The sequence below is a fragment of the Gobio gobio genome (genome assembly GCF_949357685.1).
Source record: "Gobio gobio genome assembly, chromosome: 8".
Classification (NCBI taxonomy): Eukaryota; Metazoa; Chordata; class Actinopteri; order Cypriniformes; family Gobionidae; genus Gobio; species Gobio gobio.
This window is the reverse complement of record NC_137114.1, coordinates 5265673-5337761: the sequence shown is the minus strand read 5'-3', so window position 1 is coordinate 5337761 and position 72089 is coordinate 5265673. Positions and strand designations below refer to the sequence as shown.

The window sequence follows — 72089 nt, the reverse complement described above, 5'->3', positions numbered from 1 at the left end:
TGTTCTGGTCCTGCGAACATATGGAGACAGTAGGGGTGAAACAAAGGGAGGGTGGGGAATGACCCCTGACAGACCTGCATAAGCTGTCCATATCCTTGAGAGGCCGTCGGCGTTCTTGACGGCGGCGTACCTCGTTTCAGCCGGGGACAGCTTCCTGCTGATGTAGATGACCGGATGCTCCTCGCCTTCCTGGATTTGCGACAGGACGGCTCCCAGTCCTGTGTCGGAAGCATCCGTCTGCAGCAGGAAGGGGCAACCGAAGTCTGGAGCGCGGAGTACCGGCGACGACGTCAGGGCTGTCTTGACCCGGGCGAAAGCCTCCTCGAGGGCTGGGGTCCAGCAGACTTTCTCCGGCTGCCCCTTCCTGGTCAGGTCTGTCAGGGGGGCGGCTAGAGAGGAGAAGTTGGGGATAAAACATCGGTAATACCCTGCCAACCCCAAAAAGGCCCGTACCTGGGTCTTCGTCTGCGGTCTTGGGGCGGAGTGGATGGCCTCGACTTTCTTCTCCTGGGGCTGGATGAGGCCCCTTCCGACTCGGAAACCCAGGTACTTGGCCTCGGAGAGGGCGAGGTGACACTTGCGGGGGTTGGCAGTGAGTCCAGCCCGCCGGAGCTCCGAAAGCACCCTCCGCAGACGTTCCAGGTGGTCTCCCCATGCCTCGGAATGGATGACGACATCATCGATGTAGGCCGCCGCGTAGGCCTGGTGGGGCCTTAGGATGATGTCCATCATCCGTTGGAAGGTTGCTGGGGCCCCGTGGAGGCCGAAGGGAAGGGTCCGGTACTGCCAGTGGCCACTGGGGGTCGAGAAAGCAGTCTTGGGTTTAGCGGTTTCAGAGAGTGGTACCTGCCAATAGCCTTTGGTGAGGTCCAAGGTGCTGATGTACCGGGCCCTTCCCAGTCGATCCAGCAGCTCGTCGACCCGAGGCATGGGGTACCCGTCGAATTCGGAGACTTCGTTCAGGCGTCGGAAGTCGTTGCAAAAGCGGAGGGTGCCATCCGGCTTTGGGACCATCACAATGGGGCTGGACCACGGGCTCCGGGATGGTTCGATTACCCCCAACTTCAGCATTTGTTGAATCTCTTCCTCAATAGCCTGCCGACGAGCCTCCGGGACACGGTAGGGCCGTTGCCTGACGATGACTCCTGGTGGTGTTCTGACGTCATGTTGGACCACGTTGGTCTGCCCGGGCTGGGTCGAGAACACATCCTGGAACTGACTGACCAGGTGCTGCAGCTCCGCCTTCTGGGCAGCCGAAAGATGGGGGTTGACGTCTACAACCACGGGATCTGTGATGCTTAGGGCCGCCACCTGGTCCCGGGTCCCCACCCACTTCTTCAGGAGGTTGATGTGATAGAGTTGCTCTGTCTGGCGTCGTCCCGGCTGTCTCAGGCGGTACGTGACTGGCCCAATCTTCTCAATCACGGTATACGGACCCTTCCAGGTGGCCAGGAACTTGCAGGCAGAGCTGGGGACCAGGACCATGACGCGGTCTCCCGGCTGGAACTCCCGTGGTTGGGCTGCCCGGTCATAACGGCGTTGCTGCGCTTGTTGAGCCTTGCTGAGGTGTTCCCGGACTAATGGCATCACCCGGTCGATCCGTTCCCTCATCTGGCGGACGTGCTCGATGAGGGTGCGATGAGGGGCAGGCTGCTGCTCCCAAGCTTCTCGGGCGATGTCCAGGAGCCCTCGGGGTTGGCGGCCGAAGAGAAGCTCGAAGGGGGTGAAGCCAGTTGAGGCCTGGGGTACTTCGCGGATCCCGAAGAGCACATAAGGAATGATGAGGTCCCAATCCCGCTTATCCTCCGCCGCCACACGTCACAGCATCTGCTTGAGGGTCTGGTTGAACCTTTCCACCAGCCCGTCCGTTTGTGGGTGGTAGACTGTGGTCCTCAACTGCTTCACCCGCAGCAGCCTGCAGAGATCTGCCATTAGCCGGGACATGAACGGAGTACCCTGGTCAGTCAGTATCTCCGTTGGTATGCCCACCCGGCTGGCCAGCAGGAACAGCTCCTGGGCGATGTTCTTCGCGGTGGCCTTGCGGAGGGGAATCGCTTCGGGGTACCGGGTGGCATAATCGATGATGACCAGGATGTGCTCGTGTCCACGGGCAGACTTTGGCAACGGCCCCACTATGTCCATCCCAATCCGCTCGAAGGGCACCTCGATGATGGGCAGCGGAATGAGTGGACTGGGGGGAGGAGTCCTGGGCGACGTGACTTGGCAGGTCGGGCAGGCCTGGCAGAACCTCTTCACCTCGGCCTCCAGCCCAGGCCAGTGGAACCGGTCGCGGATGCGTTGGGTGGTGTTAGCTGCCCCGAGGTGACCTGCCATAGGATGGGAATGGGCCAGCTCCAGGATGGTTTCGGTCTTGGTCCGAGGAACAACTAACAATTTTTTCTCCTCCCCCCTCCGCTGTGCGATACAGTATAGCAGGCCATTATCAACGACAAAATACGGGAGAGGATGGGGCCGTGGGAGGACGTCTTTCCCGTCGATGACCCGCACTTGGGACCAGCAGTGCTTCAGGCGATCGTCCTCCCGTTGTTCCTTGGCGAACGAGCCCCCTCCGGCAGCCTGCTGATACACATCAAGAAATGGATTAGTGGATTGGGAGGGGGACTCACCATCTCTCCCGCTGTCGGAGGCTAGAAGGGCTGGTCGGCGGCGGGGTCCACGCGGCCGTCTCCGTCTTCGACGGTTCCCCTCCCGGCTGGCAGGCTGAGTGGCGGCGGTGAGCAGGGCATTGAAGCCCGGCCAGTCTCTACCCAGCAGTACGGCCACCGGAAGATCCTCGACCACGCCGACTTCCACCGGCCAGGTGCCTTGGGGCGATGAGATGGTGACTCGACGGGTCGGCACTTGGCGAGTGTCTCCGTGCCCACAGGTGATGGGGAGGAAGCTCTTCTCGCCTCCTCGGGACCCGCACAACCCTGGCTGGATGAGGGTGACCGTACTGCCGGAGTCCAGCAGGGCTCTGAAGTGTCTCCCGTCGATCACCACGTCTGCTTCCGGGGCTCCCGATGGCATCCGCTGGTGGACGATGCAGCCTGCCAGCCACGCACGTGGAGGCGGCATGGATTCGGCGCTGGGCATGGGCTCGTCTCGCGGCGGGGGAACCGTCGGCCTGCCTACTGGTCGCGGGGCGCCTTCGAGTGGCCGTCGCTCCTGGATCACCCTCCGGGGGAACGGCAACGTTCGCTCCCCTGCCTCACGGTGGTGAATGGCATCCACCAGCTCGATCGCCTCCACGAGTTCCGCGGTGTTGGATGGATTTCTCATACCGACCGCCTGCCGGATGGGACGGGGAAGAGCACGGAGGAGGCAATCGACCACCACCCGTTCCGCTACCTGAGCTGCCGTGGGACCTCCTTCCATCAGCCAATGTTGAGCGATGCGTTTGAGTTCGGCGGCTTGGGCACGGGCTGGCACCCGGGGCTTGAATTCCCATTCGTGAAACTGCTGGGCGGCACAGATGGATGAGAGTCCCAACCTCGCTAGGATTTCACGCTTGACTTCGCCATAATCCTCAGCGATCGCACGGGGAAGTGAGAAATAAGCCCGCTGGACTTCTCCAGTGAGTAGTGGTGCCAGCGCACGTGCCCAATCGCCCTCTGGCCACTCCTCACTTTGCGCAGTCGTTTCAAATACCTGCAGGAAAGCCTCCACGTCATCATCCGCCGTCATCTTCGGCAGCAGGCGGGTGGCTTGGGCACGCGGATCAGGTAGCGGAACGCGCTGGGCAGCGGCAAGACGGATGGCGGTCAGTTCATCTTCCGTCCTGCCCTGGCGGGTGGCGAGATGTTCCGCGATTTGTTGCTGGCGGATGCTCACCTCCATGAGGCGCTGCAACAATTCCTCACGCTTCTGCCCGCATTCTCCACCACTGTCACGGGGTGAGGAATCACACGACAAGGCAGGTTGAGTGAACAGGCCCCGGAGGGTGGGTTTTATTTACAGTGCTCGTGCAAAAGGTGAAAACAGTCAGTGAGCCGGTGCGTGATGGCTGGTGATCCTTGTGCTCGATGGTGCTCAATCCTCGTGAAAAGTGGGTGTCCAAACGTGCTCCAGTGAAGTGGGCTGTCGGTCACTCGCTGCTTTCTGGGGGAGAACAACAAAGAGAGGTTAGTCCAGCAGTGCATTCAGCTCGAGACCAGAGTCTGTCCGTCTGCTCAGCCGTAGCTGCTTTTATGTCTCTGAGCTGATGCGGTGCAGCTGTGACCGATCAGCCCATGGTGATGATGTGCAGGTGTGTAGTTGCCAGGGCGACGCTGATTCCTCTGGGTGGACTCGTCACAATTGTTACTGTATTAATGTACACACTCAAGGAATAAAGCCCTGCTATGCATTATTAAACGATCTTGCAACTCAGAATTAAAAGATTCAAAGATATTTGCTACAGTTGATGTATATGTTTTATTAATTTGAAAGTTTCTGAATCCTTTGGGAATAAAACCAATATGAAATGACTTGGCCATGATTAAACCCAAAAAATTCACCCAAAACTTCTATCAATCCAATCAATGGTTGCTATATCTGCTTTGTTTCAAACATTCTTCCAAATATACTCCTTTTTGTACAGCAGAACAAAGAAATTCATACAGGTTTGGAACAACTTGAGGGTGACTAAATGATGAACTTACAATATCAAGTATGAATAAAAAGTATGAAGAAGGACAACATGTATTACATATATATGTATATATATATATATATATATATATATATATATATATATATATATATATATATATATATATATATATATATATATATATATATATATATATATATATATATATATATATAGTAGATTGATAAGTAAATCAATATTTATGGCCAAATGATACATTTAAGTGCAATACATCAGGTGAAAAGTTAACAAATGAAATGTGTTTAATCTAGACCTCTCGCTGTCAGAACAGATAACAGATTTTGGTTTGATATTTAAAACAGTCAGCAGCACGTAGTATAATAGGTACAGGCAGATGAAGAGCAGGAAGCAGGAGATGAAGTGATGGTCAAATAATTGAATATAGTTTACTGAGTAATCTTAGTTGCATGATGTTAATTGCATCTTTGATCTTTGTCTGATCAGCATAAAAACAGCTTTTTTTTTGCCAGGCAAGGTAAAATTTATGCTTCACAACATTTTCCTGTGACATTAAAAACCTTGAGATCACAATATAGCTCAGAACATGAAATAACATGTGTATTGAATAGATTAAGACATTAATACAAAGTATAAAAGAGAATAAAGAAACTGAAAATACAGGGGAACTATAATCCTTTAACAATGAGTGCTCATAAAAATAAATCTCGATGAGGTTAGTGCTAAGTGGGATTCGCCACTCAGATGATTGTTTTGCACTCATTTATGTGATTGTAACTGAGAGAGATGTCCGTCTCTGTACCTGCAGCTAAAATCCAACACAACAAGCATCATTTTCCTCTTCATATGGGACATCTGATTACCACAGCAGTTGCTTACATCTGTTAATATTTTATAAACTATCACTTCAACTGATCTGTAATTTCTTCGTTTCAGTAAACACAGAAATGAACCGATCACACTGCACATAGCCTACCTCTGCTTGTGGTCGAAAGCTAATGACGTAACAGCAGGTGGGCCCGCCCCCACGCGATAATGATTGGCCGATTGATAAGCTTAAATCTGATTGGCTAAAGCGTTCGACTGATCCGGGTGGGAGGAGAGTGCTGCCAGGAAAGTCTCAAAAACACACACGCACAAATCCAAAGCAATTCACACGTGAATGACGATTTGCACATTCACATTACAGAATGTACATTTTAAACATTCAGAAGTTTTTGTGCACAGTTGTACGAATTGTGTTTTGCATTTGTGAAATGTATTTTATGAATGTATAATTTTAATTTGCGCACGTGAATTTGGTTTTATGCATGTGAAATTGGCTACACATGTGTGCATCTTGTTTTTTGCGTGAATTATTAATGAGACTAATCTGTCTCCATATATATGCTAGTAACTACAACAGTTCACTGAACTGAGACGTGCTGAGAACTGATGTGAAGTGAACTCAGGTCCATCTGTCTCTCTGGCAGGAGGCTCGTGACTGCTCGTGCCGTAGACCTCGTTAAACCACGCCCCCTCCGCTCATTTCAAATGCAAAGATGTCAGCCAATCACAACAGTGGCCGTTTTTACTGGTCTCACAGCAGATGCCTCTTGAAACAGGGCATTCAGCCACAGGGCAAACATCAGTATTGAAAAAATGCCTTTTACTTCTAAATTATGACATTTTATGATGTAAAAATCATACTAACAATATAAGTACACCTCAGGAAACATTATAAAATAATAGAAAAATGCCATGCCATGGGACCTTTAAACCATGGTAACCACAAATTAACCATGGCTTTACTACTCTAACCATAGTTTAACCATGGTATTTGTGGTAAAACTGTGGTTATATAAATGGTAATCAATTAGCCAAAAAAAACATGATTACTACACTTTCACTATAAAAAAAACATGGTTAATTTTCGTAAGGGCAGATTTACAGTTACCCTGTAACTACATGAAACAAGAGGGCAACAAGCACCACTTTAATTTACAGCAGCAGATTCACATTTACCCTGTAACTACATGAAACAAGAGGGTAACAAACACCACTATAATTTACAGCCGCAGATTCACACTTAAGGCCTGTTCACACCGGGACGATTTTCGCGCGTGTTTATCGCCGACGTTTAACGCCTCGTGACTAAACAATTGGCGCCAATGTGAGTGTGCACACCGACGCGTAAAACGGCAGGCGTAAAAGCGCAATTAAAAAAAAAACGCCTCAGGTTCGCTTTTTATTTTGAAAATCGCTTGGGTGTGAACACTCAAGACGCGCCGAAAAACTTCACGAAAAACGTTGGCGATAAGCGCGCGCGATATTCGTCCCGGTGTGTACAGGCCTTTACCCTGTAACATTCTCAGGTTACGTATGTAACCTATGTTTCCTGAGAACAGGGAACGAGACACTGCATCCTAAGGCGCTCTGGGGATAACGCCTCAGCGTGACAGGTGTCTGAAATCACTATCGAATCATGGTAATCCTATTGATCAGCGATGTCCCATGATGTCATCAATGTGTGACCAGGAAGTATATAAGGGCGCCTTGCAAACACAACATTCACCTTATCGTCTGAAGGGACTGTTTGGTAGGCAGGCCCCGAGGCATGGCAAAGAGATGCAGTGTCTCGTTCCCTGTTCTCAGGGAACATAGGTTACATACGTAGCCCGAGAGAATTCCCTTTCGAAGGTAACTCGCACTACGTCCTAAGACGCTTTGGGGAATGTGGCGAGCAGCGAGGCCGAGGGACCGTGAGGGCGGGACGAGGCGGCGCTCATCAGAGAGTATAAAGGAGGAGCGACGACAGTGAGGGACGAGAGAGGACCAGGCCTGGATTTTATGTTGTATTTTATTTATGTTTTGTTATGTGTTGCTGCAGTCGACCGTGAGGGGCTGCAGCTTATTATTTTCATTTTTTGTTTATTTGTATGTAGGCGACAGTCGTCCGGAGGGGCTGTCGCCGCCATTTTAGTTTGTGTTTATTTTTGATTAAAACTTGTTGAATGTTCGCCGGTTCCCGCCTCCTTCTTCCCGTACAAACAACCTTAACTACAGTGGTGCCGAAGCCCGGGAGGAAGGAGGGACATGCTGTCGAGGAGCCCTCGCAGCTGAGGGGGATCGCGGTGCCGCGGAGTTCGGGCAGCGAGGAGGAGAGAAGTCCGCGAGCGGCTGCCCGAAGCGGTGGTGCTGGAGCGGATGAAGATCGGTGGGACAGAGAGCTCGCTGCCGCGCCCCTGGGTCGAGGTGGGGTGGCTGCCGTCCGCGAGGGGGCGAAGGAGTCCCCAGCGCTGCCTGGAGCCGGAGCCTGCTGTCGTCCGCCGCATAGGGGAGGAGCAGGGAGCGCGGGATGGGGACTTGCTTCCGGCCGCCCTCAGAAGGAGGAGCCACCGCCGGCCGCCAGGGGGCGGAGGAGCCTCGGGCCGTCCACCGAGCGTCCAGTGCCACCGCATGGCACCGCGAAGAAGAGCCTCTCGGCTGGCTGAGGACCGAGCGGCAGTGTGTCTGGGAACCGGACCAGAATTTTTTTTTTTTTTCTCCTCTCTCCACTCTCTCGTCTCTGTCGCTCCTCATGCTCCCCGCTCCGTTCTCTCACCTCGCTGTTCTTACCCCCAGGTCCCGCGGCCGCCGTGATCGCCCCCCCCCCCCCCCCCCAGGGGAGGGGGGAGGGGGGGTAGAGCGCAGACTCGGGAGTGCCCCCCGGCCTGCGAAGGGCGTTGGGGGTATGTGGCGAGCAGCGAGGCCGAGGGACCGTGAGGGCGGGACGAGGCGGCGCTCATCAGAGAGGATGAGCGCCAGCTGCGAGCCGCAGCGATCTCGGCCCTTGCGGAGGAGTGAGGGAGTATAAAGGAGGAGCGACGACAGTGAGGGACGAGAGAGGACCAGGCCTGGATTTTATGTTGTATTTTATTTATGTTTTGTTATGTGTTGCTGCAGTCGACCGTGAGGGGCTGCAGCTTATTATTTTCATTTTGTGTTTATTTGTATGTAGGCGACAGTCGTCCGCGAGGGGCTGTCGCCGCCATTTTAGTTTGTGTTTATTTTTGATTAAAACTTGTTGAATGTTCGCCGGTTCCCGCCTCCTTCTTCCCGTACAAACAACGTTTACTACAGGGAACAATATACCCACACCGCCATGCTGAGGGGAGTGCATGCCCACTGGCAGTGACAACTGTCAGAACAAACAAATACAAATGCCCGAATAATGCCCGAATAACTCCCCCTCAGGTCACACTGGGCTGTCAGTGACAGCACTCCCTACGGTCATAGCCCAAGCTATAAGCCTCAAGAGGAACCTTTATGCACTTCACATGAGGTCCTACCCAGGCTGCTCAAAGGCCTGGGACCAACCATTTCAACAGAAGGGGTCCCTTTAAGGGAATGTGGCTAGGGGAGAATGTGGCTACCCTGAGAACTACCTGATAGCAAGCCATCAGGGAAGCCTGGTGAGGACTACTACCTGATAGCAAGTCATGCTAGTTGTTCGAGTATCCAGACTTGGGAACTCGCCATCAGGGAGGCCTGGTGAGGCCTACTACCTGATAGCAAGCCTTCAGGGAGGCCTGGTGAGACCTACCACCTACTAGCAACGCATGCTAAGTGCCAAAGTGACTGAGACCCGGAAATTCACCTCCAGAGAGGCCTGGTGAGGCCCACTATCTGATAGCAAGTCATGCTAGCTGCCAGAGTATCCAAACTCCGGAACTCATCTTCAGAGCAGCCTGATGAGGCCTACTACCTGATAGCAAGTTGAAAACTCTCTGCTATAGACCCATACTTTCCGGGGCTCAGTCTCAGGATGGTCTAAAAAGGCCAATTTAGCTGACAATAAGTTTGCTGGCTGACAAAATAAATACCCACACTGCTGGGGACTTGTGCTCAGGGAGGCCCGGTGGGGCTACTAGCTGACAACAAGTCTTCTTTTCTGATAAACCAAACTGGTACCTAGATACATTGCCAACAGCAGTGTACTCAGCAACTGCAATAAACCTTTTAAGTATGGGGAGCACAACTATGCATCCCCTGCCCACCGGAGGCCCCGGATTCAGGGGCCTGTCATCTGTGTACATGGCGTTGGCTCATGGAAATGCTTTTAACCCTTTGACTGTCACCGTCCCACAGGTGGGACGCCTGGTGCTCTTTTTTTGATCGCCTTTTTTCATATCATATATTTAAGTAATTATCACAAATTAGGTATCATTTGAAAGCTTACAAACTCAAAATTCATCCTGTGAAAACCGTTTTGAAATCGGACATTGTGTTGCCATGGAAACGTTACTCTAAATTATTCTAGTGGGCTCCTCCCCTAGTGGGCGCTGTCATGTTTCATATTACAACAATTATTTTAACTACTTTATATTCAAAATCTTTTCCAATCTTGACAAAACGCATATTGTCGGAAAGGTCTGAGTCTCAAGAGTCCATATTTGGTGACTGTTTTGTGATGGAAGTAATATTTGGACAGAAATTTACAGGAAAATGCATCAAAACAACAATAAATGGAATTTGAATGACACCCGGTGGCTATTTGTGGTACAGCACCCTAAACAAAATCTCATGGGGACTTCAATTTTTGTGATATCAACTTCAAATTTGGAACACAAATTGGTTAGACATATGGCTTTGATTTTATAGTAATTTTAGAGTAAATGCTTTTTTGTAAAATATATATTTTATATGAAATAAAAAATATTTAGTACAGTATTTTTCATTTACAGTAAATTTAAACTTCCATAACTATTTCATACTTTCATATTTTGAATTGCTTTCACTTCAGCAATAATCTGCAGAACGTCGTCTTTAAAACGAGACCAAACTTTGGTCTATATTCCAAAGCATTCTTGAATTACAGCCCTTTAAGTTTGGATAGTGCATTTTCATGTGTATTCTCAAAAAGGGGGGTGACAGTTAAGAGGTTAAACCATTATGGTTTCCTTCCCAATCTGCATTACTCTACTCACCCCAGAATGCAGAAAAGGGGGCGGGCCTTGGCCGAACGACTCTCACCATGAGAGGAGGCTGACATTAGGGATGCTAGTAAAAACCCACATTCACATAGTGAAAAGGCCAGAGGCGACAATGCCCCAACAGAGCACCTCCATCATCCCTAGTATAGCCCAGGCCAGCAACCGAGGCGGCCTTGGTGAGGGCCAGCCTACAAGCATAGATCTCTCTGAAGCTCCAGCGTCAGTCTCTAGAAAAACATAAACAGAAGAGACAAATTACTCTATCCTGTGGTGGCTAATGGAACCGAAAGACCAAACACAGTGAAACACAACACCCAGTGGCAGCAAGCACTCCATTCTTCAAGAAGGAGGATCTGCCGTTTAGTACTCTGCTAATATTCCAGTATAAAATAAATACATTTTTAGTGTTATTCACACAAAACAGACCAATTAATCTCACCTGCGGCGTGTAGAGCGAAGACTCACCACACAGTTCTCATATGACCGTAGTGTCTACCGCCCTTGTATACCTGAAAGCTGCACTCTCACTAACCTAGCCAAGGTGGGCCATCAGAACATCGTTCCACTCATCACAGGCCCACCTCAGGCCTGATGTAAGAAGTGCCTGGGAATTAAAATGGAAGAAAGGAGAGGGCTAAGTTATATTATGCCCTCAATGAAGGTGATGCATCACCGACGCTGACCGCGTTTGTCCTGGATCACCTCCCTCAGATTCTTCTTCCTGCGGGAGTCCCACTAGCTGCCGACCACTGCTCTTAGCTTTATTGAACATACGCAGCAACAGCAGAACACAAACTCACAATCACTTCTGTGTCTGTCTCTATAACCCCACCCCTGTTGCCCAGAAACCCTGGACCCCACAGTTGCAGGCAATCATTAACCTGTATAAATATATCACCACATCTCCCCTCTTTAAGTTTCACTGCCTCATCCTTATTATTATTTCTCAGGAACAAACAATTTGGCAGATTTCTACTATAATCATGTAACAGATATGGAACAATATTAACTGTTGACAACAGCCAATCTCTTTAACCTGTCAATTAACAAAACATGTTATAGCTTTCAATCATTCACATTTTTCTCTTATTCACCACATACGGTATACAATAAGACTTATCATGCAAAGAAACTCCCTACATGAGCATGGTAGTTATTAACACCTAGCCCAACACATAATCCTTAAGCTTTGCAGGCTGATTTACTTCCCTACTAACAAGGGTTCTTTTGCAGTTGAGTGTATGAGATTATATCAGTCTCAGGAGAGTCCAGTCTGTCCATGAAGCGTTTTGGATGTTTCAGGCATCTCAGGAACACACTGGATGTGTCTCCGGTTCCGACGAGCGATTGTAAATTCCTGTAGCTGACAGCACATTCCAGGGCCCAGTTTATGGCCGGGACCCTCTCTGTCCATAACAGTGGACAAAGGTTTGCTACATTTTAATTGGATCTTGGTGGACTTACACAAACAGACTGTCCAACGCCATCAGATAAAGATGCTAGGATAACAGCCAGACACCTCTTGGAGGGCAAGAAGGGAACCTCTGGTAACAAGCCCAGGAAGGTCAGGCCATCTCATTGGTCCACATGCAGTTTCTGCCCTTCACCCAAATCCCTAATGTCCTGTTTGTGACTGCCATAAAAATTCCACAGGACCTTAGCAGTAGTGGGTGAAAGAAAGACCACAATGATCCATACAAATCCATTCATAACTATGTTTGGAAACCTTAAGACTGATGTAAACTACACACATCCATTTCATACTTATTCAGAGAAATAAGTATTCTCAGTGACAGCTATTTGTAATGCAAGCTGTAATTCAGCTGTTAATGAACAAATTAATGAATGCATGACATTTCAATCTTTTTCCATTGTGTTTGATGTCTATTTGTTTGGAATATTGCCAAAGATATTCTGATAGTGGTTTGGAAAGTGAGAAATGCATTGGTAAACTTTAAAGACACTTTAAAGACTTCTAACTATGTACAGTATGCAAAAGAGTTCCACAGGGGAAAGACGGGTGCGCCACACTGTGGGCCCCCTCTGATGCCAGCAGCCAATCGCAACACTGGAATGGAGAAGCGCCAAATTGCAATCTCCTCCTATTCGGAAAAGGATAAAGCTACCCTTTCAACAGACACACCTTGTTCTGAGTCTGCCGGCGAGGATGACACTGTGACAGAGCAACCAAGTTCTGAGTCTGTCCGGCGAGGAGGAGACTGTGACAGAGCAACCGAGTTCTGAGTCTGTCCGGTGAGGATGAGACTGTGACAGAGTAACCAAGTTCTGAGTCTCCCCACGAGGATGAGACTGTGACAGAGCAACCAGTTCTGGGTTTCACCTTGAGAGAGACAAACAGATCACCAAGTTCTGAGACTCTGGTTTATCCAGAGAGACAACAAAAGATCTGAATCTACAGCTTGTGAGGCAGCAACAGATACGACCACGTTCTGAGCCTCCAGCCTGTGAGGAAAGAGACATTAACAACCACTACGTTCAGAGTTTTAGTCCAGCGAGACTACAGCACGTCCCGAGTCTCCATGCCAGAGAGACAAAAGCGGATTGACCAAGTCCTGAGTGTCTGACCCACAGAGTCAGAAGACCGTCTCAGATTACATATGTAACCATGGTTCCCTGAGAGGGAACGAGACGCTGCGTCAAGCGCTGCGGGAACGCCTGTGCGTGATTGCGTCATGAAGCACTCGTGAAATCAGTCCAATGGCGTGGCGAGACGTCAAGGCGGGTGACGTCATTGACCAGGAAACTATAAAGCACCCCTGAACCAAACAGTGTCAGCTTCTGATAGGTCGAACAAGTTGGTCACAGTTATGTCGGGAGTATGGCAAAGCGACGCAGCGTCTTGTTCCCTCTCAGGGAACCATGGTTATACGTAAGGGAACTCAAGGGAACTCGCGCTGCGTCAAGCGCTGCGGGAACTGAATACCCACGTCGCCATAATCCTCAAGTGCCTGTATATGTGAAAGCGGCATGCACACTATGCTACAAGCACCCGAGAACCTGGAGTAGAGGCCACGTCCAGGTTATAAAATCTTATAAAGGTGTGGGGAGAGGCCCACCCTGCCGCATCACACACCTCCTGAAGAGAAACTCCTGACAAGAGCGCCATCGAAGCAGCCATACTCCTTGCTGAGTGGGCCCAGATCTTTAGTGGTGAAGGTTGACTGGCCGACTCATATGCTAGTGAAATAGCCTCGACTATCCACTTGCTTAGGGTCTGCTTAGATGCAGGCTTTCCCCTAATCGGGGACCCGAAACAGACAAACAGCTAATCAGTCTTACGCCACAGGGCAGCTCTGTGGACGTAAGCATCTAGTGCCCTCACTGGACAGAGCAGATTTAATTTCTCCTGGTCTGGATTCTGGACAGAGTTATTTGAGTCTATTTTGCACAGATAAGAAAAAAAGCAAGCCAATCACGCCGACGCGACGGCCGACTCAAGAGGGTTAAATAGGTGTTTTTACATTTCGCTTAGAAACCAAACCTTGTCATTCATCACCTTACTTTCGTGATGAATTAAATCTGACTCCTGCTGCTGGTTTGTGCTGCGACTCTCGTTCAGCTCACGCTTTATTGGGCAGACACAGTTTTTTTTCCAGTTTTTATTTGTAGTGTCTGTTCCCTAACTGAACTAAATTATTTTATTACTATATTTTATTACTTTTATTACGGGGGTGGTGCCGCGGTGGGCAAGTGATGTAACCGGTGTTATGCCTGAACACCAGTAACACAGAATATCGCAGCAAGCCTGTTACCCGTTATTATCAATCTAAATAAATCTACTGCAAAATATAGTAGCTTGTTACTGGGACATAACATACCTGTGTGTTTTGTATCACAAGTGCAGTGTCCGTTCTCGAGCATGTAAGCCTTGCCCGCGTGAGGCGTGCCGCTTCTTGAGATTCCTGCCTTTATTATAGAGAAGAATATGTTCAGCCCCCTCCCTCTGAGGCTTCGAATATTCAGTGTTGATTACTACCGAAGCTTCGAAGCTCAGAAAATAGTATTCGGACCAGCCCTACGCTCCAGCTCACCCAAAACCTGAACCCTCCACATAGCAGTCCACTGGGACCATCCCTGCCGAGATGACCACCGCCATGCCAGAGCCAGCAATTGATCTGGCTTATAGACTTCTGGACATAACCATCTCCTGTCTCCGTCGAGAGTCCAGCGACGTCTCCTGTCCATGTCCAGAGTCCAGAGACGTCTCCTGTCCCCAGTCCAGAGAGGACCCTGCCTGGACTCCTTTTGTTCGTTGTTCCCATGGTTACCCTCGTTAGTTCATTTGTCCCAGCTGTGTCTATCGGTTAGTGACAAATGGTCAAAAAGTGCTTTAGTTTTTTAGATAACCCAACAATGTTTTTCCTCATCTCTAAGGTCTCCCATTTATTAAATGGATTCTTGGTTAAAAATATTTTACTGCTAAGATTGTTAAATGAACAGATATTGTTATACACCCCAAAACCAAAAAAAGGACTGAAATATAGCCTATCCGTATGGGAGTTAAGGCATATAAACTAGTGCAGATCAATCACACAAGCTCTAAGAGCTTTGAAACTTGACATGTTTGTAGTCAGGAAGTTGGTTTAACTACTAGAAAAGACTGGATGTGAATATCTTGATGTATGGAATAAATAGAGACATCTAAACACATACCTAAAATAAGCGGACATGCACAAATTGAATATCTATGCAGAATGTTTTCATTTACTTTGTGGTTGCTTAGCCAGGGATTATCATAGAAACACATATGATGATTTGTTGGAAAGGTAGGGTTGTGCTGAATCTAGCATTGCCAAAATCTGTTACAGTCATATGTACTGAACTTCAGAGAAACCATGGCAAATCATTGCCATTGATACGTGTGGGACATTCCTTTCAGGTGAACATTAAAAAGAAGAGCAGCAGTGGACATCAGGATCCAAGCAAGAGGTCATGTTCTGCTCAAATTGCCTAAACAGAACAAGCTGGCCACTGCATACGATGCGAGTCTGTGCAGTGAGGATCTGTCTAATGGGCTGTCATGGGTCTTTTGAGAAGTTCTTCTTTAAAAAAAGAGGACATTTAAAAAAAAACTAACAGGGAAGTATAAGTGAAAAAACAAGATTTGTTAATGTTCTAATTTCCATGTTGAGCAGAAATAAGTATTTGGGGTGACAGTAACCTGCTGAAAAATCCAGCATAAACCAGCATGGACTCCATGCTGGTCCAGGCTGGTTTATGCTGGTATATTACTGGACTTGCTGGTGCATGGACCAGCATATCGACGCTGCTCTGAAGCAAACCGGAGCTGGTGAATTTTCTATTAAAACTCATCACAAGCCACTGGAGGCCACTTAATCACCAACATCGAAAGATTGAGCATTGGGCTTTAAGGCTGCAGCCCTACAAATTCAAAGTGATCTGCAAAACACAGCTGATTCACTTTCTCGTCTCACTGTGAACCCACTCCAGCTGCAACATGTGACAATGAGCACATTTACCTAAAGCTTTCACACTTTGTGAAATAGTAGTGACAGTAGCAATTAAGTGTGGTTTGAGGACAGAGTCCAGCAAAGTTGTTGGAGCTCATGCAGTCCTGAATACTTCTGCATCAAAGATGAAATGCCATGAATGCATTCTGTTACTGCTTTTAATTGTTTTAGTTATGACTTCATTATTGATCAATGTCAGAGGTAAACTGGTAAAATGCTTCAAAGCATCAATGGTCTCCTGTTATTGCATAACAAAGACATTTAGAGATATGAAAACCAAGAAAACTGCCAAATAAAAGCATAATCATAAGCTGTTTGTTCAATAACAGGGGTTATGAGAAGTAAATAACTCAATAATGAAAGTTCAAATCTGAAAAGACTTTCATACTTATTTGGGAAGTCACATATGTCAAAAACCAGCTGTCAGTCACTCATTTCAAAAATTGCACATAGTAAAAGGCATGTCAGTGCAGTCAGGAGCATGACATATTGTTGAAAATAGTGATCGCATGCACTTTCAACAATTGCTGAAAGATAATGAATTCAACCAAAGGCAATACTAATCACTAATGGTGATTTCAAACAGACTTCAACAACCTTTGTACAAGTACCATATTAAAGAAAACTGTCAAACTGGTTTGTAAGTGAATATGGTAATGCTGTCTCCTCAAATCGCGTGTTTAATCATTCTCTGGTGAGATATTTATTTTATTAGCAGTTGATTTAATCTAAGGCTGCATGTCTGTAAGTCAATTGTGTTTCTGCTCATCTCTTTTTTTCTGTTCTTGTTCCTCTTATCTTCAGTGATTCTGCTTGTTAACCGCATGTGTCATTAGTAATGCTCAGTCATCACTTGCAGTGTGAATCTTCTTTATTTCACTAACTGCAACATTGTTTCAGTGTTACTTTTGCTTTCTTTAGATTGGGACCATATGAAAACTGAGCAGTGTTTGTTTAACACTGAGGATTTTACTGTGTGAACTTGTAACCTGCAACATGTGTTTTACTTTATTAATCAATTTATTAAAATTCATTTTGAAAATTGTCTTAGTCTTTTACTACAGACACTAAGAAATGTGATGTGTAACACATGCACAAGTTTTGTTGTGGTCTCACTGGGATCATACCAGCACCCAAAAGACAACATATGCTGGTCCACCAGCACACTAGACATGAATATAAATATATAACGGTAATATAAATAAGCTTTAGAATCAATAGATAAAGCTATAAAAAAATTCTCTCTATACCTATTATCAACTATATAAACTAACTTCACAACTTTTACTTGCACTGATATAGCAAGCTTTTTTTCTAAGTTGTCCTTTCTTTCATAAACAGCCCTTTTGTTCTTACAGTTCTTAAAGGGTAACTTCAGTGATTTAGCATTAAGCTTTGTATTTAAACTAGGTCATTTATGCAGTAGAAATGTGAAATTATTTTTGAATTTGGTGACTTCTAGACTGAGAAAAGATAGAAACTGTATTTTTGACTCAAGGGTTTTCGTCCCGAGTCTCTTAATGAGTCATGGTTGTGTTTTGGGCGTAACGTGCAATAAACCAATCAGAGTCTCACCTCTCATTCCCTTTAAAAGCCAGTTGCTCTCGCACTATGAAGGATTCACTATTTGCATAGCGGAATATAGACACCCTCAAATGCATGTATGTATTGCCACGATTGGTCAAATAATTGGCCAATTTCATTTGTCATTACTCCAAATAGGTCATTCTGCAATGCAATGATTATCCATTATGATATGTAGGATTTTTTTCTTTATGTACACAATAATACTCTTTTACATTGTAATGTTTTATATTTAAAACTTTTTCATAATTTTTCATATTTAAAAATGCTGCTGCACGTCCCTGTGTGTGTAATAATTAGAGTGTACATGTTTTGTGCACCGCCTATAGGCTCATACTACTTACACACCCTTTAAATAACACAAAAAAATACTGCGCTATTGACTTTAGAGCAGGTTTGGAGCTGGATGTGAAATGATAACTGCGTCACGCTGAAACTAGCATTGCATTGCACCATCATGGTACCAACAAAGCCTGATTGGATTGGTTTGGTTTTGTCAACTCGAAACAAATCCTGTAACCCTGAGGTTGTTCAACTAGCATGATGGTACGGGCCCCTGGTGTGATTGACACTACACAGTCTAAGAAAAGCATTTATTTTTCCACTTTGTAAATTCAAATGGTTTATGAATTATGATCTCAGAATATGTTGTTCATTTGAAAAAAAAACCTGCCCCTGCAACCGATGTGATTGGCACATTGAATTGATAGAGAGCAAGGCAATCACTGATAGTAACTCTGATGTTTGTAGCCAGTGTTAGTCTGGATTATTTTCACTGTCAGATAGTGTGTGTGTGTGTGTGTGTGTGTGTGTGTGTGTGTGTATTCCCAACATATTATGCTTAGTATCTTATTAATATAGACTACCATATAATTTAATAATGTTTACTGTAGTTATGTCTGTTGGAAAAAGTGCACAAGCTTTTGACAATCTGTGACATTCAAGGCTTTATTAATTGTATGGACTCTTTAGAGAAACCTAAACTTATTCAGAAAACTTCTGAACAACTACACTGCCAACAAATAAGATTTTAGCTGATTATGCTGCCCCTTAATAGGGCAATTGCTATAAATGGATACATTTAAGTAGGTCTACTGAAGCTTGTGGTTAGGTATAAATACAATGGACTCTCTGCATGCATTTAGCCTCATTTGCATTTTCCGGTGAAGAGCAGTGCATAGAAGTTTTCGGAAAACGAAGCACAGTATTAAATGTTGAGGAAGTAGCACACAACTGGACACCACAATATTAATATGATCCACCTTCATGGTAAAGGTAATTAAAACATTTAAATACTTTGAATGAATGAGGCATTTGTTGAATGAGTCAATGTTATGTGTTAATGTAACAGGGTAAAACAGGGCTAAAGGCACACCTTAAGAAAAATATGCTTTTCATTCCTCCCATAGAGTATGATTGCAGAAAAAATATATATGTTTGTATTGAACATTGATGGAGCAACAGATTGTGTGTGAAAATAAATCATAAAAGTGGTTTGTTTGTTTAAAAAATTTATATTTACCATCTGAATCTAACCATGTCATGTCAGCAAATGGAAAAGTCAGCTAGCTTTTTATTATTATGTTAATTATTGTGCCCTTTTCCCCAAAATACCATACTTTTACATATTCTTCCATTATTGAAAGTCTGGTCCTGTATTTATCAAGCTTCTCAAAGTGCCATTTTAGTCCTAAGTGCTGAGAATTCATGAAATGTACTCCTACTTTCTAACTTAAGTATAAAAAGCAAGTTATCAAATTTCTTAAAGCTAAGAATCACTCTTACTCACCCAGTTATTTAAGACAGCTCGAGAGGTCTCTCAAGTGATTAGGAGTTGCCAGTAGGGGCTTGTGATGGCACTGAGGAGATAAAGACGTGCACAAATCTTTTTAGAAGAGGAAGAATGATTTTGAAATGTTTTACAATGAGCAGTTAATCAAACGGTATCGTTTGGACGGAGCAGGCATCATCTTTGTCAGTACTGGATAATGTTGGGCTGAACTTGCCTTTTATAACATTCCACTGTTCAACTAATTCAGCAAGCAGTAACGCTTCTTCCTTCCGCCAGTTCGGTTTTCTTTTGGAATCTATGGTGGCAGATTATATAAAAAAATCAAGGCTATATTTAGGCAGGTCAGTTAACAGCACACCAGTTTAAACATTTTAATTAAGACATGGTGGGAAACATGTTTATCTTTCATTCCAAATATGATGTTTTATAAACAAGGTTCGGGAGAAGCACATTCAGATAATTGACACAGGTGAAGAGCACTCAGCTAATCAACAATAGAGGTATATATACACGCAGCAGTCCTACCTCCGTTTGTTGACAGTTCTCAGCATGGACGGCATTTCCGGCAGCTGGTCCTGGCCACCCACTCACGCTGTCTGCATGGCTGCACGCGCCGCTCGAGGCAATTGTACAGTACAGAGTCTTTACTTACAAATGTATAAGCTACCTTAAAAACCCCTTTCGGCCACTTCCATCAGCATTCACGGTAAAATCATTTTTGCTTTTCCCGAGATTTAATTGTGTCTTTTCCACGATCCACAATCGATTCTGTCTTCTAGCAATTCTAATCAATTCACAAACTTCAATAATCGATGTTCTAGAGGAATATTAATAACGTGCTGTCTTGAAACCATGACGACAGACTCAGTGGCGAAAGCAGCGCTAGGACAGTGTAAAGAGTGCACACCGCACAGACTTGCAAGTTGCAACAGGGAGAACTACAACAGTTCCTGTCTTAAGATAATGTATCGTTACCGGCAGACATCAAGCTTTTCTTGCGATTGTGCTGTCTCTACTTGTCTACGTAGTCTAATACTACAGACAGGTGCACACACTAGAAGTGTTTTATTATGGACGCACGCGATTGCCGTGATGATAAACGATAAATACACTTGCTGGTAAATCGAGTGAACGCATCGTGAGAACAAATCACTAAAATGATGGCTGCAACAGCACATATTACGCCAAACAATCAGCCACTAGTTGGAACCAGCTGATAATCATCTGCCTTTGATTCAATACTTCTCAACTTGATGTTCACATAAGCTCGATCACATGGCTCGACACAGTGCGACCATACTCGATTTTGCGACTATAAATAGATGTGCAAACCGTACAATGTATTTTGGAACACCCGTTTTCTTGAATGTAACATCAATACCTTACAGTATAAGGCTATATTGTATAACAAGTATATCATTGATCATTGTAAGCAACCTTATATTTTGGGGATGAGAAAACATATCATGTGACTGCAAAACTTCAAAGGCTATGATTTCATTAAATAAATGTGAGCTCTAATGCTTCAAAATCTGAATGTGGTGCTGATGTGCATTCTATGGGCTTGCAAACAATGCTTCAAAATGCTTCAGTTCAGAGCAGATTCGAAGTAAATGAATAGTGCTCATTCATGCCAAGCAAATTCTTATGAACATGACAATGTTTTCTTTATGGTGAATATATCGTTATATGTTGTATACAGTTGTAAGGCTGTAAGGCTGTATATTTGATAGGGGTGTGCATAGGCACTGCCCTCACAATTCGATTCGATTACGATTCACCAGGTAACGATTCGATTCAATTCGATTCTACGATGCATTGCGATGCATCAAAATTCTACTGCACACAACAAGGCAAATTTTTAATCAGTCATGAGGCAATACAAGCAGTCAGATATTGAACAACAGATTGTATTGGCTGCTATGTGTGTATTATCACTCTCCTGTATCTTTGACATAAATGTCACTAAATAAAATAAAATTGAATGGTACAGGGTATTGGATATGGCATTTTCAAACCTGAAAAAGAAAACATAAATCACTGCTTTCAGTGCTTTGAATGATAAATGTTTCTCTTCTCTCTGCTTTAGAACCATTTGAAATTATATAGAGCAATAATTACCAACTAAGCCAACTTTTTCCAGCAGTGAACATAAGTGTTTTTTTTTTTACACACAGTAAAAAGCTTTAAGACAGGGCACTTCATGAACTCCTGTGCAAATATTAATCCGTAATTACAGTCACACTATTGTAACAACAACCACCACCCAGGCACCCAGCAATAAAGATATTCAGTGCAACACACACAGTAACGTTGACACTAGGGACTCGTCCATTCTCGTGCTTGATTTTAGTGTGGCAGGCGCGTTAGCAGGGCGTAAGCAGCGCGTATTTTTTTTGCCGCCCATGTGAACAGATTAGAGCATTCACATCGCATGCAGAGGCGGCGCGGCAGCGCATCGCAGGAGCAGAAGCAGCAGTGCCGCGATCGTTTCGGCGCCGAGTCTATTTTTGCCGCGCTGTTCACGCTGATTTAAAGCCACAGTGGATTGTTCTTGATCAAAACTGACCAGATTAACACGGATAACAAAATTTCACCATGAAATCATGTAGTGAAGTGCCCCGTGTGTTTCACAATCACCATATGACATCCAGAGCTGTTAAAACAATTAAAAACACAACACTGCCAGAAGTTTTTGCCCAAACTTCAAAAGCCTGTTTAAATGATTAAAACTAGAAGCATATATTCACTTTAATGTTAACTTACATTTATCATGTGAACTACTTATATACAACAAGTTATATGCATGTATGAGACAGAGAGGAACACGGTCGCATTTGCAGCATATGCTGCCCATCATAAATCAAAGCACGAGACAGACGGGGCTCGGAGGAGAAGACCGGAAAATGTGACATAATGTACAATATGGTCTGTATTTGCAATATCTGCGCGAGACAAATGCTGCCAGTGTGAATCCACAATGGGGGCGCGGGCTCCGGCTCTCCATACCCACCGCTCCGCGTGCGGTGTGAAGCCGGCGTCAGAATCCCAAATGTGCCCAGATGTCCGCTTTCCAAGCTTTGGGTGCGTTTTTAATTACCCGTCTATCGCGGTGATCTCCCTCCGCCTCAGCCATCTTGATTGTTGTTGTTATGACCCTGGAAGTAATTGAAACTTCACAACTTTATTGTCCAACTCAAGGCCAGAAAATAAACGGTGACATAATCGATTATGGCACTTTGCCGCATCGATGCTGAATCGTGCATGCCCCGCATTGCGATGCATCGCTGAATCGATTATTGTTGACACCACTAATATTTGATCTCCTCATATGAATTGAATGAGCATCATGAAATAAGTCATAGCAATTTCAAAATAGAGTCCTATTTGGTTGCTCAATGTGTTTCTTTTTTATTTATTTATTTATTTTTATTTGTACGTCTAACCTTTTCTCCACCACAACAGTGATGTTCCCTCTGCTCCCACATGAGATCAGTTTCTCTGGCTAATTTTCTCCACTGCCACAGCAGTGCTTTTCCTTCTGCTCCCACAGGAGCTCAGCTTCTCTGGCTAATTTTCTCCACTGCCACAGCAGTGCTGTTCCCTCTGCTCCCACAGAAGCTCAGTTTCTCTGGCTAATTTCTCCACGGTCACAGCAGTGCTGTTCCTTCTGCTCCCACAGAAGGTCAGTTTCTCTGGCTAATTTTCTCCACGGCCAATGCAGTAATGTTCCCCCCCAGACCTGTGGTCTGCAGGTCAGTGACTTACTCAACAACATCATGCCCGCAGGTTAACCCCTTCTCCCTACCCTGCCCGGAAACAAACACCGCTAGATCCACCAATTACGTGCTAAGTGCAGCAACCCCCAGCGCAAATCAGGGATTCAAAAGGAGAGTCTCCTCTTTCGAAGAAAGCAGGCAGCCCTGCAAACATTTTAATTCTGGTAAATGTACCAAACAGCGATGCCAGTTTATGCACATTTGTATTTTCCGTGGCTGCGCCCATGCCCGCATTTAATGTCCAGTGTATTTAAATATTTCACACATGGACTTTGAACTAGCTCATCACCCGGATGCCGAATTTACTAATTATCTCCTGTCAGGCCTCAAAATATTTTAGAATGCATCGCCTTATTGTTCCATGGCGACACGTCATGCTTCTCACATGACACAAAGCTGCCATAATAGCGCTGTTTGACAGCTCAGCTGTATCGGGTTCATTTAGTTTCTTCTTTTTTTTAAATTCAAAATATTCACAAAATTGCTAACTATGTCACGAACTATCTGATATTCTGATTTTCAAATATGTGTGAGTGACTGTGTGTTAATTGATCTATACTGCGCGATGGGGGGCGCAATGTTAGTTTGCGCTCAGAAGATCGGATCTGTCGGATTTACATCACGCAAATTCATTCATATTTCATGAAATACACGAAAAAAGTGTAAAAGACTTCCAAGCTACCCTTTCGCATCGGGGAGGCAACTTCAGCAGCTCAAAAAGGCCTCTCCCAACAGCAGATCAAAGGGACATGGTCCTCAGATGCTTTCTCAAAACTATATCAGGAACAACTGGTACCACATCATCAAGCCCTCCAAACCCTCCGATTAACCCCACCCCCCCAATCTACCGGGAGGTTTTGTCTCTGTCCAGCGAGCATTTATCTCCCAGTGGACGCAGTGAGAAATCTCCCGGTCAAGCACTCATGCTTCTCTTTTCTGTTTTCAGCCTTTCAACAAGAAGTGGAAAGTTTACACGCAGTGAGTCAGTGGAAAGTTTCCACGTGTTACATGCATCAGGGCTTAGAAAGCCTGAATAGAGAAGTTGAATGAACCACTATTGCCGGCACTGTAGAACAACAAAAGAAATGCTGTGAGACAGGTGTACTGGCTGCAAGCTCCGGCAAAGTTTAATTAACTCTCATTCTTTTCTTAGCTTTCAATGTATTCACAACATTAATTTTACAGAACAACAATTACTGGTTTCTATGTGACACAGCACATTCCAATAATGCCAATTACATTTCAATAAATTACTTTTCAGGAGTTATTTTTATCTTAAGTTCTGTAACACATTAGAATCAAACAATACATTCACCTGCTACCATGTCTTCACATTTTCGCATTGTCATAAACAATAATTCCATTTTCACACGGCCACAGAAATGAATCTAGCATTTGGCTTCATATCGAACCTCATGTTTTACATGCAAGTCACCATTTTGGCTCTAGTTCACGCATATATGCGCCGCCATTTTGGCTCGAGATGACTCCAGTACCAAATTTACATTTAACTCGTTTAAACTTTATCATCCAATTACAATACACATATAAAACTCTTTAGAAACATTCACCAACTCTTTTCACATGAGTATTTTCTCTCAGTTCACTTCACATTCACATATTTGTCACTCGTGTAATTTGATATGACTCATTACTACAGAATGCGTTCTAATCAACCGAACAGTCTTTCTCTGCAACCCGTGAACAATAACCATATACATCTTTGCTAAACAGTGTTTAACATCAGTTTCAACCAGTTTTAGAATCGTTTTTGCTCACCTGTAGAACAACAAAAGAAACGCTGTGAGACAGGTGTACTGGCTGCAAGCTCCGGCAAAGTTTAATTAACTCTGAAGCACCCGGAGCAATACCTTAGTTCAAACAGCGTTAAACGCCCTCTACAGGAGACAATAATAACAACATTTTCTTAACTCATACCAAATGAATGTTGAATAATTTTAAAGGGGGTGTCCTTTTTTCCTCTCTTTTATTTTAACTTCTCTCTTTTATTTGAACATGCATTCATATATTTTACAACCAACTATTTTAACTTCTCTCTTTTATTTGAACATGCATGCATATATTTTACAACCTACTACACACGCAGTGAGTCAGCAGGAAGTTTCCATGCAGAGAATCAGCGGAAGTTTCCACACAGCGAGAAAGTGGAAAGTTCCACACAGTAAGAAATTGGATAGTTTTCCACGCAGTGAGAAAGCGGATAGTTTTCCACGCAGTGAGAAGTGGATAGTTTTCCAAGCAGTAAGAAAGTGGAAAGTTTCCATGCAGCGAGAAAGTGGAAAGTTTCCACGCAGCGAGAAAGCGGTAAATTTACATGCAACGAGAAAGATGTACATTTCCATGCAACGAGAAAGCGGTAAGTTTCCACGCAACGAGAAAGTGGTAAGTTTCCACGCAGCGAGGAAGTGAATAGTGTCAATGCAGTGGGAACACGGTACATTTCCACACAAAGAGAAAGCAGTAAGTTTCCACGCAGCGAGGAAGCGGAAAGTTTTCCACGCAGCGAGGAAGCGGAAAGTTTCCACCCAGCGAGGAAGCGGAAAGTTTCCACGCAGCGAGGAAGCGGAAAGTTTCCACGCAGCGAGGAAGCGGAAAGTTTCCACGCAGCGAGGAAGTGGAAAGTTCCCACGCAGCGAGGAAGCGGAAAGTTCCAAGCAGTAAATCAGTGGATAGTCGTCCACGCCGCAAGATAGCGGATAGTTGCCCACGCAGTAAGATGGCGGATAGTTGCCCACTCAGTAAGATGGTGGATAGTTGTCCACGCAGTAAGATACTGGATAGTGGATAGTTGTCCATGCAGTAAGATACTGGATAGTAGCACACACAGTAAGATGGTGAATAGTCTCCTCAAGCGAATAAGTTTCGACACAGCGAGATTCCAGCAAGGAAGTGGATCGTTTTCACACAGCAAGAAATAGAAGTTGTTAAACACAGCAAGGAAACAGATAGTTTTTCCCAGAGCAAGAAAGTGGTTTGAAAAACTTGCGCAGCGAGAAGTGGAAAGTTTTCCACACAGTAAGGAAGCGGATAAAACCCTCTAGATTTATAGGTTCCACTTGTGGAAAGTTTCCACTTGGTAAGGAAGTGGATCGATTCATTGCAGCAAGAAAGTGGAAAGTTTACATGTAGCAAGGAAGGGGTAAGTCCCACAAAAATCTCTAAATCATAATCTCATATTTCTTTTTCCAGGCGGTCTCCCACGTACAAGACCACACCCTGCTCCCATCAAGACCTGTGCGATTCGTGAACTAACAGGGGCCGCCCACTGGCGACACAAGCCGCTCACGGGCCCTCCCATTCAAACAACCAGGCCCCCTCTCTAATGCCAGCCGCCAAGCTCGGCACTTCTTGGGGGGGGTATTTAACAGGCGGCTGTCCTATGCTCTTTAGCTTTTGGGGGGTACTCTGGGTTCGGGCCTAATTCCGAGCTCGAAGCCCTCCCCCCAGACAGCACGCCAAACACGCATTGAATTACTCTCTATAAATTATATGTAAGTGCAAACTCGTGAAATTATGTTTTATAAACAAGGTTAGAGAGAAGCACGTTCAGATAATTGACACAGGTGAGGAGCACTCAGCTAATCAACAATAGAGGTATATATACACGCAGCAGTCCTACCTCTGTTTGTTGACAGTTCTCAGCAGCCCTTCCACCACCCCTTCGCCACACCTTTTAACTCTAAAACCACTTACATATACGGGGGGTACTCTGGGTTCGGGCCTAATTCCGAGCTCGAAGCCCTCCCCCCGGACAGCACGCCAAATACGCATTGAATTACTCTCTATAAATTATATGTAAGTGCAAACTCGTGAAGTGTATATTATTGTAACAAAGTTCGATATGAATAAGGAAGGAAGAAGGCAGGGTCGTCTTAGTGGAGAATCGGGTGACTTTTATTTTCTCTGTTTCCCACACTCTCTTAACACAGCACATGCTCACAAACGTTTCACAAATAAATCAAACTTCTCAAAGACAGTCCAGTTGCTCTCCAAAGCTCTCCTTTCCTTGTGTGTATCCCCGAGTGTCCTGTCAGACTCTCTCCCGGAAGCTCTCTTCCTGGAGGCTTATATCCGGTCTCTCTACGCCCATTAAGTCAAGTCAACTTTATTTATATAGCGCTTTTAACAATGTAGATTGTTTCAAAGCAGCTTTACAGTGTTAAACAGGAAAATAATGCAGCATAGTTTTATTCAGCTGTATAGCCATTCTGGAAAAAACGCTGATGTCATCAGTTCATTTCAATTATCATACAGTGACAGTGTGGGATTTAGTTCAATAATTGGATCAGTAATTTAGTTTAAATGGTTAATTTAGTTTATTAATTAGATTTATTTCGATGTTTAGTTGAAAAATGTAGTGTCCCCAACTGAGCACGCCAAGCCAGAGGCAACAGTGGCAAGGAAACCAAAACCCCATTAGGTGACCTAATGGAGAAAAATAAACCTTGGGAGAAACCAGGCTCAGTCGGGGTGCCAGTTCTCCTCTGGCCAATTAACAAACAGCGTATTATTATTATTATTACTCTGGCAGCTTTACAGCTCAGAGGTCATAATAGATCAGAATATTCGAGGGACCGGGGGCAACATGCTGGAGACGGTTTATTGAGGATGATGTTGATTAAATAATTATTAAAGTGCAAAATTCAAATGATCGGAGGCAACACGCTGGAGACGGGTTGATTGAGATGCCGTGTCGATGAGGCAGTTGCAGGGGGAGTCCAATCACGGTCTCTGCAGACACTTCGGGGTCCTGTGTTGGTCTTCTCTGGGCGCAGGTCCACCATCTGAACTGGATACGGCCCGGATCCAGCTGACTGCAGTAAACCTCGGGATAAAACAGAGAGACTATCATTAGCGTAGATGCCATTCTTCTGATGATGTAACGAGTACATCAGGTGTTATGGGAAGTGTTCCCGGTTCCGGCTGACCTAGTTAATGCAGCCTAACAATCATTTCATTGAAAAAGTGTTTTATGTGTATGCCACAGTAAAGAGATGTGTTTTTAGTCTAGACTTAAACTGACAGAGTGTGTCTGCTTCCCGAACAATGTTAGGAAGACTGTTCCAGAGTTTCGGAGCTAAATAGGAAAAGGATCGACCGCCTGCAGTTGATTTGGATATTCTCGGTATTATCAACTGGCCAGAATTTTGAGACCGCAGTAGACGTGATGGAGTATAATATGTTAAGAGCTCGCTCAAGTATTGGGGAGCTAAACCATTTAGTGCTTTGTAAGTAATAAGCAAGATTTTAAAATGTATGCAATGTTTAATAGGCAGCCAGTGCAGTGTTGACAGAACTGGGCTAATATGGTCATACTTCCTGGTTCTAGTAAGAACTCGAGCTGCTGCGTTTTGGACCAGCTGGAGTTTATTTATTAAGCGAGCAGGACAACCACCCAGTAGAGCATTACAATAATCTAGCCTTGAGGTCATGAACGCATGAACTAACTGTTCAGCATTTTGCATTGAGAGCATGTGCCGTAATTTAGAGATATTTTTAAGATGGTAGAAAGCAGTTTTACAGATGCTAGAAACGTGGCTTTCAAACGAAAGATTGGTATCAAAGAGCTCACCCAGGTTCCTCACTGACGACGAGGACTTGACAGAGCAGCCATCAAGTGTTAGACAGTATTCTAGGTTACTACTTGTGAAGCTTTTTTGTCCAATAATTAAAAATAAATTTTTTTCTGAATTGAGTTGCAGGAAATTACCGGTCATCCAATGTTTTATATCAGCTATGCATTCCGTTAATCTTGTGAATTGGTAAGTTTCTTCAGGGCGTGAAGAAATATAGAGCTGAGTATCGTCAGCATAACAATGAAAACTAACGCCATGCTTCCTAATGTTATCTCCCAGTGGTAGCATGTACAGGGTGAAGAGTAGCGGTCCTAGCACTGAGCCTTGTGGAACTCCATACTGAACTTGCGATCGGTGTGACATCTCTTCATTTACTGCTACAAACTGATAACGGTTGCATAGGTATGATTTAAACCATGATAAAGCAATTCCACTAATACCTACATAATTTTCGAGTCTATTCAAAAGAATGTTGTGGTCGATAGTATCAAATGCAGCGCTAAGATCGAGTAACACTAATAGAGAGATACAGCCACGATCGGATGATAAGAGTAAATCATTTGTAACTCTGATGAGAGCAGTCTCAGTGCAATGATACGGTCTAAATCCTGACTGGAAATCCTCACAGATACCATTTCTTTCTAAAAAGGAACATAATTGTGAAGACACTGCCTTTTCAAGTATTTTTGACAGAAAGGGGAGATTTGAGATTGGTCTATAATTGACTAATTCTGTAGGATCAAGTTGCGGTTTTTTAATAAGTGGTTTAATAATAGCCAACTTAAAAGTTTTCGGTACATATCCTAATGACAAAGATGAATTAATGATATTAAGAAGAGGATCTATGACCTCTGGTAGCATCTCTTTTAATAGCCTAGTCGGTATAGGGTCGAGCATACATGTTGTTGATTTTGATGATTTAACGAGTTTAGCCAATTCTTCTTCTCCTATAGCAGTGAATGAGTGTATTTTTTCCTCAGTGACACTACAATGCTCTGTCTGATGTGATACTGTAGTAGACGGCTGCATTGTTAAAAAAAATTTCCTAATATTGTCAATCTTACATGTGAAGAAGTTCATAAAGTCATTACTGCTGTGCTGTTTACAATCATCAGAAGTTGAAGCTTTATTTTTGGTTAATTTAGCCACTGTATCGAATAAATACCTTGGGTTGTGTTTGTTTTCTTCCAAGAGAGTTGAGAAATAAGCAGATCTAGCAGTTTTTACGGCCTTTCTGTATGTGATCATGTGCTCTTTCCACGAATTACGAAATAGCTCTCATTTTGTTTTCTTCCAACTGCGCTCCATTTTTCTGGCTGCTGTTTTAAGGGCCCGGGTGTGCTCGTTGTACCACAGCGTTGGACTATTTTCTTTAATCTTCTTTAAGCGCAGAGCAGCAACTGTGTCTAAAGTACTGGAAAAGAGAGAGTCAATAGTTTCTGTTGCAACATCGAGTTCTTCTATACTATCTGGGATGCTGAGGAGATGATACTGATGAGGAAGATTATTTAAAAAGCAATCTTTAGTAGCGGCAGTGATTGTCCTGCCATTTTTGAAGCGAGGGGGCGGCTTTGCAACCTTAGCTAAATTAAGTATACATGATACTAAGTAATGATCTGAGATGTCATCGCAGAATTTCAACGGTATCAACATTTATTCCATGTGACAATATTAGGTCTAAAGTATGATTATGGCGATGAGTGGCTCCTGACACGTGTTGCCTAACTCCAATAGAGTTTAGTGTGTCTTTAAATGCTAATCCCAATACATCTTTTCCGTTGTCTACATGGATATTAAAATCACCAACAATTAGTACTTTATCTACGGCCAGTACTAGCTCTGATAGAAAATCAGTAAATTCTTTGATAAAGTCTGTATTATGCCCTGGTGGCCTGTATACAGTAGCTAACACAAATGTTGAACGGGTTTTATCATGTACACTAGAGCCCTGCGCGGGACTGTTTTCTTCATCCCGCTCCCGCCCGCACCCGCCGAATTTCTGACCATTACCGCCCGCTCCCGCAACGTATGTGTTACACTCCCGCCCGCTCCCGCAATATGTATGTCCACTCCCGCCCGCACCCGCAAAACTCAGAGAATTTATTCCCGCACAATAATAGAGATGCATTGATTTTGTGTCTTCTCCCGTCCCGCAGGGAAAAAAAACACGTATTTGTATTGATATTATTAAAGAGATTCATGGGGTTGTTTGTTTCGTTTCCCTGGCCTGCATGTAAAAAAAAAAAAAAGACAAATACATTCAAATATAATTTCGTTTTTATCAAAAACTTTGCACATAAAAATAGACTGCTTTGCAAAACAGAAAACAGAAAAACAGATTTAGAAACAAAAAACAGATCCCAATTCCGTCGAACGTGACCGACTGAAAGGAAACCTGAGAAAACATGCTTCAACAGAACGTAATGTGAACACAAAATAGCAAACGGACATTTAGAAACAATCCATTTCCACTCACTAAACTTCTATGTATTGTTTGTCAAAAAAAACCAAACAGTCAACTTGACCTGCAGGGAGTGCTGAGCGTTTTTGGTGAGGTATGATCAAGTATCTATGTATTTGCCAGCTGCGCAATATGTGGATACATATAACGTTATAGCCTACCGCATGACTTTGCCTACCAAAACAATTGAGAAACTTCTCCAAATGTCAGACTTTCCTTGCTTAGCTTTTGTGCTGTAAATACCTCGTTTGAGGTTCTTTTCTACATCATCTATTGACATCTTCTCCATCATGTCGTTAGGCAACCTCCCTATCCCGGCGATTCCCGCGGTGTTTTTTTTAGCCGCCCATTCCCGCCCGCAGCAAAATTCAAACCGCCCGCTCCCACGAGATTTACGTTGGCGGGACTCAATCCCAATGCAGCCCTCTAATGTACACTACATAGCGTTACATAAAGCACAAAAACTTCGAAGGAATTATATTTGAAACTAGACTTCTGAGTAATACTGAAGATAGTATTATAAATTACAGCAACCCCTCCCCCTTTACCTTTCAGACGCGGCTCATGTTTATAACAATAATCTTGGGGGATGGACTAATTTAAGGTAATGTAGTCATCAGGTTTTAGCCAGGTTTCTGTCAAACAAAGCACATCTAGATTATTATCTGTAATAATATCATTAACAATAAGCGCTTTTGGGGAAAAGGATCTAATATTCAGCAACCCAAGCTTTATCAATTGTTCATCTGTATTATATCTTTTGTTTATTTGTTGGACATCAATTACATTTTTACTGTTGAATGGTTTTGATGTTTTTTTGTATTTACTAATTCGGGGAACAGACACAGTCTCTATATGATAATATCTAGGTGAAAGAGTCTCTATGTGCTGGGATTTATCTGACTCCGGTAACGTGAGACAGCTAGCAGACGGTCGGTTTAGCCAGTTTGTCTGCTTCCTGACCTGGGCCCTAGTGAGTCAAGGTTTAGCTCTAAGACTATGTGCCAAATTACTAGAGAGAAGAGCAGCACCACCCCAAGAGGGATGGATGCCATCCTTCTTCAACAGGTCAGGTCTGCCCCAAAAACTTTTCCAATTGTCTATAAACCCTATGTTATTTTGCAGACACCACTTAGACAACCAGCCATTGAGTGATGATAGTCTGCTAACTATCTCATCACTCCTTTTTACAGGGAGCGGTCCAGAACAAAAAACAGCCTCTGACATCGTACTAGCGAGTTCACACACTTCTTTAATGTTAATTTTGGTGATCTCCGACTGGCGAAGTCGAACATCATTAGTGCCGACGTGAATAATAATCTCAGAGAATTTACGATTAGCTTTAGCCAGCACTTTTAAATTTGCTTTGATGTCAGGTGCTCTGGCTCCCGGTAAACAAGTGACTATGGTGGCTGGTGTCTCTATCTTCACGTTCCGTGTAATAGAATCGCCAATGACTAGGGCACTTTCAACAGGATACTCAGTGGGTGCTTCACTGAGAGGGGAGAACCTGTTTGATGTTCTAACCGGAACGGAAAAGCGGTTCTTTGGTCTGCGACTATGCTGCCTCACTGTTACCCAGTTTCCCTGCTGCGAGGGCCCTGCAGCCGGAACCGAAGAATGTACAGAGTTCACTAAGCTATTCGCATCCAAATCAGTGTCTAAAGCTGTTACATCCTCACTACTCTCAGATAAAGTATGGATGCGTGTTTCTAATTCTGAAATCTCCGTCAGCCTAACTATCTCCTTACATTTATCACATGTGAAGCCCTGTTCGCCAGCGGAGAAGCCTATATTAAACATACGGTGCAAGTGATAATGACAGGAGAAGACATGACTTACCGTGTTTGTTGATTAATCCAACTTACCACTTACCACAATCGTTTGCTGGACACTATTTACTAATCCAACTTATGAACTCAGAAAAAGGGAGACCCGGGTGCAGAGATAACAAGCTAACAGGCTAGCGAAATGCTAACGTGTGATGGTGATTTAGATTAAAAGCTAGCGATGTCAAATTTAACATGATAGGCAATATTTAAACAATGTATAGTGATAAGTAAGTTATATTTAGCAGTAGAAGAAAGAGGAAATATCAAAATAAAGATTCAAACGTAAGCAAGGCTCTACAGAGCTACAGACTTGAGCTACAGAGCAACAGACACAGCAGGAGGCAGACAGGAGCAATCGATCAGGCAGGAGAAGGACACTGGAACAAGACACAGGTGTTCATTATTTGCACTTGACCCACTTACGTTGTACTTGCCTGCTGACTGTCACAGACCTTGCTAAACCACGCCCCCCCCCTGGCACAATTATAATGTATTGTCTTGAAAATGATTTATTGTCAAATGTGTGCTGAATGTATACTCCTCTTAGGAATTTCACCATTCAATGTGAATTTATCTGAGAATATTCTTAAATAAGGACATTTATTCAGTGATTGGTTCATGCATATGACATAATCTAAAATCCCGTTTGTGGCACAGCAAAGTGTCGTGAATCAACTCTAAGACTGACACTTAAGATTTAGTCCTACACTTCACTTAAAGTATGATTGATTCAGTCTTGACCAGGACCACACCCCTAAATGCATTGCAGCAACTGATTGGTTGATTAGATCATTGCATTAATGAGAAATTGAACAGGTGTTCCTAATAATCCTTTAGGTGAGTGTATAGGTATACATGAATATGAATGCTTTTTTTCCCAGGATTGAATAACAAAGTTTCACCAGACCCCATGATGGGCAATAGAATCAAACAGAATAGGAGATCTTTTGTAAAGTTCAGGGTAAAGTATTTGTATCTCATCATAACTCATGAATTCCCCCTTAAGGCGAGACACTACAGGTGAATAGGGATTTTTTTTTAAATTACAAGATATCACTGTGAAACTTCTCCAGTTTATTACTGGCATAAACATAAGAAAAAAATGTATTACACGTTTTGTGTAAATTAATGTTTTAATATGCAAATGAGGCCTTATATACTTAAATATACGCTAATTTGCATACTTTTCCAAAAACAAAATCTGGAAATTGGAAAGGACCAAGTTTAAAATTCTTGGTTCTATTTGTTGACATGTTAGATGAGAGGGCTTTTACAGAGGGGATTCTGGATATCTTATTTTGTGCTTTAGTAAATTAGAGAATACTGACAATAGCCTTAAAAAATCAATTTTCGCCATGTTTTTTGGAGTTAAAGGACCTATAACTCAGGATAGGAATGATATATCAATAAATCCCTCTGTAAAAGCCTTCAGAATATAGTTCAGTATAAGGCTGCAAAAGTTGGTGCTTGTAGGTGCTACTGAAGTGGATATATCTGACTCTGAGTGTGAGAAACTCATTTTGAGAAAACGGCCTTTAAAGTTTTATACTGTATAACTGCATACATTTCTATAAAACCACCAACCTAGAATCAAAATATATATTCAGTTAATTAATATCAGTAGTGTATAATATTTAAAACACGTGGAAAATGATAAATGAATAAATTATTAATAGCAATAGCTATTAGAGAAGTACCTTAAGAGAACTACCTTAACAAACACCAGTCACAAAAACTGCAGACGAACTGTCCCTGTTTGATGTATTGGTCCATCTATAACTATTTGAATCTAATTCTGACGGGGTTTCGTCGTCTAATCTGTTGTTGTTTACTTTCTTTTTACTAGCTCTTGCCACTTGGTCTTTTCTGTGAGCGTTTATGAGCCGATTTCAGCGTTGTCTGCACTTTCTCTCAGGCGGAGAATACACAAGCATCGGCAGCGCGTGAGAAATTCACATCGACCAATCAGATGTGGTTTTTGGCTGCAAACTTTCGCGGTTGGTTAGTTCTACAAAGAAAATGTCCATATTTGGATTAGACAGCGCTGTCTGTAAGACTGAGAGCTTTATAATGATACCAGGCATGACATGTTTCTGTGAATGGAGACGGCACGAGAGATCGCGATAGAATAACGTTTGATGATTTCGGGTAGAAATCTAAAGGCGCACGGTGACAAAATATAATGAAATAACCACCTTAATGTGTAATGTTGAATTTTTTTTTATTTTGACATGAAAGCTTACATGTTAAGGGAGCAAACTGGCCCAAAATCTCAAAATTGACCATTGCATGAAAAAACGATGTTTTCACCTGCCGTGTCTCGCCTTAAAGTATGATTGAGATGCTTGATAATAGGGATGCACCGAATATTCGGCCACCGAAAATTTTCGGCCGAAAATGGCTCAAAAGAGCATTTTCGGTTTTCGGCCGAAAGACTTTTATCACCGAAACAATACGGCCGAAATGTTGTGATGACGCAAACAGAAACCGCGACCTGCACGTGCTTGTCTGAAGCAACATGTCTGCGGTGTGGACGTATTTCAGTATATCTGAGAAACACCCACGTCTGCTCCATGCACACGCACTGACAGCGAGAGCTATCTAATTACATATGATACGTGACAGTAAGTTGTAATGTATCCTCAACACACCTCAGATGTTCATTCATGTTTATTCTTAAGGAAGAGATGATCGATCGCGCTCACAGATGATCGCATTCACGCGCGCGCGTCTCCGCTTAAACTGTAATGTGATCACTGATGCCACATTAAAGAGCATCAAAACGGCATTTATCGTTTGAATTTCGTGATACATGTTGATCGATGTTGGTGTGGGAACTGACAGCGAGAGCTGTTCAGTGCAGCAGCTCATGTTCTCGATGAGAAGAGGACCAGACTTCACTGTGAAACCGAACGGTTTCCGAATGCAATCTTTAACAGTGGGCATGTTTTAAGCACGGAACACACTTCAATCCGAGTTCCCACACCAACATCGGTCAACATGTATCACGAAATTAAAACGGTAAATTCCGTTTTGACGCTCTTTAATGTGGCATCAGTGATCACATCACAGTTCAAGCGGCGAAAAGACGTCAATATAACTGCTTGTAAACTAAACAATGTAACTTTAGCATCACATTTACCTCAGGCAGTCATTCAGTGTCCACATAATTTTATTCACTAGAGTAAATCAACTCTTTCACTAAATATATGACCTATATTAGCCGTTATATTCATTATATTCTACTTAACCTGTTAATGATATCTTGATTATTTCATGTATGTTTAAATAAACTTGTCATGAAAATGACAGACACTGTGTATAAATGATTATATTTCAACAATTTTGTAAAACTGCTGTACTGAACCGTCAGTTTTGTGCACCATTACACCCCTATTCTACAGTTAACATATGGGCTATGGCAGTCTTTTAGTTTTGATACACTATGTTGAAGGCCTACAGAGAAAATAGTTGTATCTTTAAGCAGTTGCACTTGTTCTGAATGCACTTTCTTGTAGTAGTCCTACAGAGAAAAAATTAAAATGCACTAGACCTAAATGCACTTTGTTTTTATGAGAGAACATTTAATTTTAAAACCTTTCTGTAGGCCTGTACATTATTATTTAATGTACAAATGAGTGGGGTCAAGTTAAACATTTTAGTTTTAATTTTATTTTATACTGTGCATTGTTGCAGTGTGCTAAATAAATATTGGCATAATTTGTAATTGATTTATTCTTTGAAATTTTAATATTAATTTATGCAATTGCAATGCCTTGATTTTAGTAAAGTTAATACACATCTAAAAATGCCAAATCCGGAAGTGACGTAATGAGAGGGAGTGCGGTATATTTTAACGATAACGATTTAAACCCGGTGGGGTCTTCTGCTGTTGTAGCCTATCCGCCTCAAGGTTGTACGTGTTGTGGCTTCACAAATGCTTTGCTGCATACCTTGGTTGTAACGACTGGTTATTTCAGTCGAAGTTGCTCTTCTATCAGCTTGAATCAGTCGGCCCATTCTCCTCTGACCTCTAGCATCAACAAGGCATTTTCGCCCACAGGACTGCTGCATACTGGATGTTTTTCCCTTTTCACACCATTCTTTGTAAACCCTAGAAATGGTTGTCCGTGAAAATCCCAGTAACTGAGCAGATTGTGAAATACTCAGACCGGCCCGTCTGGCACCAACAACCATGCCACGCTCAAAATTGCTTAAATCCCCTTTCTTTCCCATTCTGACATTCAGTTTGGAGTTCAGGAGATTGTCTTGACCAGGACCACACCCCTAAATGCATTGAAGCAACTGCCATGTGATTGGTTGATTAGATAATTACATTAATGAGAAATTGAACAGGTGTTCCTAATAATCCTTTAGGTGAGTGTATATGCATACATTTATATGGATGCTTTTCCCCCCAGGATTGAATAACAAAGTTTCACCACACCCCATGATGGGCAATCCATTGCAGCAGAACAGGAACCTAGACAGGAAGAGTAACTGACTTTCCTGTTAGACTTACTATGAGAAAAATCCTCTAGGTAGCAATGTGGAAAAAATGCATATGTGTGTGTGCATAACTAAGCATATGTTTATGTACATACTTAGCAAAAGTTTAGGGACAGAACTGTCCCCAGCAGTGAGCTAAATCTGACAAAAGCCTCCCACGGGAAACATCCAGGGAATCATAAATTGGGGAAACAAACAAACAAGCAAACAAACAAACAAATACAAATATAGCATATAATGTTAGAAATATCCATTAATATATAAATATATACTTAACATGTAAAAAAGTTTTAGGGGTAGAGTTAGAATGGGGATTAGTCTGTAGTAATTATAGTTATATAAAACTTTATACAAAACCAAGAGAAGTATATGATATATCTACACTCAGTCAAAAAGTCTCGTCTCACGCACTCTCTCTCTCTCTCTCTCTCTCTCTCTCTCTCTCTCTCTCTCTCTCTCTCTCTCTCTCTCTCTCTCTCTCTCTCTCTCTCTCTCTCTCTCTCTCTCTCTCTCTCTCTCTCTCTCTCTCTCTCTCTCTCTCTCTCTCTCTCTCTCTCTCTCTCTCTCTCTCTCTCTCTCTCTCTCTGTATGTATGTGTGTGGCTACAAGTACAGAAACACACTGCACTGTGGACTGGGGAAGGCATTAAGACATTTATTAATTCCTCTTTGAGCTTTGCTTACAAGTCTCCAAAAAGCTTTTCCTGGTGAGTGTTTGTTTCATGCATACATACATTTTGAATTGTATTATATGCATGTTTGAGTGTGTCAAAATGTGTATAATGACACATTGTCATTATAAGCCTAATGATGTATTTTGGTTTTGTTTAATGCTGTTTTATGTACATGTTATTTCTGTCTATTTCTGATTTCTTCTGTTTGCATGTCATAGAAATGGGGTTTTTAATAGAATTAAACAGAATAGGAGATCTTTTGTAAAGTTCAGGGTAAATTATTTGTATCTCATCATAACTCATGAATTCCCCCAGTGAGCATGAATATGTATAGCATTATATTGGTAAAGTTGTGCCGATTGTAGCAGTATGTGGACATTATTTGACTTTTCCTTCACTGCATTCAACTCTATTGACATTTTTCTTCCAGGCATCAAGATGAACGTGAGTCAGGTGAACACTTCACTCAAGTGCGAACGGGACACTAGCGTAACATCCATACTCTTCCCTTGCCTTTACGCTGCTCTCTTCCTGGTCGCTTTTGTGTTGAACAGTCTGGCCGCCTGGATCTTCTTCCAAATCCACAGCAGCTCGACATTTGTTGTGTACCTGAAGAATGTAGTCATGGCCGATCTGTTGATGACCCTTACCGTGCCTGTAAAAGTGCTGACCGATGCGGGGTTGGGTTCCTGGCACCTCCGGGCTTTTCATTGCCGGTACTCAGCTGTACTCTTCTATACCACTATGTACATCAGCATCCTTCTTCTCGGATTCATTAGCTTGGACCGATACCTAAAGATTGTGCATCCTTTCGGGAAATGTGCTTTTCAGAGGGTCGGGGTGGGACGGATACTGTGTGCAGTTGTCTGGGTGGTTATGCTGTCATTGGCTCTTCCGAATGTCATCCTGAGTAACCACATGCCACAGATCTCCACTGGTGGAAGGCTGCGATGCACCAGGATGAAGGGGAAGATGGGTCTCATGTGGCATGAAGGTTTTAACTACTTCTGCCAGGTTGTGTTTTGGGGTACGTTGGCACTCATGGTTGTCTGCTACACCTTCATCAGCAGGAAAGTGTTTGAATCGTACCGTGCATCACAAAGCAGCAGTGACACAGCCAGTAAACAGACCACATCTAAGGTAAAGTGCACTTTCTTTAACCTCCCTTTATGCAACCCTGCGAGTGCAGACACTGAAGTTCTTTAAAGATGCAGATAGTAGTCATTTGGTTATTTGGGGCAGTCTTTCCCAATCCTTTTCTTGGAGGCAAACCAACAATGCACATTTTGGTTGTCTACCTTATCTGACCCATCCATTTCAGTCTTGAACTCTCTACTAATGAGCTGAGTTGAATCAGGTGTGTTTGAATCAATGTGTACTGCCTAGTGTGCCTCCAGGGTGATGGATGGGAAGCACTGATTCAAGGAATTGGAAATTGTATTGATTAATACAAACTAGGGGTGTAACGGTACACATATTCATACCGAACCGTTTTGGTACAGGACTTCCGGTACGGTGCACATATGCAATCTTTAACAGTTAACAGCCGGCTTGTTTAACGCGCGGAACACACTTCAATCCTAGTTCCCACACGAACATATTAAGTATTCTGTCCAGTTTATCACGAAATTCAAGCGATAAATGCTGTTTTGACGCTCTTTAATGTGACGTGACAGATCACTGTATAGGCGCGTCAGTTCAAGCGGCGCGCGAGTGAACGCGATCATCTCTTCCTAAGGAATAAACATGAATGAACATCTGAAGGTATGTTGAGGATACATTACAACTTACTGAAACCTATCATATGTTGTGTAATCACTCAATCAGTGTTTCAATGGCGGAAATACGTCAATAAAACAGCTTGAGAACAATGACATGTACATTCACATTTACCTCAGAAGTCATTCAGTGTCCACAGCTGTTAGTTCACAAGAGAAATCAACTCTTTCACTGAATATGTTCCTATATATTCCTATATATTAATTATATTCTACTGAATCTGTTACTGTCTTGATTATTCAATGTGTTTAAATAAAATATATCATGAAAATGACAGCCACTGTGTATAAATTATTATATTTCAACAAAGAATTGGAGAAAAAACATAATTTTATAATTAGATTTAGAAGTTAATGCAAACTGCCTAATGTGAAGTTTACATGTTTGCATACAATGTGTTATTTGAGTGTTGATTATTATATCTAAAAATAAATAGCCACTGAATTTAGGCTAATAGTTTGGGCTCTGTTGTTAACCTTTAATATTATAGCAATGAGCAAGTAAGGGCCTCCTATATAGTTTATCTCAATGGTCAGAGTTGCCCAGCCCTGGTCTAGTAGTTTGGGTGGGTTTATCTGAAGTAAAATTTACCACAATAATAGACCAGTGTCCATTGGTTTCCGCGAATGGTTGTATCATTCGCCAATTGTGCAAAGCAGAGTTTTTTGTTTGCATAACATGGACTTAATAAATCCTTATTTTGAGCAAAATATGCTAGCTGACATTCAGTACAATCTATATCTTTTATTTCGAATACATACAAAGGTCATTTACGTCTTTTCGTTTGTCAAGAGATTTAAAGCACTGTTTCTGAAGGGTGAGCATGTGTGTACCTGCTCTTGTAAGAGCCTATGATTGAACCTGGAAATAAAGCAAAATTACTGAGAAAAATTATAATTAGTCCTCAGATGCTGTGTCTGTAATTTATAGCAAAAATTATAGCATGAATTCTATCTCAAACTAATTCAATAAAAGAAGTTGATACTCCACCACCTGTGTGACATCATTAACCGACGTGGTTGAAAGACAAATTTGCAACAATACGGTTTTAACAGTAGTTAGGCAGCAAGTTACGTCATTGTACGGGAAACGCAGGATTGGTCACTTGCCTGGCTTCTCTGTATCTTGCCAAGCATGCTATTAAGTAAACACAAATTAATTACACAAATTAAAATAAATATCTTGAAAAGGCAAAGAAGTCCAGGGTGCTCGGGGAGTTCAATAAGACGTTTGAAGGTGCTCTTTGGGGTCGGGAATTCAAATGAATGTGGAAAAAAGGAAAATCCAAGGCACTCTTCTTCAAAATATTAAAAAGCCTTTATTTTACTGGCTATTTCATAATAGAAAATTTAAAAGACATGGGGGGGAGGGCAACCCACGCGTAGCGGCACTGTTACGACCGCAGCCATAACACAAGAGAGGACATAGACAACACGGCTCGTACAATAGGGGTTTATTAACAAAAATTATATAGACATAACGGTAGGAAAATGAACCGGGGTTAGACACAACAGGAGAGCACAAAGAACCGCCGCCGAGCACCCCGCCCGCCGCACAGGTTTGGCTGCTTGGACTTCTTATGCCAAACAAACAGGATCCACAGGTGCCGGCAATCAGTCCCTAATGAAAACACAGACACATACTCGCCCCCTTGAGGACAGTCAGATCGTAACAAAACAAACAAATCACAAATACATGAATATGTAACACCTTCACCCCCCAAAAATGAACCTACACCATTACAGTGCCTTTCTAGCTTACGCCCCTAACCCACCCGGGACAGGGCATCAGCCACCACATTATCCTTACCTCGGACGTGTTTGATATCGAGGTCATATGGTTGTAAGGTCAGGCTCCAGCGCATTAGACGCTGGTAAGTGTTGCGCATTGAATTCAAAAAAAGAAGAGGATTGTGATCACAATACACAACAATAGGAAGAGAGCAAGTCAAATAGACCTCGAAATGACAGATGGCGAGTACTAAAGCTAAAGCCTCCTTCTCAATAGTAGAATAATTCCTTTGGGCAGCAACGAACTTCTTTGAAAAGTAACAGACAGGGTGTTCTACCTCATCGGAACCCCTCTGCTGGAGAACAGCTCCCGCACCCACGTCACTCGCATCCACTGCGAGGCTAAAAGGCCTTAAGTGATCCGGTGCCATCAACACAGGCGCTGAAATCAACAAGGACTTAACATTCTCAAAAGCACTCTGACACGAATCTGACCAGTGAAATAACGCCTTAGGACTTAGCAAATCGGTAAGGGGTGAAACCACAGTTGCAAAATTTTTACAGAACGCTCGATAATAACCGACCATCCCTAGAAAACGTCGCAGTTGTTTTCGATCGACAGGTGATGGAAACTCACAAATGGCAGTAACCTTTGCCTCAACTGGGCGAACCTGTCCCCCACCAATCACTTTACCTAAATAAATTAGGTTAGCTTTACCGAATTCACATTTACTTAAATTGACAGTCAGCTTTGCCTCTGCCAAACGGGAAAAAACCTCTTTAAGCAAGTTCAAATGCTCATCCCAAGAAGAACTGTATAAAACTAGGTCGTCCAAATAGGCTTCACAATCAGATACGCCGGCCAGAACAGTGTTCACGAGTCTCTGGAATGTGCTAGGAGCATTTCGCATTCCAAAAGCCATTACCCTATAATTAAGGAACGCATCAGGAGTTACGAACGCTGAAATCTCCTTAGCACGTTCTGTTAAAGGTACCTGCCAGTATCCTTTTAACAAGTCCAGTTTTGAGACGCATGTAGCGGAACCTACCCGATCTACACAGTCATCTACTCTCGGCAATGGATAACAATCAGCCTTAGTTACGGCATTTACTCTCCGATAGTCAGTGCAGAATCGATAACTACCATCAGACTTTGGGCTGGACTTCTTTTTAAGAATGGGACAGTTTGCAATTAAATGTCCAGAAGCTTTACAATAAAAACAAGCCCTATCATCAGAAGGAACGACTGTTTTATTGCCAGATGACTTTTTATAACCTAATACTGATGAAGAAACAGGAGATCGGTCCCATGACTTCTCCTTAAACGCTACCTTATGCGTCAGCACAAAGTCATCAGCTAACATAGCAGCGTTGTGAAGTGTCTCAGCCCTCTGTTCATTTAAATATGTAGAAAGAACCGCAGGCAAGCCATTTTTAAAATCTTCCACCAACATCAGTTGTCGCAACTGTTCTCTGCTTTCAGCTTTTTTAGAGGCGCACCATCTATCAAATAATATCTCTTTCTCGTGCGCAAACTCCACATAAGTCTGATCAGAAAGTTTCACATAATGTCTAAAACGCTGTCTATACGCCTCCGGAACTAATTAATAGGCTTTTAGAATGGCAGATTTCACGGTTTCATAATCTGCTGCTTCGTCTATAGTCAAAGCAGAGTAAGCTTCCTGCGCCTTACCAGTGATCACACATTGCAGTAATAAACACCAAAAATCTGCAGGCCACTTTAGAGTAATCGCAACTCTCTCAAAATGACTAAAGTATTTTTCAACATCCCTTTCGCAAAAAGGAGGAACCATCCTCCGATTTCGTCCCACATCAAATTCAGAGCCAGCAGCACCCTTCTTAGTGGCCATTTCTAATTCCATTTTTTTTAATGCAAACTCATGATCCAATTCACGTTTTCGAAACTCTAATTTTGCATTTTCAAACTCCAACTCTTTTTCTTTCAAAGCTAATTCTCTCAAACGAATGGCATGATCTCCCATAGAAGGACCAGCCGTTTCCTCTGCTAAGGGCCTTTCTAGAATACCCAATTTAACCAGATTACCTTTCAGAATACTGCGCAAAGTTTCCTTTAAATTCTTATCCTTAGAGGTTATTTCTATTTTATAAAACTCTGCTATCTGCAACAACTGCTCCTTTGTACACAAAGAAAGCAGTTCTTCAGATGGAGATTCATGAAAAGTATCCACCACCGAAGCCATTTCAACGAACTTTTATCCGCACTCGAATAAACAAATAAATGGCAAACGTAAATGCACGTATATAAACAACTTGCTCTCACTAATTAACGATCGTTTACGCAACTAAACAAACGCGGCTGACACTAACTGTAGCTAACAGCGATCCCACAGAAAAAATATGCATTTACCCTGTAATAGTTTTATTTTTACCATCTAATCTTCAGTGGCGTTAGGGGCTCGGGGCGACTTTAAACGCTAAACTCATGCCCACCTGCGCACCGATCCCATTAACAAGATCAGCCACACGTGAACTGAAACGTACCCCCACTCCGAATAACCACTAAAAATAAAAAAGGCAAAATAACAAAGTGGCAGGTCCAACCTACCCGACGACTACAAAATACAGGGCAAATACTCACGTGGGACCACAGCAGTTACACCAAACTCTTTCTAGGACGGGCAAAACGTCACACATTTTCCTCCACACATAAAAAAAAAAAAAAAAAAAACATAATCGCTTCGGACGAGCCCCCGGCCATACGACCGCAGCCATAACACAAGAGAGGACATAGACAACACGGCTCGTACAATAGGGGTTTATTAACAAAAATGATATAGACATAACGGTAGGAAAATGAACCGGGGTTAGACACAACAGGAGAGCACAAAGAACCGCCGCCGAGCACCCCGCCCGCCGCACAGGTTTGGCTGCTTGGACTTCTTATGCCAAACAAACAGGATCCACAGGTGCCGGCAATCAGTCCCTAATGAAAACACAGACACATACTCGCCCCCTTGAGGACAGTCAGATCTTAACAAAAAAACAAATCACAAATACATGAATATGTAACAGGCACAGACAGCCTTCTTCAGGGTGTGCTTCCCAAACAAACAATTTCCCCTTTTGTGTGCATTAATTAGAAACACCTGAGTGACATGGTAAATTACCACGTCGTGAATGTCCACATACAGAGAGTCCACTAGGTGGCTACATTACAAGTTAAGCCCAAATCGATAAATATACAGAGAGAAAAAAAACAAAACAATGATCACAAGAAAGGACTGAAATCTATTTCTTCATTCAACCCCGGGTATACTGTGGCCTGTAACTCGTATATATAAAATGTTTCTCTCTGCAAAAGTAATTTTAATCGGTCACCACCCCGAATGTTCTTTTTGATCTTTTCAAAACCCTCAACCATTAGGCCTTCTGGATTGCTGTTATGTCCATTTTGGAAGTGTTTTGCCATAGGATTGCTGTTATGTGCATTTTGGAAGTGTTTTGCCATAGGATACATACAACGACGTAACTTGCTGCCTAACTACTGTTAAAACCGTATTGTCGCAAATTTGTCTTTCAACCACGTCGGTTAATGATGTCACTCAGGTGGTGGAGTATCAACTTCTTTTATTGAATTAGTTTGAGATCGAATTCATGCTATAATTTTTGCTATAAATTACAGACACAGCATCTGAGGACTAATTATAATTTTTCTCAGTAATTTTGCTTAATCATAGGCTCATACAAGAGCACATACAAGACCAAATTGGCTTTTTTGATAGCATTTTTGTGCTCTGATACTCTATCTTTAAGACGTCTCTTGGTACATAAAAGCATCCACATTTGCATGATAACCTGTATACCACAAAAGTAGTGTTACAATTAATGAATGCTTTTATGTTATACGTCTTGTTAGTCTTAAAATCACAAAATTGTTTACATTCTTTAATTTTAGAACAATGATTGCAAGACCCACATTTGTAAGTACCTTTTACCTGTCTATGAAGCCAAGTAATCCATTTTTTAGCAGGAAGATGACTAGGTACTAACCTATCACGTAGTGTAGGAGCCTGCTTAAAACACATTTTTGGAGATGCAGAAAATACTTCTTTAAGCACAGGGTCACTTTTAATAAGTTTCCAATTAGAATCTATTATCATTTTTATGGGATTGGCCAAAGAGCTATATCTTGTAACAAAATAAGCCTGGTTTTGTTTAGAAGATGTGCGTTTTTTCTTTTTCTGGAGTAGCTCTGATCTAGGAATGGACTGGGCTTTTCTATAGGCATTTTGAACAATTTCTGTGTGATAGCCCCTTTGTGAAAAAACGATTGGACATAGCTTTTGCTTGAACTTCATATTCACTGTCGGTATCGCAAATACGCCTAAGACGTTGGAACTGGCCAAAAGGTATATTATTTTTTAGCCAATTCGGATGGAAGCTATCTGCTTTTAACATGGTGTTTCTATCTGTTGTTTTCCGATATACAGTAGTATGAAGCTTCCCATCTTTACTGTTAGAAATAGTTAAATCTAAAAACTGAATGGTCGTTTTAGAGTGTTCCATGCACACTTTTACATTCCTGTCATTGTTGTTCAAGTGGTCATTAAACTGTAAAAGTTCTTCATAAGAACCACTCCATATCAAGAAAATATCATCAATGTACCTCCCCCACCATGGTATCTTGTCACTGTAGTCGTTAGAATAGACAAAATCCTACTCCCATAAACCTAAAAAGAGGTTAGCGTAGTTAGGGGAAAAACATGCACCCATTGCAGTACTGAATATACAATAGGTCTTGGTAAAGGAAAACATTATTTTTAAGTGTCCATTCAGTGAGCTGAATAATGAATTCAGAGGGAGGCAAAGATTATATAGGCCTATTCATTAGAAAATGTTGTAAAGCTTTCAGTCCATCATCATGAGCAATGTTTGTATACAGGGACTCCACATCCAATGTGACTAAAAAACAGTTGTCTGGAACTCTAATGTCACTTAAGACCTTCAACACATGAGTGGTGTCCTGTATATAGGAAGGAAGCTGTTGAGCCAATGGCTTGATATAGAAGTCTATAAATTGCGAGGCTGGCTCTGTAAGAGAACCATTAGACGATATGATGGGCCTGATATTTATGAAATAAATATCTGATCATCCTCCATATTGTGGTCTCTATTTACTTCTCATATCATATATACAACCTTGCATTACCAAGGCAACGACTGACGCATTGGTATTCATAGTTTTCACGTGGCATCACACCATTATAGGAACGCCCAGCTGGAGGGCAAAAGAAAGCTTTCTTCCATTGTCCACCAGTCATTTTTACCAGGTTTGTCGTCTGTATTAATGCAGTAAGACACTGAAATTAAAAGACCAAATTCAATATAAACCTTATTGATGATGCACAATTTGTACAGGAAAGCAGATGAACACAGAATATCAATGCAACACAAGGTTTCTCGTTTTTCATCGAAACCCATTATAAACAAAACACGTTGCATTCATATTCTGGGCTCGTCTACTCACCTCTATAGGCTACATCATCAAAAAGGTGTAAACTGAATTTGATCTTTTAATATCACAGTTTTAGTACATTACGGCACTTTAACCCCTTACCTGTCACCCCCCATTTTGGCAAGTGGGGCATTTTGACATGCCCGAAATAAAAAGGTTGCTGCTCATAATTCATTCTGAATGGACACATAACATATTTAGAAAGCCAACACTTGAGAATTTACAGCTGAAGACTGATATTAAGACTGATATTAGACTGATATTAATATGGAGATATAAAGGCTCAAACATAAAAAAATACTAAGAATATATTTTTAAATATATAAAATTATTATGTTTATGTAGTATAACAAATTATAACCACAACTTAAGTGAAGCCATGAGTGTGGTCATGCTTCATTTCAACTCTGAAGATGATATCTCTAAAATTATGCATTCTACGAAGCATTTTGTAAGATCTTATCAGGGGATTTTTTTAGAAAAAGCTAAGATAAGATGCTAATCAAATATGTTATTGCCTTGTAAACACCCATTTGCAGTCTTTTGTCTAATGTCTGGTGAGGTGAACGTGCTCTATTGTTCTCAATCACACATTTCACACTTCTGGCAGTACGAGACTTAATCCTCATTATTCTTTTATTGCTTTTATCACATCCTTGGAACCTTATGTGAATTATTGTAACAAAATAGATTGTGAAATAGACAAAGATTCTGGTCCAACTGGTGCATTAGAGCTACAGTTAGAATCAAGCTACATAACACAATTTAAACGGTTAAAATTACACTTTCACTCAGGAATTACCTTCCTGTCATGATATAATGGGGATTTCATTCATAAAATGATGTTAAAACATGTTATATTTAGCATTTTATATGGAGCTACAGCAGGTGTTCACCCTCCGCCTGCTTGATCAGCCCTTTCATTCTAACGGTTTTACTGCGTAATTAATCTGTGTTTAAAATTAAGTGGTTGAACAACTCGATTTAAAATAAAACCCATATCAACATATCCTAGGTTAGTGTTAAACTTTGATTAATTTAATCCTTATTGGTGCAACCCACCCTAAGTGTTTTTCACGTTAAATGTTTTAGAACGTTCTGCTGTTTTTAGTGTTTGAAATACTGCAAGTGCTGTATATGGATCATAAATGCCCAAAACGTGCATCTTGTTCACATATTTTTGTTTTAAGATGCATATTTGACAGGCTTGTGCTGCAGTTCTATGGCGGTTTTGCCCTCTAAGTCTCCACGAGAGTCATGTGACTGAAAACGATTAATTACATTCTAAAGACCTCGGTTGTCTCCACTGCGGAGTGGAGAATGAAACCATATCCGTACCAGCTGTTCATCCATCTTGGCTGAGCTTTCAATGTTGTTACAGAAGCGCCGTAACTTGGTTGGTTGGATGTCACATGACCTGTGGTGCACTTGCAGCATTCAGAAAAGTTGAGACCTCTCTGTGGCACAGAGATCCACAACCTTGGAAAAAAATTAGTGCCCACATGAGTCTTTAAAATAATGAACTTAAGCACGCAAAAGATGGAACATATGTGAACTGTCAGTGGTTAGATCACCGTAGCAGTCAATAAACGGGACAAGGGAAGTCACGTACAGGACAAATCAATTAGGCCCAATATATAGGACGTCCCGGCTAATACGACACAGTTGGCAACCCTAGTTGCCTCTTCCTTTGCGCCTACCTCTCATATAGCTAAATGCTCATAGATATTGCTCCCTTATAAAGATTCAGTGTAGTTAGCAGTGTTTGGTCTACAGCATACAAACTGTTTTTTTTTTTTTCCAAAAGGAAGCTTCACTGTATTTGAATTGCATTAAATTCTCTCCTCTCCTCCACAGGTGTTTGTGGTAGTGGGTGTTTTCTTTGTATGCTTTGCACCCTTCCACCTGGCCCGAATCCCTTACACCCTCAGTCAGACCCGGGATACTTCTGCCCAGTGCTGGGCCCAAAACCAGCTGTATTTTGCCAAAGAGATCACACTCTGGATATCATCTACTAACGTGTGCCTGGACCCTCTCATTTATGTTTTCCTGTGTCGAGTCTTCCGCAAGAAGCTCACAGCCACACTGAGCCGCCATCCGCTCCCACTGGGGTCTCTGACAGAGACCTCCACCAGAATGGAGATGCCAAACAGAAGCCATTGTAACACAAATCTGGATTAAGGTCATCATTAACGTCCTTCTCTTCGTCCTGTGGCTGTTATGAGGTTCAAGGGTTCATGAAAATACACTGCAAAAATAATTTTCATAATCACTATTTTTGTCCAGCACAAATATCTAAAAGTAGATATTGTCATTGGAATGGTTTTCTGTAGTGTACGGAGGAGCAGAAATAACTAAATAAAAAAACTCCCTTATTTTACCAGTTCCACATGTTGTCTTTCTTGCAATCAGACTTAAAAAGTAAAAAAGAAAAATTGGTAACACTTTACATTAAGGTTACATTTTAAAGTTTTTTTCAGTTATCATGAACTAACAATGATAAATGTGACCCTGGACCACAAAACCATTTTATTGAGATTTATACATCATATGAAAGCTGAATAAATAAGCGTTCCATTTATGTGTAGTTTGTTAGGACAATATTTGGCCGAGATGCAACTATTTGAAAATCTGGAATCTGAGGGTGCAAAGGAAAAAAAAATCTAAATATTGAGAAAATCTCCTTTAAAGTTGTCCAAATCAAGCAATGCATATTACTACTAATAACAGGAAATTATCTTAATATCCTAATGATTTTTGGCATAAAAGAAAAATGGATAATTTTGACCCATACAATGTATTGTTGGCTATTGGCACAAATATACCCTTGAGACTCAGGACTGGTTTAGTGCTCCAGGGTCACAAATACTTCTACAACACTTAAAGGAACACTCCACTTTTTTTGAAAATAGGCTCATTTTACAAGTCCCCTAGAGTTAAATAGTTGAGTTTTGCCGTTTTTGAATCCATTCAGACGATCTTTGTATCTGGCGGTAGCACTTTTAGCATAGCTTAGCATACATCATTGATTCTGATCGGTCCATTAGCAACTCATTCAAAAAATGACCAAAGACACTTTCAATATTTTTCCTATTTAAAACTTGACTCTTCTACAGTTACATCGTGTGCCAAGACCAACTGAAAATGAAAAGTTGCGATTTTCTACACCTATATGGCTAGGAACTACTTTCTCATTCCTGCGTAATAGTCGCGGATCTTCGCGGCCGTACCATGGCTGCAACAGTGCAATGATATTACGCAGCGCCTGAAAGTAGCCCCCAGCTAGGTAACATTCAATGTGACCGGCACTAAGTTCGAGTAGTTGCAGAGAAGGTTTCAGGCTTGCAGCCGACAAATTGTGTTGTGGATTTACCTGTGTGATTAGCCATGGTTCTGTGTGTTGTAAAGGGCTGTGATAGTAAGTCGAAGGTGTATACTACCACCATGTTTCACAGAATACCAACGAATCATTGCGTGTATGTTATATTGTATGTTGATATTATTTAATGGACCTTAGCTCACATGAACTAACAATGAACAAACTAATGCTAATGAGGATCAATAAATACTGCAACAAATGTACTGTTTGAATTAAATGATGTACCTAATGAGACTTTATTGTAAACTGTCACCCAAAATGTTATAGAACATTTTTCTGGAAGTCAAATTTTTAAACATTTTACATTTTTTTTGTGGTAGGCATGTACCAAACTTGAACTTCAGCTCATGAAACATATTAGTGTTAGATAAACATTGACAGGGTTATTTTCACTGTCCTTAAGTGTGCTTTATTATCAGAAACCACAGCAGCTTTTATTTCCCTTCCAGTTATCTTGCCCTCAATGTTTCCTCTTCCTGTGAGATGTCTTTTTATTTGGGCAGTCAGTGGCAAATGAACTGTTAAAAGTGGGAGGAAATAAAAAATATACAGAATTTTCAACCAATGCATATATGTATATATATATATATATATATATATATATATATATATATATATATATATATATATATATATATATATATATATATATATATATATATATATATATATTAGGGCTGTCAAAAGATTAATCGCCAAAAGTCCAAAATAAAAGTTTGTGTTTACATAATATATGTGTGTGTACTGTGTATAATTATTATTTATATATAAAAACACACACAAGCATGTATATATTTAAGAAAAATGTATCTTATTTATATATAAAATATTTATATTTATATATAATATAAATTATATAAATGTATATACATGCAAATATTTGTTAAATATATACATGAATGTGTTTGTATTTATATATACATAATAATTATACAGAGTACACACAAATATATTATGTAAACACAAACTTTTATTTTGGATGTGATTAATCGCGATTAATCTTTTGACAGCCCTAATATATATATATATAATCTTCGTCTAGAATAATGCATAACACACAACCATATTCATCTGGAATTTAACGTTTAGCCAATTTTTTTTTTTCTTCATTGTTTATATTTGATAAGCGTTTTAAAATTAAATACACAATACAGACTAATATATACTTTAAAACATAAATAATTATTAACATTTATTATAAATTGATAAAATCATTTATTTGTCTTCCTGCCTGCCGCCTGACTTCCGTTTTTTAGCGACAGCTGACATCTGGTTTTAGTGGCAGGTACTGTCGGCTGCCAGTGGCAACCACTTCCTGCTGACAGCTGCCGATTTTTGCTGAACCCCTTCTCCCTTACAACTTGCCAAAGAGTTGTTGTGTGTTTGGGTGCACCAATAATGTTTGTAAAAACCCAAATTTGAAAAATCATGAATTACGGGTGAAATTACTTTTGGAAGCTAAGTCAGGCTAGTTGTATGGCTGGACAGAAAAGTACACTCATCACTCAGTATAAAGACTTAAGGCCTGTACACACTGGGACGAATATCGCGCGCGCTTATCGCCAGCGTTTTTCGTGACGTTTTTCGGCGCGTCTTGAGTGTTCACACCCAATTGGCGGACTGGGACTAAAAAAACGGCCCTGGACTTTGACTAGGCCGGCCCAAAGCAATCGCCGCGTGGAAAGTCGACAACAACAACAACATTAGCTACTGCATGTGGCATTTTACAGCTAAAATGTTGAAGTTTAGCTGTTTTAACTACTGTAATCATTAAAAATTTAGCAACCTGAATATCACTTCCTAACATCATCCCTAGCAAGTAACTGTCTTTCTCCTCTCATGTTCCATACTTACTTGCCCTGGATCTGCCTGTTCAGCTCATATTTCTGTCCCTCATCATCATCACTGGTGGCATGTTGCTGCATAGCTGTCTGGCTTCTTCACTGCTGCTGCTAAATATTTCAGTTAGTTTGCGACATTTAGCGGCTTCAGTATCTAAATTCTGCACAAAAAAAAATGATCTCGCCTTCTCAGCCCCACCCTTTTCTTTTCGTTTTTTACCCGCGGCCGCGTTATGCATATTGTTCTTCTTCTTCTATCTCAGTGTTTCCCAAACTTTTTTCAGTCATGGCACCCTTTGAAAATGTTCTCCATTTTGTGGCACGCATGCGTTACGCTAGGTGTATAACGGTACAGATTGCTCACGGTTCGGTTTGTATCACGGTTTTAGGGTCACCATTTCGGTACGGTTCAGTATTTGCTATGTTCAGGGAAAAAAGTACTACTGTCAAATAAAAATAAAGAAAATAATAAGAACAAATAATTTAAATACAAGCAGCAGCACAAATAAATACTATTGAGCAAAGATACTAATAAAATAAACTATGCTTTTCAGGTTTTTCAGCTACGTCTAACATTCGTTTTCAGGTACAGAAATTGATCAAATGTAAAATAACATTGCATATTTGACTGTATAAATTAAAGATTAATCCTATTAAACTTACAAAAGCTATTCAATCAAAAGCAGTGCATGATGTCCTTGTCTTTTGTTGTTTGACATTAAACAGACAGCAGTAAAGGCTACTGCCCCTTTAAGACCTAATGCATGGATATGTCTTTCTCGACTGTACAAAGTTTATTTAAGGCATATACAGACTATGTCTGCTAGAATACTCATCAAGATGGACATGTTGACATACTTTATGTGTGAGTTTGTCCGTTCAAGAGCAAGACTTGAAAGAGAACTCAATATTGGCGCACTGTGAGAAGTGTGCGCGCTTTCGGATGAGTGCATAGAGACACATTTTCTCACAGTGTGCGCGACTTCTCATTTGCGTCTTCTGGCTCTTCACCCGGGTGATGACGGCGAAAATGACTGGTCATATTCGAACATGCGGCAGCACTCGCATGCATTGAACAAAGTTTACAAAGAGAGAATTATTTGAAAAATGTGAAGAAAAAAAAAATATATATATATATATTTGAAGGACTTTTACATGGCACCCCTGCTCTCGTCAGACGGCACCCTGGGCACCCCGGTTGGGAAACACTGTTCTATCTAACGTCTTTGCTGTTGGTTTCTTCCTACTCTTCCACTTCTTCTTCTCCTTACTGGCAGCTGGCATCCAACTTAAAGGTGCATTGCTGCCACCTACAATACTGGAGTGTGAACCAGATTAGTGGGGGAAAAAAAGGTGATGACTGCGTGTGCGGCGGGTGGTGGGCCGGCCCGCCGGCCGTACTGCAGTACCGGCTGTTCTGTGATTCTCCAGATCACACAGATGGCCAGTCCGCCCCTGTTCACACCCAAGCGATTTTCACTGGCGATGTGCCGAGTGAACGTGCACATTCAGTAGATGCGCTCCCGGTACACAAGATGGTGCTGCGGCACTTTACGCTTCTGACACTCGCTTGTCACACAGAAGAAGAAGAGAGACAGTATTTACGTGCTTGCCAAAACCACAGATATATTATGTCTATGGCCAAAACCATTCACACACTTTTTGCTAAGTGGCAGGCAGCATTATCAGCTCATTTTCTTCTTTGTCTACTTACTACTTCTTCGTCGTATCAATGTGTGCTCGGCAAGACCGTTCTGTGCGCGAGCGCCACCAAGTCTTGTTTTACTGTCACTTCAGCAGCTCCAGGCACGTGAACAAAGGCGCTGATCTCATTGGTCGGCCAGTTTTTAACGCGTCGCGTCAAAATAAAAAAACTAACCCGAGGCGGTTTTTTAAAAATGACGCTATTACGCCTGCCGTTTTACGCGTCGGTTTGCACACTCACATTGGCGCCCATTGTTTAGTCACGAGGCGTTAAACGTCGGCGATAAACGCGCGCTAAAATTGTCCCGGTGTGAACAGGCCTTTATTGTATAAATTAAAAGATCCTCTGGCCACTGGGTGGGGTTGTTACACCAATTTGACGCTAGGAGAATGAAGGGACATGTTTTTAAAAGTTTGTGGATGTATCTTGACATGCTTAATCTTGGTTAGATTAGCTAATTAAGTTATTTACGCCTGCCTGCTGTGTACGGACATTGTTATGTGCCACTATTTTGTATTGAAGTCAATGGGAAGTCTAATTTATTTTCCCCTAAAAAGGGGCGGTAACGAAATTGACAGTTAAGTACATAGATATACACTCACCTAAAGGATTATTAGGAACACCATACTAATACTGTGTTTGACCCCCTTTCGCCTTCAGAACTGCCTTAATTCTACGTGGCATTGATTCAACAAGGTGCTGAAAGCATTCTTTAGAAATGTTGGCCCATATTGATTGGATAGCATCTTGCAGATGATGGAGATTTGTGGGATGGACATCCAGGGCACGAACCTCCCGTTCCACCACATCCCAAAGATGCTTGGGTTGAGATCTGGTGACTGTAGGGGCCATTTTAGTACAGTGAACTCATTGTCATGCTCAAGAAACCAATTTGAAATGATTCAAGATTTGTGACATGGTGCATTATTCTGCATCAGAGGATGGGTACATGGTGGTCATAAAGGGATGGACATGGTCAGAACCAATGCTCAGGTAGGCCGTGGCATTTAAACGATGCCCAATTGGCACTAAGGGGCCTAAAGTGTGCCAGGAAAACATCCCCCACACCATTACAGGAGATTGTCTTGACCAAGACCACACCCCTAAATGCATTGACGCAACTGCCATGTGATTGGTTGATTAGATAATTGCATTAAAGGTCCCATGGCATTGCATTTTTCTATTATTTTATAATGTTTCCTGAGGTGTCCTTATATTGTTAGTATGATTTTTACATCATAAAATGTCATAATTTAGAAATAAAAGGCATTTTTTCTATAATGATGTTTGCCCTGTGGCTGAATGCCCTGTTTCAAGGGGCGTTTGCTGTGAGACTTCAGTAAAAACGGCCACTGTTGTGATTGCTGACATCTTTGCATTTGAAAAGAGTATCAGATCTTGTAGCGGAGGGGGCGTGATTTAATGAAGTCTACCAGGCACGAGCCTGCCAGAGGAATGGATGTCACCTCTCATCAGTTCTCTCAGCACGTCTCAGTTCAGTGAACTGTTGTAGTTACTTTCATATACTTCAGGTTATTAGTTTATTTCTAGTCGGAGGGACTGTCACTCATGTCAGAAAGTTAGTAACTTTAGTAAATTATGGATCAGCGCTGATTTGAGACGCGAACCGTTTAGAACGATTCAGTCTGATTTGGTGAACTGGTTCGACCGGTTGACTAAAAAGAACCGATTCACTAAAAAGAACCGGTTCAAAAGAAAGATTTGTTCGAGACGGAGAGATTGCTAACAAAGTTATTTATAGTAACTACTGAGTTGTGAGAACACTGTCAGCGCAAGTTTATTTTGTTTGTATCTGAGAGTTCTGAATAAACACGAGTCCCAGTCATGCCGAGTCCGTCTTCATCATTATTCTACCAACTTTGTAACACATATGTACCATTACAGCTGTCGAGATGAACGAGTTACGAGTAAGTGTTGATTATAGCATTATTTTTAGATATTTTCCTATCATATGTAAAGCGTCAGTGACGCGCATTGAGTGCACAGTGCAAACAAAGACACAACAGCGATACAGTAATAGAATGTAATCCAGTTTATTGTGGGGATAGCTGGCTAGCCTAGCCTAGCCCGGATATGCTCACGCTTACCCCCCTTCTGCTTAATCTCGCGCCACTTTTGGTGCCTCCGCTGTGGGCCAGATGCAGTACTGGGGGTCGGGGATGTTGAAGGCCGAGTCAGTGCAGACCGAGCTTCGGCGTGCGTGAGGTTTATCTCTAAAGATGTGGATCTGCCAATGTTGAGCAGAAACTCACGACTGTATGCACAATTTAGAACAGATAGACACTACGAGGACGTACAAAAACACTGACTCACAAGATAGAAAACACCGTTCTGTCTGGAGAGAGAGAAGCCGCAGCACTAATAATAAAGTTCTGTGAACTTGAATAATTAGCTACACATCAGAAATCACTGATCACAGATCAGAAGGAACTGAAAAAAGACTTCTGTTTTCATTTGTACATCCAAACACTGAGAAACTGCCAGCATTCACTCGTTCACAAGCCATGATCTCTCGAGGACAAATATGGCGCTCGCATGGACGTGCCAAATTCTTTGGGTGGAGGAAAGGGAGGTAACCGTTCCTGTTATGACTTCATAACAGGAAAATTCCAGATCAGCTCGTCTGGGCTGTCATTTTCTCAAAGGCAGAGAAAGACAGCCACAACTCGGTTTACACCCATCAATATTTCTAGCCACTTGGGGACAATATTCAGGCTAGGGGAACTCATATTAATGTTGAAAAACCTCATAAAAGGAAAATTTCATGTCATGGGACCTTTAATGAGAAATTGCACAGGTGTTCCTAATAATCCTTTAGGTGAGTGTACATAATACCAGGCTTGTTTGAGATGAGCGAAATCTGCGCAGAACCGATCACCGGTGATCAGCGCGAGATGCATTCCGGTTAGAAAAGTGTCCGAGGGCGGTCCGCCTTGCTCTGATGTCATGCTGACGTATGTCAAAAAACTCTCGCGAGCTAAAGGCGGATGTGTCGGATTCTGCAGTCGAGCGCATTTGCTCTCCACTGACTGCGCTGAGCAAAAGCATGATGGGAAACGACTTGCTGACGACACAGCTTAATGCTTATTGGTTTAAACAACCGTGATGTATGGTTCTTTTTTTTAAATGTTTGATTTTAAAACTCTGAGATCATGTTTTTATGTGTGAATATTCCCAAACTCTCTAACAAAGGCGATCTCTCTGTGGGTTATGTGATTGTTGTCATATTTATAAAAAAATATATATATATATAAACATGTATGTAGGCCTAATTAAAGTAAAAATGATTGATAAACACGTCTTTCGAATGGAAATAAAAACTTTGGGTGTCTTGTTCATAATATTTATTTTCATATAAAAGTAACAGAACTTAAATTACAACCAGTTTATCAGCAACAAAGCGCACGAGTGTGAATCCCGCGATATCCGCCTTTGATCTCGCAGGTGTCTGATCCACTACGAGAAGAGAGAACTGTCCGTCTTGCCTGCACTTTTTTCACTCCTCCCCTCACTGCAGCCGCCTAGTCTCGGCTGAATTTCAGGCGAGGCGCATCTCAAACAAGCCTAAAGGCTAGATGTCTTACGGCGGAGTCTCTAACGTCATCAGCGGCGGCCATCTTGTCACAGGCAAGCTTTCTGGCAGGATCCGGATGTAAGGTGAGTGATCTGAACAAAAAATAATCTTATCTCGCTGAAATCTTGACGGATTTACAAATGGTTTGGTTTCTTACAAACGTTATTAACGTGGCTATAATTCTCCCAGATAGCATTGTGACATTGAGTCAATGTTGAAATTCCATCAGAATCATCAATTTGGTTGCGGTTGAAAAGCCAATGCTAAGTAATATTGGATCAATGTTGAAAATTCAATGCTAAAAAAATAGTGGACCAATGTTGAAAATTCAATGCTAAATAATATTGGATCAATGTTGATAATTCCATGCTTTTCAGTGTTGAAAAGACAAACATTGAATCAATGTTGATTTTTGGTCAACTTAATTCTCCACTGGTGAGGCTTACTCAATCTATCTGTCCCATCATTCAACATGTTAAAGCAAATCCAAATCAATTGGGTACATTTCTGTGAAATGTAAGCACATTCATTATTCTCAAAGGATGAATCTTCACCAACGAGTGTGTGGATTAACAAAGAACTACTACCATAAATTTGTAACAGGCTAAGCGTTACTTGTTTTTTTTTTATTGTATTTTCATTTTCTATTACCCAAAGAGGTCCATCCATCCATCCATCTTCTTCCGCTTTATCCAGGGCCGGGTTGCGGGGGCAGCAGTCTAAGCAGAGATGCCCAGACTTCCCTCTCCCTAGACACTTCCTCCAGCTCTTCCGGGGGGACACCGAGGCATTCCCAGGCCAGCCGGAAGACATAGTCCCTCCAGCGTGTCCTAGGTCTTCCCCGGGGCCTCCTCCCGGTTGGACATGCCCGAAACACCTTCCCGGGAAGGCGCTCAGGAGGCATCCGGAACAGATGCCCGAGCCACCTCAGCTGACCCCTCTCGATGTGGAGGAGCAGCGGCTCTACTCCAAGTTCCTCCCGAGTGACTGAGCTCCTCACCCTATCTCTAAGGGAGCGCCCAGCCACCCTGCGGAGAAAACTCATTTCGGCCGCCTGTATCCGGGATCTTGTCCTTTCGGTCATGACCATAGGTGAGAGTAGGAACGTAGATTGACCGGTAAATCGAGAGCTTCGCCTTACGGCTTAGCTCTTTCTTCACCACAACAGACCGGTACATCGACCGCATTACTGCAGAAGCTGCACCGATCCGTTTGTCAATCTCCCGTTCCATCCTCCCCTCACTCGTGAACAAGACCCCTAGATACTTGAACTCCTCCACTTGAGGCAGGAACTCTCCACCAACCTGAAGAGGGCAAACCACCCTTTTCCGACTGAGGACCATGGCCTCGGATTTGGAGGTGCTGATCCTCATCCCAGCCGCTTCACACTCGGCTGCAAACCGTCCCAATGCATGCTGAAGGTCCTGGTTAGAAGGGGCCAACACGACAACGTCATCCGCAAAGAGAAGAGACGAAACCGCGTGGTCCCCAAACCTGACACCCTCCGGCCCCTGGCTGCGCCTAGAAATTCTGTCCATAAAAATTATGAACAGAACCGGCGACAAAGGGCAGCCCTGCCGGAGTCCAACATGCACCGGGAACAAGTCTGACTTACTGCCGGCAATGCGGACCAAACTCCTGCTTTGGTCGTACAGGGACCGGACAGCCCTTAGCAAAGGACCCCGGACCCCATACTCCCCGAGCACCCTCCACAGGATGCCGCGAGGGACACAGTCGAATGCCTTCTCCAAATCCACAAAACACATGTGGACTGGTTGGGCAAACTCCCATGAACCCTCCAGCACCCTGTAGAGGGTATAGAGCTGGTCCAGTGTACCACGGCCCGGACGAAAACTAGACTGTTCCTCCTGAATCCGAGGTTCTACTATCGGCCGTATTCTCCTCTCCAGTACCCTGGCATAGACTTTCCCGGGGAGGCTGAGAAGTGTGATCCCCCTGTAGTTGGAACACACCCTCCGGTCCCCCTTCTTAAAAAGCGGGACCACCACCCCGGTCTGCCATCCCAGAGGCACTGTCCCCGACCGCCACGCGATGTTGCAGAGGCGTGTCAGCCAAGACAGCCCCACAACATCCAGAGACTTGAGGTACTCAGGGCGGATCTCATCCACCCCCGGTGCCTTGCCACCGAGGAGTTTCTTGATGGACCGGGTGATGGACGAGTCCTCCTCTGAGCCCCCAGCCTCTGCTTCCTCAATGGAAGGCGTGATGGCGGGATTGAGGAGATCCTCAAAGTATTCCTTCCACCGTCCGACGATATCCCCAGTTGAGGTCAACAGCCGCCCATCGCCACTGTAAACAGCGTTGGTAGGGCACTGCTTCCCCCTCCTGAGGCGCCGGACGGTTTGCCAGAATCTCTTCGAGGCCACCCGATAGTCCTTTTCCATGGCCTCACCGAACTCCTCCCAGGCCCGAGTTTTTGCCTCCACAACCACCCGGGCTGCAGTCCGTTTAGCCTGCCGGTACATGTCAGCTGCCTCAGGAGTCCCACAAGCCAACCAGGCCCGATAGGACTCCTTCTTCAGCTTGACGGCATCCCTTACTTCCGGTGTCCACCACCGAGTTCGGGGATTGCCGCCTCGACATGCACCGGAGACCTTACGGCCACAGCTCCGAGCGGCCGCTTTGACAATGGAGGTGGAGAACATGGTCCATTCGGACTCAATATCTCCAGCCTCCCTCGGGATCCGGTCGAAGTTCTGCCGGAGGTGGGAGTTGAAGATCTCTCTGACAGGGGGCTCGGCCAAACGTTCCCAGCAGACCCTTACAGTACGCTTGGGTCTACCGGGTCTGTCCAGCTTCCTCCCCCGCCATCGGATCCAACTCACCACCAGGTGGTGATCAGTTGACAGCTCCGCCCCTCTCTTCACCCGAGTGTCCAAGACATACGGCCGCAGGTCAGATGAAACGACCACAAAGTCGATCATTGACCTACGACCTAGAGTGTCCTGGTGCCATGTGCACTGATGGACACTCTTATGCCTGAACATGGTGTTCGTTATGGACAAACCGTGACTAGCACAGAAGTCCAATAACTGAACACCACTCGGGTTCAGATCAGGGGGGCCGTTCCTCCCAATCATGCCCCTCCAGGTGTCACTGTCATTGCCCACGTGGGCGTTGAAGTCCGCCAGTAGAACGACGGAGTCCCCAGTCGGAGCACTTTCCAGCACCCCTCCCAGGGACACCAAAAAGGCCGGGTACTCTGCACTGCCGTTCGGCCCGTAGGCACAAACAACAGTGAGAGACCTATCCCTGAGCCGAAACCGCAGGGAAACGACCCTCTCGTTCACCGGGGTAAACTCCAACACATGGCGGCAGAGCTGGGGGGCTATAAGCAAACCCACACCAGCCCGCCGCCTCTCACCATGGGCAACTCCAGAGTGGTGAAGAGTCCATCCTCTCTCGAGGAGTGTGGTTCCAGAGCCCAAGCCGTGCGTAGAGGTGATTCCGACTATCTCTAGTCGGAACTTCACAACCTCACCCACAATCTCAGGCTCCTTCCCCGCCAGTGAGGTGACATTCCATGTCCCAAGAGCCAGTTTCCGTGTCCAGGGATCGGGTTGTCTAGGCTCCTGCCTTCGACTGCCGCCCGATCTTCTCCGCACCGGCCCCTTACGGTCCCTCCCGTGAGTGGTGGGCCCATGGGAAGGTGTCCCCACGTCGCTCCTTTGGGCTGAGCCCGGCCGGACCCCGTGGGGGAAGGCCCGGCCACCAGGTGCTCGCATACGAGCCCCAACCCCAGGCCTGGCTCCAGGGTGGGGCCCCGGCTGCGCCGTACCGGGCGACGTCACGGTCCTCGTTTTCCTTGTCGTCATAAGGGGTTTTTGATACGGCACTGGTGGGAATAAAAGAAAAAGGAAAAGAAAGAATATTTGTTTGATGAAGTGTGGTTATTATTCAGTACCATTCGGATTTCTGTTGAACCCCCTCAGTGTAACATCTTTTAAAGAAAAAGGTGGTGTTGCAAATTGAACTCAATGGGACGAACCAGTTGATTTTTTACAAGTAAGCATATTGTTAATATTAATGTTTTAAAATCTCCATCATGGAAAACATCTCCAAACATCTCGGCTAGCTAGCACATGCAGAGAGATATATAATGACTGTAACAGAGTCCTTCCCAGACAACAAATTAGCTCTTGCCGACGTCGGGGCGCGTGTGCCTGCCCAACATAAAGTGCCTCGGTGAGATGTCTTATGGAGATCGGTAGCTAATCGGCAAGATATCGGGAAGATGGTGGCATTAGAATGATCGCCGACCGTGAGCCAACGTAAACCTGAAATTATCGCCGACCGTGAGCCAACGTAAACCCGAAATAATTATGACCTATGCGGCGCGATCCCACTAGAGCGAGGAAAGCATTCAGACGCCTCGCTCCCATTGACTGAACTGGAACAGCTGATTTTCGGCTGCATCGCTGGAAACGTCACAGCATGCTTGAAAATCAGCTGCTCAGTGTTAAGTCAAAGGGAGCGAGACGTCTTAATGCTTTTCGCAGCTCTAGTGGGATCCCACCGTTATATAGGTCTTATTGATTTGTTTAGGCTAACTGCTGTCAGATTGTGTGGACACAGTTTCCTATTGTGTATCAACAACACTCAATAACAGTTTATGTGATGTGTTAATCATAAAATTTCTTCCCTAACAATTTGACAAGAGCTAGTTGAGAAGTAGGCACCTAGCCCACTTACATGCGAGACTCCGTGGCTGCGCAGTCTGCAGCCGCTTCCTTTTGAGATGCCAGGTTTTATGACAAAAAAAAGTTTAAATTGAAAGTAAGTGATTGTTTATGTGTAGGGTGTATTTCATTCACAATCTGACAACCTGGGAAATGTCAGTCTAACAGAAAAATAATGGATAAGTGATTTTAAAATTAAGTTTGATGGTCATGCAAATTAGGCTACAGGAGTTTTCCAGGACAAATAAACAGGAGGGCACCGGGAGATGACCTTGAAAATTTATTCTTTTACTTTGTTTTTGCAAAATTAGTATCATTTATTTTAACACTCCACAAATCACACATATAAAATTACAACAAAAATAAGAAATTCCCTCCAAATCTATTATTTCACTTATGCTTGCTCGCCCCGCCTTTGCCGCCCCCCATTCCTGTCCCTGCTCAGCCGCAGCCAGTTTCTCACGGTCATCTCTACCTCAGCCTCAGTGGAATTTGGTTGTGCAGGATTTCTTAACACAGCACCTAAAACAGAAAACAAACAAACAAAAAAGCAACAGGGGGGAAAATAAGACAGTAGCACAAACGTCTATATCTTCGTTTGATTGTTTCTATAAAGACAATTCAGAAAAGTCAGAGCATTTTACAAAAAAAACCTTGAGAACTCTGGTTGAGAATAGTGTGAGGACAGTATAAATACATTTTAATATGCAAATGACACATTTCTGAGCGTGACTTAAAGAGAATGACACATTTATTATTTTAAAAATGATTTTATTTACAACACGGAAACGCCTGGAACTCAAGGAAGTGTTGTGACGCATGACACAAAAAATAAAAGACTGACAGTAGGGGTGTAACGCTACACTAAACAGGGGTTTAGTTTTGAAATCCCGTTAGGGACGGGTTCGGTACAGCAGTTTTACAAAATTGCTTTTTATTTATTTTTTATATTTAACAGTGGTTTACTGAAGAAGAAAAAAAGTGTCCTTGAATGAATTAAATTATATCTAAAAGTTTATTGAAGATATTTTTGTAAATGATATAGGGAGCCCTTACTTGCACATTAATATTAAAGGTTAACAACAGAGCCCAAACTATTAGCCTAAATTCAGTTGCTATTTATTTTTAGGTATAATAATCAACACTCAAATAACACATTGTATGCAAACATGTAAACTTAACATAAGGCAGTTTTTGCAATAGCCTATAGGTCTAAAATGACCTATCCCCCCCCCCCAAAAAAAAACATGTGGTTCTACACGATTCACGTAAATGACCAAATTGACCAAGAAAATGCCGATTGTCACCAAAAAGTCTGTGTGTCTGTGTGTGTGTGTCTGTGTGTCAGAGAGAGAGAGAGAGAGAGAGAGAGAGAGAGAGAGAGAGAGAGAGAGAGAGAGAGAGAGAGAGAGAGAGAGAGAGAACCCAAATTAAAACCGAAACAGGCAGCCAGATACTCTAGTGACTACTCTATCTCAGCCTATAGCCTACCATAACAGAGAGTAAGAAGTACAGACGCATAAAACACATCATACACTAAAATATGTCTTACTTTGAGGAGTCCTGTGTGGAAGGCCTGGACGGTATAGAGGGGTTTCACGACACTGCGGCATGTTTGTGTTCACAGACACTTGAAACACAAAGATTAAAAAGGTTAAAACAAAGATTAATGATTAAATTCAATTCAGCTTTATTGGCATGACTGTGGGATAGTACAATGTTGCCAAAGCAATAAACATGTAACAAATTATACAGGTATAGATAAATAGATAAAAAGAGAAAAAAGAAAGGAGGACACAAACTGAGCTGCCAAGTGGATACATTTCTCTTTTTCTCCTAAAATATAACAGAGTTTGTCGATGTGGCCTGCTTGATGGAATTCAGGTCAAATGTGAGCAATTTGGCTGAAATATGTTTTTCTAATGTTGTTATATTTGCTGCACTGTGTGAGGAAGTGCAGCTTGTCCTCTACGACTCCATCAGGGCAGTGTGAACACAGTCTGAGCTCTCTGGCTCTGTCACACACACACACACACACACACACACACACACACACACACACACACACACACACACACACACACACACACACACACACACACACACACACACACACACACACACACTCACACTCGTCAGGAGTTTTCTCTGACGATAGTCTCTAATTTGGATCCAGTAAGGGGCCAATTGATAGTCTTTCTTTATTCTGCAGAAGTACTTCAATTTGTTAATTTGTTCTACTTTGATTTGCCAATCGTTGATGTATTCTTCCTGGGTTCTTTTTTGTATTTCTTTAAGTTTTGATGGTTTTGATTGAATTGTTGAATTTAGTTTGTGTTTCCACTAAATAGTGCAAGGGGTCACTCTCTGGGTGTCCTGCTCTGTGTCTGCTCTGCTCTGTCTGTCGGCGGATTCTTTCAGGTAATCAGTGTCAGATCATATCGGATTCAGTCAGAATGACCATATGAATGAGGGCAACCTTTTTGCACTCTGCACAGCCTAGCCTACACCAAAGAACCGGCGTCAACTGTGATATATATTATATGTAGATAGATAGATAGATAGAGAGAGAGATAGAGAGATAGAGAGAGAGATAGAGAGATAGAGAGATAGAGAGAGAGAGAGAGAGAGAGAGAGAGAGAGAGACTTCCTACCCAAATTAAAACCAAAACAGGCAACCAGCTACTCTAGTGACTACTCTATCTCAGCCTATAGCCTACCATAACAGAGAGTACAAAGTACAGACGCATAAAACACATCATACACTAAAATATGTCTTACTTTGAGGAGTCCTGTGTGGAAGGCCTGGACGGTATAGAGGTGTTTCACGACACTGCGGCATGTTTGTGTTCACAGACACTTGAAACACAAAGATTAAAAAGGTTAAAACAAAGATTAATGATTAAATTCAATTCAGCTTTATTGGCATGACTGTGGGATAGTACAATGTTGCCAAAGCAATAAACATGTAACAAATTATACAGGTATAGATAAATAGATAAAAAGAGAAAAAAGAAAGGAGGACACAAACTGAGCTGCCAAGTGGATACATTTCTCTTTTTCTCCTAAAATATAACATAGCCAGGCCTGGCTCCAGGGTGGGGCCCCGGCTGCGCTGTACCGGGCGACGTCACGGTCCTCGTTGTCCTTGTCGTCATAAGGGGTTTTTGAACTGCTCTTAGTCTGGCCCGTCACCTAGGACTTGTTTGCCTTGGGAGACCCTACCAGGGGCATATAGCCCCGGACAACGTAGCTCCTAGGTTCATTCGGGTACTCAAACCCCTCCACCACGTTAAGGTGGCAGTTCAAGGAGGAGTGCTTACAAAGTTGTTTTACAGAATCTGTTCTGTGTCTGCGTGTTAATTAACTTACATTCAGGAGAGCACATCCCTTCATCACTGGGTGTGTCTTGCTGCCAATCATCTTGTGGCACTAGGAAATACAGAAAAAGGCCCGTTACACAAAGAACAGCATCACCCAGGTCCAACTAACAGAGCTAAACGAGTGACCCCACAGCAGTGGTTCTCAAACTTTTTCTGTCATTTTTGCTGTGTGTGCTGTGTATTTTGTGTGTGTGTGTCTCGGTGTGTTCTCCATCTGCATGCTAAATAGCTTACGTTCAGGAGAGCCCAGCCCTTCATATTCAGCTTCCTGCTGCCAATTAACGGTTGTCACTATGAAATGATAAAATTAGATGGTGAAACTGCCAAACACAAAGTAAGCTTTTTGCTCTCAAACTTTCCAAGTGGCTAACAGCCACAAGTTTAAAGACACAATGCGTCACATATTTAACGGAAACTTACATTCAGTAAGAAGAAGGTTCTCATTCACTGATGTAATCACTTAAATGGAAAAACACATTAATGCTGGTTACACACAGTTCGGTTTCTGCTTTCCTTGCATATTGGTGTAGGTTTCCTCCTGCTGACTGGCCTCAAATGGCCCAGATCCAGCTTGATTTTAAAATCTGGCCCCAATTCATTTGCTATTGAATTACTCTGAAATGTATTCTTTTACTACCTCAGTCTGATGTTCTGAGTAAGAAGTGCAGTATCATACATTACATGTAAAATATCTTACTATCGTTAGTCATCTGAAGGAGCCCTGGAAGAGGGTGGCGTGGAGGCTGCTGCAAAGCACACAGGCCTTCGTTGTTATCCGGTGTCACTAGAGAATACAGAAAAACTTAATTATTGGAGTGAACAGTAAGTCAAGTTTATCACAATTATATATATATATATATATATATATATAGAGAGAGAGAGAGAGAGAGACAGAGACAGAGACTTGACCCAGGTCAAAATAACAGAGCTAACCCTGTGTCACTCCGCAACAGTGGTTCTCAAACTTTTTCTATCATTCCCCACTTTGCATAGAACTGTGCTGTGCTCTCTGTGTCTTTGTGTGTGAGTTTGCTAGTGTGTGTGTTAGTGTGTGTGTCAGTGTGTTCTTGGTCTGCATCTTAAATAGCTTACAATCAGGAAAGCCTTCAGTCCTCCAGTCTTCTAGTCCCGGCGCCTCTTCTTGAATATTAACTGTAGCCTCTTGGAAAGACAGAAAACCTTGGCTTACTGATCACACTACTATTATAAACTCAAAAATCATATCTGGAACATCAAACTGTGGACCTGTACAGTACACTGTGTCTGCTTGAGTTTAGGGACCTGATGCATTTTACTATGGAGGGGACACTTACCTTCACTATACGATGATGTGGGATGGGCTGGAGGAGTTAAACGAGGGGTGGGAGGGTGGGCCAGCTTTCTTCTTACTGACACTTCAAGAAGATTAAAAAAGGTTACAACTGAAAGATCTAAAGGCACATCAACCATAAGATTTGCACCTTAGATATCTACATCTGATATTCGCTGTAAGAGAAGTGTAGCATTATACACATAAAATGTCTTACTAGGCTTGCTCCTTTGATGGAAACTTGGGTGGGCTAGAGAAGGCTGTTCTCCTGTTTGTCACTGTTATGGCAATTTAAAAAACAAGGATTAAAATTTAAAAAATGTTTAAACAAAGATTACAAATTCTTATCAGGCATAATTACAAGTGTTAGCGTGTAATTAATTTTCGAATGGACATATGGATGTTTAAAGTCAAAATAGTTATCCCACTTGCCAGCTCTGATGTTGTTTCCAGCCATAGGTAGGAGGGGAGGGGAGGAGGGTTTTTCTTGGAAGGTTTGTTGTGCGTTTTCTTCTTCTTCTTCTTTGCCTGTGATGTTTGTGGTGCATTTTGGGTGTCTGATGAAGGGCACGATGCAGGGGATGATGGTGGTGATGGTGATGGTGATCTAAGTCGTGATGGTCTGTAAATGAAACGTTTTACAAAGATTAGTTTTCATATTGATCACATCGAACAGAGAGAAATATGACATGGGTGACATACTCTATGTCTGCGTTTACACTTGGCATTAACATGCGACCTGTATCCGGATGTTGTCCACATACACATTGAAAAGACAAGTGTAAACGCGCTTCTGATCAGAATGTTATCCTATCTGCGTGTCCCAGTTCGGAAGTAGTCGAGGACGCATGTGATCGGATCTCAGTGTAATGTAAACACAATCCAGCCATCGTGTCTGCATTCACAGCTGGACGTCTTATAAATCCCCGCCCAGTCTCCCCAAGTGGCTGTCATAAAATAATGGCCAGACACACTTTAGACAAGAAATGAAACTTATTTGAATCTTACAATAAACATCAATCTTTAAATTAGTATATTTAGACTTACATTATACTGTGTGTGTCATTTTTCATTTTAATTGTGCAACATTATCTGAATGAGACAATCGCCTGTACAATCAGTCAGTCATGAGCTCTTCATGAAGAGCTGATAATCGGAATACACTTTTTATTTTTTAATGTTTTAAATGTTGCATGTTTATTAATCTCCCATTTCTGTCAATATAGTCATTACACGCTAAACCCAGATGATCGATGATGTGACTTTGTGATCAACCCAGTTATTTTTGTATGATTAACCCTGGAAGTATTCCTTAGTTCAAAAAACTTAATTTGATCTAAGACTGGAGATCGCATAGAAAAGTAAAGTAAGTGAAAGCATTGGGACATTTAATTGATCATACTAATCTGGTGTCTTGCCACATAGCTAATTTAAATATTATGCGGGAATAAGAAATCCGATCTGTTATCCAGATACAGAAGCCACTTGATGTGTACAGGTGTAAACGCACCGTGTCCTGATTGGCTTTTGATCCGACCTGCTTGATTGGATCACTGTGATCGCATGTTAATGACAAGTGTAAACGCAGCCTATGTGTGATTACAAAGAGGATGATAAAAAAAAAATCAAACAACATATGATTCTCACTTTCTCCGCTGGCGAGCTACTGGCAGCTCCTCTTTGTCTGTATTCAGATCAGAGGTGTGGCAGGACAGGCCCCACCTCTTACTGAGACTTTCAAAGCAATCTGTAGGCAATGTTTAGTACTGTATGTTACCAATTAATTCTATATCACAACATCAACATAGAAAGTACAATGAGTAACATCAGAACATCTTAACCCCCCCCCCATCATTACTTGTCTCATGTAGTATTCGACAAGAATACTGTTTCCATCCTTTAGATGGGTTAGGTGATGTCCTCTTTAAAATGCTTTGGAGAATTTTGTACGAGTCTTTATATGGAGGCCACCAAGCCATGCCTCCATCATTTTTGCCTGAGTGATAAAAAATACCTTTTATTGACAGTGATAGACAGTTGACAAATATCTATACCAACATAAAACATAAAATTTGCAATGTTACAGCACTCAGCATTAACCTGATGTTGACAATGGAGTTCCCTTTCGAAAGGGAACTCGCGCTGCGTCAGCTTGACGCTACGGGGAACGCCTCCAGCGTGACTGGTGCCTGAAATCACTATCAAAAAACTCAATCCTATTGACCGGCGACAGCCTATGATGTCATCAAGGTGCGACCAGGAAGTATATAAGGGCGCCTTGCCAACATGACAGTATCTCTTCGTCTTCAGGGACTGTTTTGCCTGTCTTCACGTGAAACGTCTACAAGATGGATAACAATGAAGTGTGCTGAGGCCACTTCTGCAGAAGTGTGTTTTGAATGTGTAGCTTGCGCTTTGGATACACACACACTTTGTGTTTACTGTCTGGGAGAAGAGCATGCAACTCGGCTGGACCTCTTCTCGAGGGGAGAGGTTTCAGCATCTCGGAAAGACCACGCTCAAGCTGAGGCTGAGCGGCGTCTGAAATGCGCTTCCCAGATGGATCTGGCTCGTCGCTTGGAGACAGTTATGGTTCTTGAGGACGATCCAGATCGTGAGAGGCTCGAGCAGAGGTTGGGTGAGTCAGTTAAAAATGCTGAAGCTTTTCTAACCATCCTGTCCCATGTACGGGGAGTTGCTGGAAGTCATGGAACGCGCTGCGGGTAGACTGCAGCTGCCTTTGCGGCGCGTGAGGAGAAAGGCTGAGCGTCCAAACAGTTCGGACGATCGGTTTCTCTCCGCCCATGACCTCCCAACTCCTGGGAGTCTTCCATTCCTTCCAGATCTCCATCAGCAGATCTGGAGGGGATGGAAGAAACCATACTCAGCCCCGCATCTGTCGACATCAGCGAGCTAAATTTCGCTGATGTCGAGGGACTGCCTGGCTGGGTATGTGTCGGGGCTGCCCGTGGACGAGATGTTATGTTTATCTCGCCTCTGGGCGGCCTGCGACACTGTGGCTCCCACCCTGCCGGTCTAATGCCTGAATGGCAGGGCGTACATGTCAGTGGGTCACGCTGCGGCGGCTTTGCACACCACAGCTGTGTTGCAGGCGTACCAGGCAGACCTGCTGAGGGACCTCGATCAGGGGGAGGGACCCCCTGAGGCGGAAGTCGAGTCGCGCCAGACCGCGGTTTTCGCTCTCCGGGCCACCGTACAGATTGTGCCGATGGCGGCGACGGTGGCCACGGAGAGACATCTGTGACAAAGGCGTGCTCGGCAGCATTTAGAACATGCATCCCGCTGAGGTCCGGGACCACGCCCAGGCAGTCGGGTGTCCCCGGCCCGTTCCAGTCTGAGGGCTGGAGATGGGAACAGCAAGCCAGCGTCGGCTCTCGAGCGCCCCGCCGTGGAGGACTGGGGCGCAGGGGAGGCGGGACACCCGCAACAGGAAGAGGAAGGAAGCGCAGAGATGAACGCTGCCTTTTTCCCTTCCTCTGGCTTTCCCCCGGGTGCTTTACATCAGGCCGGTGGGCCTATGATGAGCAGAAAATGTAAGACTCTGCCGGCCCGCCTGGTTTGTTTGTTGAAAGCGCCCCCCTCAGGATGGCGGGCGGATACTAGCTCGATGGCTGGGTTGAAGCACCGCGAGGAGCGATTAGTGAGTCCCCCTCTATGAGGGCGAAACATTTTCAAAACTATGTTTTTCAGGACTTTTGGATCGTCGCTCCCCTGAGGGGTTGCTTGGGGAAATTTTGGATCATCACGGGATTTCGCAGGGCCTGCAGCTCCCCGTGAGTAAGCTAAGAACGATCTTCTTTGCAACATTATGTGGTTGTGTGTGAATGCCTCACTTTTGCTAGTAGAGACTTGCTGCCTCTCCGTGTTATGTTTCCCCACTATGCAGAGCTGGCTCTCCCTATAAGCGAACTAAGCGGCTGCTTAGAGCCCCGCCGCCACTAGGGGGCCCCCTAACTACAGATTGTACTCGCCGGCGTCGCCGCAAATTAATGCTGCGTTCACACCAATGCAAATAGAGCATCAAAATCGCGTCAACCGCGTCTAGTTTGACGCGTGAACATTTTGAATCCATTCGCGTGTTTAAGGCGCTCCAGGAGAAATATGTCATAAAACACCCCTCTGCCTCTTTTCATTTTCATTAAAAATATATATAAAGCATTAATAGCCACAGAAATATGGTCCAGGCAACTCCTACATTATTTTCACTGCATGTATATTTAAATATCCAAAAAAAAAAAAAAGTTATGAAACTTCTCTTTGCCCTCAATCAAAACGATTTGGCAGACAACAAATTATAGATCCATGACACCAAAGATCGGCCGTTAGATCAGCTCAAGACGAACCACTACAGGACATCAGAGCAGCGGCAAGCGGCTCAATTCGCGTCCAGTTCGCGCGAACGCGCCTTCCGCGCCGTGGGACCTCCAGGCGCGCGCCAACGCGCCTTTCCATTGATTTACACTGAAATCACTCGTGCCAGACGCTCTATTCGCGTTTGGTGTGAACGCAGCATAACGTTAGCTGTCCGTCAATTATGCTGAATCAACATTGCTTGCGCTATGGTCCAGCCGTCGGCCCCAGCTCTGGGCTACAGAACGTGTAGAGACAGACCCACCTCCTATGAATGTATTTTCTTTTTAACAGTTAACGTTACATGACCTACACTAGTTCTGGGAAAGAAAAAAACGATAAATCTTTGTCTCAATAGACGCATATTACAATAAAAATAGTTTAATTATTGAACATTAGAGAGAAATAAAGTAAAAAGTAAGAGAAAGAGCTATCATGACAGTTAAAAGAAAGAACAGAAAAAAGAAAACACTATGTCCTCTCTGAAACATTATTGAATGATGATCGATACAAGA

At 43.0% G+C, this 72089-nt stretch overlaps 1 protein-coding gene across 2 annotated transcripts; it reads left to right on the top strand.

Moving 5' to 3' along the window:
• Positions 1–18785: 18785 nt before the first annotated feature.
• On the top strand, positions 18786–49677 carry p2ry13 (purinergic receptor P2Y13). Of its 2 annotated transcripts, XM_079824392.1 has the most exons (4): positions 18786–18917; positions 38227–38318; positions 38716–39425; positions 49149–49677. In XM_079824392.1, the coding sequence occupies exons 3-4, from the start codon at positions 38724–38726 to the stop codon at positions 49470–49472; spliced, it is 1026 nt and encodes a 341-aa protein (XP_079680518.1). In that variant the 5' UTR covers positions 18786–18917; positions 38227–38318; positions 38716–38723; the 3' UTR covers positions 49473–49677. The 2 variants fall into 2 exon arrangements, with proteins under 2 accessions (XP_079680518.1, XP_079680517.1); XM_079824391.1 differs by lacking the exon at positions 38227–38318.
• The last annotated feature ends 22412 nt before the right edge of the window (positions 49678–72089 follow it).

Excerpts from the sequence above, each read along its gene's own strand:
- p2ry13 (XM_079824391.1), top strand. The coding sequence starts at position 18,896 with ATGATCCACCTTCATGGTAAAG. Across the intron at positions 18,918-38,715 it reads GATCCACCTTCATGGTAAAG|GCATCAAGATGAACGTGAGT; the intron begins GTAATTAAAACA and ends TTTTTCTTCCAG. Across the intron at positions 39,426-49,148 it reads GTAAACAGACCACATCTAAG|GTGTTTGTGGTAGTGGGTGT; the intron begins GTAAAGTGCACT and ends TCTCCTCCACAG.